Source organism: Triturus cristatus, chromosome 4_1, assembly GCF_964204655.1.
Source record: "Triturus cristatus chromosome 4_1, aTriCri1.1, whole genome shotgun sequence".
In the NCBI taxonomy this organism is placed as follows: Eukaryota; Metazoa; Chordata; class Amphibia; order Caudata; family Salamandridae; genus Triturus; species Triturus cristatus.
The window spans coordinates 941,344,971-941,417,059 of NC_140585.1; the positions used below are offsets into that span (position 1 = coordinate 941,344,971).

The 72,089-nt window shown below is 47.4% G+C and overlaps 1 protein-coding gene and 2 non-coding genes across 6 annotated transcripts; all 3 read right to left on the reverse strand.

Annotated features, from left to right (window-relative positions):
- Positions 1 to 10,791: 10,791 nt before the first annotated feature.
- Positions 10,792 to 20,926, reverse strand: LOC146855876 (solute carrier family 25 member 3). Of its 4 annotated transcripts, none has more exons than XM_085653823.1 (8): positions 20,862 to 20,926; positions 20,449 to 20,604; positions 17,772 to 17,896; positions 16,442 to 16,621; positions 15,844 to 16,025; positions 14,441 to 14,613; positions 11,215 to 11,325; positions 10,792 to 11,140 (listed from the first exon to the last, which is right to left on the reverse strand). In XM_085653823.1, exons 2-8 carry the CDS (start codon positions 20,594 to 20,596, stop codon positions 10,980 to 10,982), a joined length of 1,080 nt encoding a protein of 359 aa, XP_085509949.1. In that variant the 5' UTR covers positions 20,597 to 20,604; positions 20,862 to 20,926; the 3' UTR covers positions 10,792 to 10,979. The 4 variants fall into 4 exon arrangements, with proteins under 4 accessions (XP_085509949.1, XP_085509947.1, XP_085509948.1 ...); XM_085653821.1 differs by having other exon boundaries at positions 17,772 to 17,899; XM_085653822.1 differs by lacking the exon at positions 17,772 to 17,896 and adding an exon at positions 18,246 to 18,370.
- LOC146855877 (small nucleolar RNA SNORA53) lies at positions 14,685 to 14,909 on the reverse strand. The gene has a single exon (XR_014959000.1). It is a non-coding gene; the product is annotated as a small nucleolar RNA SNORA53 (small nucleolar RNA).
- On the reverse strand, positions 16,877 to 17,117 carry LOC146855878 (small nucleolar RNA SNORA53). The gene has a single exon (XR_014958999.1). It is a non-coding gene; the product is annotated as a small nucleolar RNA SNORA53 (small nucleolar RNA).
- Positions 20,927 to 72,089: the final 51,163 nt, after the last annotated feature.

Consider the following 72,089-nt stretch of genomic DNA (forward strand, 5'->3'; position numbering starts at 1 on the left):
CGTTCTGGTCATACGTGTTGGTAAATTTCAGGCTGGGGTCGCAAGTATTAATCCATTCAAAAAACTTTACAAGTTGGGTTTCAGGTCCTTTCCAGATCACCAAGATGTCGTCTATATATCTTTTCCAAAAAGATATATAGGGCGAGAATGGATTATTGGAGGACAATATATGCTTCCGCTCGAAATCATACACGTAAAGGCCTGCCACACTGGGAGCAAAGGTACTCCCCATGGAAGTACCGGTGGATTGGAGAAAGAGGGTCCCTTTATATTCGAAGAAATTCTTTTCTAGGGTGGCGCAATCAACGATGAACTGTTTCGATGTCTGGAAGTCCCAGGGGTTTTCCTCCAAAGTCTCACTGATGACCCTGATGGTATCTTCCTGAGGTATGCTGGTATATAGACTTTCTATGTCTCGGATCATCTGTCAAGGTTACATCTTGTAAAAGAACCACAGGCACTTGGTATCTTTCAAGTAGGTTGATGTGCTCTGGATCAAAGGTTTTAAGAAAAAAATCGCAGTATATGGAAAGAGGCTCCAGGAGAGAACCAATGCCGGAGACAATTGGACGGCCAGGTGGTGGAGACTTATTCTTATGAGTTTTTCGTAACGTATAAAAGTAGGGAATAGTCCCCTCACTTTTAGTTAAGAAATCAGCCTCATGTCTGCTTATATGTCCATTGGACTCAGCCTCTTCCACTAGGTTGACAATCATTGTTTTCAGCTCAGGGGAAGGGTCATTGGTTAGTGGGGTGTAACTGACCCTATCCGCGAGAAGGCGTCTGCATTCTGTGTCATAGGCTGTGGAGTCTTGGATTACAAGACCCCCACCTTTGTCAGCTGGTTTTATGACAATGGAAGAATTTGACTGGAGGGTTTTCAGTGCCAGGAATTCGGCGGCATTCATGTTCTTGAAGGTGCCGGTGTCTTCATATGCCTCAATGTCATTGAATACTGCCTGCTCAAAAGCAATAAGTTCTGCCGGGACAGTATGAGGCGGTGGTGTAAAGGTGGATTTAGGCCGTATTCCTGTATCACTCTCTGCGAGGAGGGACTACTAGCTTGATGTTGTTCGAAAAAATGTTTGAGTTTAAGTTTTCTAAAGAAATCAGCTAGTTCACAATGTAGGCGAAAATGGTCAAAGCGAGCAGTTGGAACAAAACCTAACCCCTTCTCTAAGACTCGTTTTTCAGTGTCTGTGAGTACAAGGGAAGACAGGTTGGTCATTAGGGTCTCTGGTTGCTCGGCCCTGCTTGTTGAGCCCCTGACTTGCTCCTCGTGTTGATCCCTGTCTCTTCGTCTGGTGCCCAGTGAACCTGATTTCTTCTCCTTCCCCTGCCTCTTCGGCCTCTCTCTAAAAAAGGGGGGCCACTATTAAAATTCCTTATTGGTTGAAACTGTGACATATTTTAACCTACACTATCACCTTTTGCACTGCATCCACACACAAAAAACCAGCTCCGCTGTAATTCAGGCGTCGCAGCACACCGGGGAGACATTCGGTCTCTCCGGTGGGAACCCAATGATGAAGCATGTCACCAACTAGGTTGGTGAGTGAGGGTTCTTTTAAAACATAGTGATTCACGTTTTTACATCCTTCTGCACTAGTCTCCTATTCTTTCCCCCACTGGTGTTATGTGGTTGGGTTGTTGGTCGTTTGCATCACTTGGCAGTTCTAGGCCTCTTGGCTTTACAGAAAAGGGCTACCTCACTAAGTGTTGCCACTGCTGCGGAGCAGGTTGCTGTGCGACCTCTTGGTTGAACCCCTGGTGGTGTTGTTGAGAAACCAGCTCCCACTGCTGGTCTTCTGTTGGAGCCCCCCCCCCCCAGGGCCATAGCCATTTTGTTTTCCTTGATTTGTTGAAGTGCTTCGTCCATGGTGTAACCAAAGAAAGCCTGCCCAATAAAAAGCGAGTTTGTAACCCAAGACTGTACTTCGGCCTTGAAACCAGATATGCTTACCTCCTCAGTCTCCTGCCCAGCAGTCTGCTCGTGGTATCCGCTGCACCCAGCGCAGGTTTGAGACAGGAGTTGGCGATGTTCTGGTCCTCCTGGATGACTGCTTATACTCTTTTGGAACTCCTCTGGGAGGTGTTGCATTAGTCCTTGCATTTCTTACTATTGCTGGTGGCCATATCAGTTGAGGAGAATGTTGGAATTAGCACTTCTCCAATGAGTCGCTGCCTCCCTTTCCATCTTCCTAACCACCAGGTCCATCCTCTTGCTTTCCTTCTCTGGATGTGGACCGGTCGATGTGGGGAGGGGTTATTTCGTTTTTTTGGCTGTGGCAACTGTGATAGAGTCTACCCTTTATGTCCTAGGTGATCTTGTATAGAATGCCTATATTTCTTTTCCACTCACGTAATCGCCCAAGCAATGGCAGGTTCCTTAAAGGCTTACTTGCCAAGGTCTATGATGCTGTGGAGCATGGATCCGGTCTGTGTCTTTCACTCTGTTTATTAGTCCACTGTACAAAGTATGGACAGAATTCAATAGGGGTGTTCTCCATATACCTCCTCTCTCCTCTGTATTCTCTGGCCACGTGCTTTCCAGCAACTGGGTTCCCCTCCCTAAGGGGAGCTCTCCTCCTGGGCTTCAAGGTTTCTTATGGCTTCCATTAAATTTCGGTGCTCTTTTTTTCCCCCTCTCTTCTCAGTAGATCATTGTAGATTCTTCAGAGCTCCTCCGTTGTGCTTCCAGACCAAACAGTGAAAAAAAGAATCTGAAGATGGCGACACAGGAACTTCCAATGGCTCTGTCTGGCATCACACTAGGGATGAACTTATCACCAAATGGTGGTTAGACACAACCACTAGATGACAGAATAGATGCACAGCATGTGATTCCAGAAATGGATTTATGCTGCTAAAGCTGGGCATTTAGACTGTGCTCATAAAGACTTCTCGATTAAAGTAAATGGTCAATAACCTGAGCGCTTTGGCCATGCTTGTTTACTTAGCATATTATCGTCAACACCCGATAAACTAACACTGACCACAGACTCAAATGTTAATAGAAAATAAAAGTAATAAGCTTGGAAGCAATGTCACAGAGCTTTCAGTCGAATATCTGGTAAGGAAGGAGCCAGAATTACTTTTTTCTATGGGTAGCCTCATTTTAAGCATATTTAGTTAGGTGTGTATAAAAGTACTTTTCTTTCTGTAAAGCACGGAAAGATCAGTTGTTGTGTCTCATTGTGCCAGAGATATGTCCCAGGAGATAATCGGGACACGCAGAATATGGTGCGATAAGCACTAAAATCTACTTTTCATTGGCAAAACGGTTAATAAGCAATAATTATTGCACTCAAATTAAAAACCTTTGCATCAAATTTCATCAGTTGCAATGCTCACATTTTAAAAGGGCCATTCACAATGCAGGCCTTAGACAGTTCTGAGGGGAAGGGCTAAAAAGGAGTATTTTGAAATCTACAGTGAACCTAGGACACCAGTAGTAAATGGTTCCAACTGTCACAGCAAACCCTGTAATCCCACCTTACACTTCCATTGTGACTACCCTAGGTCTAAAAAGGACCAGGACTCACAAAAACAGCTTATATACATATTTTGGCTATACAAGAGCTTTGAGAGTACACTACTACTTCTGAAAAATAGGCCTCATTAAAATAATGATGAAAGACATGCAGAGGAAGTCAGTGTCCTTTCTCCAGGGTCAAGCAGAATACAACCTTGAGTAGGGAAGAGAAAAAGCAGTTATCCTTTTCAATATCCAAGTACCTAAATTTGAGAAGACATCCACTAGAACACTGACTAACAACCAGATGTTTCTATTTCTCCAAAATATAGCTTGTACAAAGCAATGTATATGACTATATAGAATTGGACCATTTCATGTCTCTGAAACAGTTTAGATGGAATTTTGTTTTAAACTGGTACTAGTGGTTATGTGATTTATTTTACCATTAAATGTTGTTGGGAAAATTCCTGTTGATCAGTCAAAAGCTTTCACAAGTAACTCATTGGCTGCAAATGCTCCTGCTTACTTTAGGAATGGAAACAGCAAAAGCATTGACGATTAATAAGGGGAGTGTGTGGGGAGAGCATACAAGGGGCAACTTTGTGCTCAACAAGAACAAGTTGGTTCCCCGCTGAATCAGGGGGCATTGCCCTTCCAGCATTCCAAAAGAAGTTTTGAAATTCATTCAGTCACATAACCGAACACGAAAGATGCCACATCCTTGAGAGACAAACAGGAGTGTTGTTCAGTTAGGCTTTTAACAAAGCCTGGAAGACATTCTGAAAGCGGTTTACTAGAAATTCACAAATTGTGGGAAGGCTTCCTATTGAGGGACCTGAAAATGCATCTTTTGCATTTTCCTACATAGGAGCATGGGTGGGTTTGTTATTTTGTTGGCATCTGTACTGCAATTGTACTTAACATCTATTCAGAAATGAACTCACAAGACCACTGCCAACAAGACTACACATATGAAGGTCAATGGAAGTGCTGGAGGAAAGAGAATGGTTCAAATAATAAAAAATTAAAAAGAGGGAGGGGGTGGCAACCAAGAATAGGTACAGACAAGAGGATTACCACTAAATGGGTCATACTGGCCAAGAGGGAGTAAAAGGATGACTATCTATCCCTAAGAAACTGGGCCCTCTCTGGGCACAAAATATCTGCTTTTCAGCAGAGTGCAAAATAACGTAACCATGTACACCTAAGCAGAACAGAACGCAACAAGAGCGTCTTCAGAAACTCGTCCATAAATACTAAATTTGTTGTGCGGCCAGTCTGTTAAGTTTAATTATGCAGTAAGACCTGGCACATTTCCGAAGGCTGCTGTGGAAGCTATTGGCAGGCGGGTGTATAGAGCACTTATGTCTTCCACTGCTTAGGTCGGCACAGGTTTATAGTAACATGGTTATGTAATATAACTAATGTCCTGCTCTACAGTACATTTTAACATGATAGTTTTATGAAATATTTCATCTTTCGGAGATAAGGATCACACACTGAATCGTACACCTTAACAAGTCCTTTGATCGCCTTCTAAATAAAACCTGATGCTGTCTTCAATGCGATTTTGGGCAGATGTAAATATGTGGTTATCCTTGGAACGTGGCCTCCAAATCTGGACAGTGCTACAAGTGATGCAGAGAAACAAGGGTTAGGAATATGGACGTCACTAGCTAATACACACCAAAGATCCTGCTAAAGTGAGTATCAAAGAGTATCTTCTACAGAGCTCTTGGATTTCTGGACTCAAAAACAATAAACTGCAAGGTATTTGGCTACCTCTCAAATTCATTTTCTGAATACATTCCTCTACCAAAAGCAGCGTACCTTTTCCTTCAGAGGGGCACAGGCTCACGTGCATTCAGTGTGAAAATGGCCGCTGTGTTCCTCGGTACAGTGAAGTGTATACCGACATGCTATTTTGGAGAGCACACGCACACAGCTCTGTACATACTTAATGATAATAAATTGCCCATTTGTGTCGATACCTGCACACCCCAGAGGACAGCTTGCTGCATGCTGGAAACTACAGCCAAGGATGTGCTTTCCATCTTAATTTCCACTGCTGGGACTGGCCCTTCCGGACAGAGGTCATTCAAGGTCACCTGGGGAGTTAAAACTTTACAGCACAATCTGCCGGCACAAACTCTCCCCACACTAAAAGGTGCGCTATCACCATGGTGGGACTTGGAATCCAACAAGATTAGCATTTCCGTTTTTGCAGATTTAATCCACTGTTAAAAGCTTTAGCCTAAATAGCATCAGCATATTCACTTGGGGGAGATTAATTTACCTGCACCTAAGCATTCTCAGCCGGTCTTCAATTAACTGGAAAGGCTTCATAATTACAAGATTTGAGTGCCGCGCAGGCTTTTTAGGTTTACTCCGTTTCCATTTCGACAAGCCTGTTTCAGAACGGTTTTATTATCTCTGCCGAGTCCCTCCTCTGGTCGTGAAAAGCGTTGTTGTGTCTTTAGGCGCACTTTGTCAACACAAACTGTGTGCCTTTTTCAGTGATGAATAATGAATGCTTCTTCCCACGGCTAGTTAATTGGACACTGCAGTGAGAGATTGGTGACAGTCACCCAAACAGGTCACAACATAGGCACAGCACATTTTAAACACTAGCTGGGGGTAAAACTGTAGGCTGCGGTATTCTGCAAGCGCCCCGGGGAGGAACCATGTAGGGTGCCCTACAATACCCTATGTCCCTAATATACTTATTGCACAAGTCCTTCTGCAGCTATTGAACGCAAGTGTGAAAATGGCATCCTGATTTCTCCTCAACTGGTATAGCTGGGACAGAGCGTGGTCCATCGATGGGTCTCGCCTAGGCAGCGCTGCTCTAGGAGATGACCTTTAGAAATTGGTCAGCTCTTTTCAGGCACTCGTGCTGGCATTCACATCGAGGGAGCGAGCAGCGGCGCATGCTAATTGAAAACAGATCGCCCGCGCACCGCTGCTCAGAGGGTGGATGCCAGCACAAGTGCGTGAGAGTTCACAGCAGTTCACATTCACAAAGAAGCCTTTGACACGCCGCATCTGCCCTTGATTTTGTGTTCACACAATCGAGGAATGATGTGGCGTGTGATCTCTGTCCTCGCTCGGTGCTTTGAGTAGCTGCACCGCCTTGCCCTGCCTCACCTGGGAAGGAGGTACGCGCTGTGGTAACCATGTTCTGCTCCTCTCAGCTCTCCAAGGCCGAGCAGTTTAACACCTTCCAGTGTGAACAGAGTATGAAATACATTTAGGATTTAAATGCACCCTAATTTGTGCTACTCTGCGAGCTTTCTTCCACTCTCCATTTGAATAGGAGCTGGCTGTACCTTCGGAGCAGGTCGATAGCTCTGCATCTGGAAGAGTTGTTTATATACAATAGCTGCCTGTTGTCAGAAGCATGCTAAAGCGTGGCTGGCTGAGTTCATACAAATTAACAGTGAACTCGCCAGCAATATGGGAATATTCCAACACATGCCATAAACACAATAGGATGGTTCTGCGAGGTCAAGTCACTGTTAGAAGATGCAGTGATCAGAAGATCAAGAGGTTAAATCTGAAGACGGTACTCTCTGCATTCCATCCTTCTGAAATCGGTAAACTCAGCAACATTAAATTACTTACATATACCACCAACATACACACCAACAAAACACACTACACATACAACCCACCAACACACCTCACCACGACATTCTACCCCATGCCACTGCCCTTACGTCACTACACTAAGCACATGCAGCGCAAATGAAGGTATCAAAGCACTTTACACAAGTACTAGCTCCATTACAGAAATCTGCCCGGTGGGTGATGTGCTGCACGGCTAAACACTTATATGGTCCCAAAGGCGAGACCTATTGGCTATGCCAAAGCTTGTTTTAAGTTGAGGATAGACGGCACGTGTGCTGTATGTCGTGACATATTGAATATACGTTGTGGGCTTACAGCCCGCCCATTGCTTCTTATTTGTTTATTTCAGTGTCCTCTAAAAATCCATGCTTTCAAGTCCTAGTTGTCCTTCCTTTTCGTCAGTTGGCCATTCCCACACAGCAGTGCCCCAATACTTGTAGCCAGGAGCAAAAGGGCTGAGCCGGCAACTGGTTTCAAGCCCTCACAAATACCTCCCAAAAAACCCTCTGTAAGAGAAAGACAACAGATTTTGTGATCTTTGAGCAGCCACTGTGATTTACTAGGGTGGAACACTTAGAACTGTGTAAAAGAAACACTTGCTTGAACTTGGAAGACATGTTATTCTATCATGATCTTTGATGCATGCCAACATACCAAATATTTTCAAACTCTGCTCGTGCACCGGCTCTTACAGCCTGAGCCAACCCGTAACTCAGGTCTATCTGTTAATTTGTTGGTTCACCTACCGTTACTTTCTGAGGCAAGTTAGGACCTAGGTTTTCATTGGCAGTGCTTGTTGGCTGCCAAGTTAATCATTACACATACTTGATAGTTTGAGGTCTTTTTAAATTTCCAGTATCACACAGTAGTGCATCGGCTGCACGCTGAAGTGTAGGCTGCGGGGCAACCGATTGGGAAAGAGTTTTGCTTCACCAAACAGTGCAGATCAGGGAGCACTTACTGGAGAGGGAAAGAAAAACACTGTTGCTCCATTTCGTCCGAATTTCGGCTTGTGAACAGGGTAAAGCAGCAGAAAGAGGGTTCGATTTTTCCACCTCTCCTCACATTTTGAAAGAAAGTGTGGTGTTTGCTGAGAATTCCAAAGGTGGGAGCCTGCCATTCTAATATGCAGGGCTACAATCTATTTCTTTGTTGGGGAGAGGTGGTGGATGTAGGAGTCTGCCTCTCCTCAGACCTTTATTTATTTTGGCTTTCATCTTGAAAAGGTGGGAATAGAACCACCTGAGAGCTAGATTGCATGAATGTGTGTGGAGCTTGGTTTGAGACACCGCAGCAAATGGGGGATATACTCACATCTCAACAATGGTGCAGACTCAGTTGTATTTTGTGCTTTATCATCTCAAAAGAGCGTGTGGAAGCCTTGGAGAGCCCTATCTCCACAATAGCGTGATCCTGATGGTTTTTCTGACACTGTTTTGTATCAGGAATACCTATAGTGATGCTACAAAAGCATCTTTTGGAAGTCAAACCTGACCAGTTAAAGAGTTGCTATCGCATGTCTTAGACAGCCGAACGAGCCACTAATGAGGCAGGTCATGTATGATACAGCCCGGCCACCCATCAGTCATACATATTTAATTGATGTCTGTTTAATAAAGCATAGCTAGTGTTGCCCCTCCTTCAATATCCGCTTTTCTTCCACCCCTCTCACATCACTTCTCTCCATTCGTGTTCTACCCTACGTGTTTCCCTTCTCTATGTTCTCCCCCGATTAACCAGTTTTTCAGCTGCTCATCTTTCCCTTATGCTCCTGTTCCCTTCCCCAGACTGCTACTTCCCTAGTCTCTTCTTATCAAGCCACTTTTGACTCATGTCCCACTCCAATCTTGCACTCCTTAGCTCTGCTATCCCCAGTTCTCTTCACATGATTTGTCTACCTTTGTAATCAGATCTCACATTAATATTTTTCCTTTTTGTACATACCTTTCATGGTCTGCTTCCTTCTCCGCCACGCTTCCTCCCTATTCCCCACCTTAGAAAGTGTTTACACATCACAATCCAGGCCTGGTACATTAGTACAATGATCCTTCATGCATTGTAAAGATAACTTCTACATTTTGTGCAGTACTGCTATACCCAGAACTGCTTGTTCAGGACCCATCTGCGCAGCCCAATTCTCACTCAGACTACTGACAAAAGGCAATGGTCACAGCTATTTATTACTAGTTAGTGCATGTTCCTTTTAGCCACGAGCTCAGGAAACGCACACCGTATAATAGTTAATCGGACAACTGAGCTGGTACTTTAATATATAGCATGCATAGGCGCACGGATATAAAACTCTAGGTATAGTAGAACGCACTTTGGTTTTTGAGGTGCTTTCCAAGCTACCTACGAAGCTGTACATGCCTTGCTGTATTTAAACTGGGATTTGCATTTCAATATTATGTCAAACCAAGTGCTTAAATGGGGTCAGGCAGTCTATGGCTGTTTTTTTTTTTTTTTAAAACACATTTTAAAATAACTGGGCTGCTTTTGGATGCAGACCTCAACCCCTAAATGCAGCACAGAGGCTATCATATTCAATATGTATTTCAATGCGTTTTGTTGATAAAGTTTGAAATGAATTGTAGTTACAAATTCAACGTACATAATATGTTCTCATTCCAGGTTCAATGTTCGGTCTGCTAATCAGGACCAGACTGCACAATCCAACCTGGGCTCAGCCTAGGTAGTATTCAGCTGTCACTTAACACTACGTACCATAACACTCGAGCACTGTGGCTTGAAGATCTAACCCCAACCTTGGTCACGGCTGGGTAAGAAGACTATACAAAGCTAATCCATACAACCACAAATATGGGACAGTATTTCAAGCAGAACATTTGTTGATGGGTAAAGTAGTACTTTCAATGCAGTCCCAAGGAGGACCTTTTGGGGGAAAGAAAATGAATAATTAGTTTAAAAAAATTTTAAAAAAAAGAGAATGGTGTTGAGCACAAGCAATAGTCAATGCCACAGAGTTTCTGCAATTCTATGGCCCTGACTTTTCAAATAATTGTGAATGTCGCATTTGCAACATAATCCGTCATCTGCTGCATAGTCTGCAGATTTTACAAATAATATTCTTTCCAGCTTAACCCCTTGCATGCCCGCCCCTTTCCCCGCCCAGTGCCGCGCCTTGCATTAGCGGGCGGAGCTCATGACGAGCTGGACTCGTCATGGGCACAGCGCCACCGCAGCCCATGACGAGTCCAGCTCGTCATGGGCACTGAAGGGGTTAAACGGACGAAAAGTTACTAAAAAACGTAGCAATGTGTGTTCACACATGGTGGCAGGCCCTACAAAAACGTTAACTGGTCATCTTTCATTTGCTTATTTCTGAAATTTGTAGTTAACCTGGTACTAGTGAGGTCAAATCTTTGGCATAGCTCAACGGAGCGCTTTAAATGAACACCAGTTGCATTACACAAGGTAATATTTATTTTGTAGGCATGGGGCAATGAAGTGATTTGGAAAGTCAGATTTGCAGAGGATTTTGAGCAGATGCAGAGCCTAACTTGGTCCCCTTGCTTTCCCTGTCCCCGTGTTGTGTTGCTTGTTTAACATGCTCCCACATTTGAAAGAAAGCCATCTTACATAGAACTCAATGTTGTACCAATTGCACTACATTATGGGAAAAGCAGTAGCGCCAGGATAATTCATAAAGAAGGAACCTCAAATTTACTGTAGCATCCGTTTATTTCAACAGAAACACAACAATGGTAAAACCAAATCACAGCTTGCAGACCCTCCATGCTGAAGCAAGGATTAAACCAATAATTACATCTGTTAATAATGGTGCAGATTCTACACTGAATCAAAGATATAAAACGTCTTCGAATGTGCAATGTTTAAGTCCATGGCTTTACTACTGAGTAAGACCAAGCTTCTTTTTCAGTGATTCTGGCATTTCAGGTGGAGGTGGACGAGGAAGCCTGAAATAGACCTTGACGGAGTCATAAATGAACCACTGCAGTGCAGTCAGAGTGCCAATCATAATAATACGGGCAGTCAGACCCTTCCAGACACCTGTAAATAGAAACAATCATTAGCAAAAAAGAAATAAGTATCCAATGAAAATAATTGAGAAATTAAACATTTACCTTTAGGTCCAAGTTTTTTCAAGACTGCTACAGCAGTACTGCCTTTTTCTTTATTCAACACTGAAACCACCGAATCAGCAGGATGGGACACAATGGCACAAAACACACCAGCTGTAAAGAAAAAACTACGGTTAGACTTGGCAGAATGCACACTGTTTTTTGCTTTGCAAGATACCAAGTCAGACATTACTGAGCTACATACTAGTATGCATCAAGAAGGGAAAGTTACTTACCTGTAATCTTAGCTTTCTTCCATGGGAATCCTCATTATAGCCATAAGCACTAAAGTCCCTCACCCATGCACAGGAATCCCAGAGCACTTTTATATATACAGCCATGAAGACCTTAACCCCTGGTATGAGGAAGGCAGAGGACTGTCCCCTGTTTTGCACGTAAGCTGCTAAATAGATCGTATGGAGGTATAGGCTAGTCATCGTTTTTGGAACTGGAGCAAGTAGCAGAGGATATCGCGGACCAAGTTTTAGTAGGTCGAGGGGTTTGTGGATGCAGTAATGAACAAATCTTTTCCACTTTGGTGCATAGCAGGCCAGTGAGCAAGGTCTGTAAGACTAGTAGAAGGTCCAAGCATTTCCGCAGAAGATACAGCTAGGACATCAGGTGCCAAATCACTAAATTGAGCTGTTTGGGCGTTAGAGTGCCTGAGCCGACCCTGGTGAGCAGGTTTTGCCTGTTGACGAGCTTTTTGTGCAGCATGACAGATGAATGCCAAGTACCGGGGGTGTCTGGTCCTGGCGACTAGTACGAGTCTGATGCCGTCCACATCTTCCCTATCACAAACTGATAGAGGGAGAAGGGGAAAAGTACTAAGCCAAGATCCCTAAATAGTTCATTCATAGTGCGCTGAATGTGGATGTTGATCCCTCGATGCTAAATGTGGATATTATGCATTTCCAGGGGTGGCAAAAAGGTCCAATTGTAGAGTGCCCCCACATCAAAAGTACCATTGGAGGACTTTTGGGGGAGTTCCCACTTGTGGACTTGTTCTAGCATCCCAGTTGAGCAGGTCCATGAATTGCTGTCCATCCCCAGAAGGTACTCCATCAGGTGGATGTGGTGGAAGCATGCCCAATGCCAGGTGTTGTGTGCCAACAAGGGGGTGCTGCCCTGTTTCTGTAGGTAGTGCACAGCACTGATGTTGTCCATCTACTAACTTTACCTCAATGAGCGAAGGCAGCTTTGAGGGCAAGATGTTTGTGAAGGTGCTTAACATAGTTGATGTGGTGCCCCTGTTGATGTGCCAGCACTCCTTTCACAGTGGGCACATCAACAGTGCCACCAGTGAAATGCACCCCTCACAAACAGCCTTGAAAACAATCTGTAGCAATTGTAATTTGCTGCATGGGGCCCAGGAGAGGCCTGACCTGCAACAAGTTGTTTAACCACTGCAGAGAGCCATGTGCGCTAGCCTTAACCAGCACTAGATCCCCCATTTGACCATCTGCCAGTGACAACTGGACTGAAAGGCAGTGCTGCGGCAGAGCTTGGAATACTATGGTGATGAATGAGGCCATCATCCCTAAGTGGCAAAGGTTCTGACTGAGTACGTTTTGGCTAAATTGAGGTAAGAGCTGCAAGAACGCTAGGACCCTCGGCAGTCTGAGGTAGCTTCTAACTGCCAAAGTTCAGTACCGCCACTAAAAAGGGCTGAATTTGTTGAGATTGTAGGCAGGACTGGATAGTATCTAGATTGAACCAAAGGCTGTGGAAGAATTAGATGCTAGCCTGGGTATCCACTAGGGCCCGATACTTTCTTCTTGATCAGCCCATTGTTGAGGCAGGAGGAAGACGTGAATGCAACAGTCTTTAGTGGGTGGTCACCACTGCTAGGCACTTGAAGACCCTTGTGTCAGTAGTAACTCCAACTGGAAGTACCATGAACTGACATTGGTGGCTACTTACCACGAACCTTAGGTACCATCTGTGGGCAGGAAGAACATGAACGTAGGCATCCTCGAGATCCAACGCGGTCATATAGACAGTACTGAAGAGGGATGATGTCCTGTTGCGTTACCATATGAAAGTGTTTCAAGGGGTATGCACCATTTGAGGGGCCAGAGTAAACGTTCCTTCTTGGGGGATGAGAAAGATTAAACACCCCATGTCCCATTGGCGGGGACATTGGCTTCATGGCCTCTTTTTTAAAAGAACAAGTGCTTTTACCTCTTCCTCTAGATGGTTGAGATGTTCTATGCAGAGTATGTGGTGGCAGGGTAGAATGTTGGGAGGAGGTATTAAGCTCTAGGCAGTAGCCAAGGTGAACCACTGTAAATACCCAGTTGTACGAGCAGATTTACTGCCAGTAAGTGAGAAAATCCTGCAGTCTGCCTCAACTGATCAGGGGACCGTCACAGGTGTCAGGGGTCAAGGTGGAGGGGTAAAGGGAAATAAATAAGCGTTTTACATTGTAGGTCCCTGAAGGTATCTGCTGATGGTACAATTGTAGCTGCAGCTGCCTATTGTAGAAGAGGAAAGGGTTGGGGAGTGGAGGGTAGCTTAGGAACCACCTCAATACACAAGTCTTAAAAAGATAATGCCACAAATATCCATTAAAGCAAGATTATAAAAAAACATCCCCCTCCAATACCAAGAGATATAAGCTGCAAATAAAGGGGAGGTGCAGAAGAGAATATGGGCATGGCACGCCCTTATACCAAAGAAATGGAAGCAAGTACATGAGCTTTTCTGAAACTATTCCAGAAGGCAACTTTAACAACCAATGTTTGAAGGATATTTACTTTCACATGTCAATGCACCTGAATCTTAAGGAAGCAAAAAGCATTACCAGTTCACAAAGCTATCCTTTCAGCATTCAAGTAAGAGACTCTACCAAGTGTTGAGTACTTTTTGGCTTTCCCAGAAGTCATGTATGCTTCTCCTGATGAATGACTGGCAGGTGAAGTGACATTTTTTAACCCAGGCTACGAACAGAACTCAGCCGCTCTTCCAGCGAAAGTAAATTGTGAAATTAGTGGGAATTAAGTCATGGCATTGTTAACTAACTATAACAGACAATAGGGGACTCCTACAAAAACTTCAGTTGATAGTTTTGGCTACAGCGAGAGGTCTTTCAGAGAAAGGGTCCAGATTAGTGTCAATAGTGGGTACGAACTTGAAACAATAATTACGTCTTGTGTGGATCATCAAAAGCCAGTATTGCAGAACACTCTTAAGTTTGAAGGGCTAGCACAATGCAAGATTGACTTACCAATATACCCGGCCACGAACGTAACCACCAACTGTTCAGATTTTGTGCACTCGCTTCTGGGTTTCGGGACTACATATTTGTACAAAGCTTCCACAGTACGCTCGAAGCAGGCAAATTTCATCATGGTGTATGGGATCTGTCTCATCCAGAGGGGAACAACGCCTTTGTAGAAACTGGAATAAAAAAAAAAAAGTATATTTCAGCACTAAACCAAATTATTTGTGCAAACAAAACCGATGTTCAGTGTGTCTGCATACAAGCACGGTTCTGATGGTAGGAAATGGCATTCAGCCATTGATATCAGAACATGAGGCTAACATGCAGGTATATTTCTCTTACATGCTAATGACTCAAGCACCTTTGACTGTTCAACAAACAAGTTGAGGAGTGCCAACTGACTAAACGTTTAGAGTGAATTCTACAGCTCAGAGAGTAGGGCACTCACAAAGGTGGATCTAAGGAGCATGTCATCTGCAAATATATACAAATGAATCCTTAATCTCCAAGACTAGGACTTACAGCCAAGCAATTTTTTTTAATTGGTTTATTTTGTCTGGTCCGACAAGTGATCCATCTTTACAGTGCAATCTTACAGTTCGTGTTGTACAGAAATTAGCTATACATATGAGCAATCCTTAACAGACAGTTATATGCAGGTACATTATACCATTCACCAGTGCATTGACATTCTCTGCTAGACAGGGAGGCCTTCCATACAGTATATCAATTACATGCCATCCCTCACCCTGGTGTTGTGCATTTTAGATAACAGTCGCATGTTCATACACCCCCTCTCAATATACCCAAACCTCTCCGCCCATCTCGTACAGTTGTTGTTCAGATCTCCGAACTTCATTTTGCCAGCAGCAGGGCTACAGCTAGGCATTTGCGCTTCTTCACGGGCTTCAATTTATATATCCAACAAACACGCCAGAGGAATACTCTGTACTAGTTCAGCCAGCATGCTAGTTATTGCATCCATTATCTCTTGCCAGTATTTGTGTATCTGAGGGCATGCCCACACTAGGTGTAGGAAATCTGCGTGTATAGCGTCACATCTGACATTTGTCATGCGTTCTGAGACCGCATCTATGTAATTGCGTCGGGGAGTAATAGAATTGATGCAGAAATTGTATGATACGCAAATTACAATTTGATGTGAATAACCTTAATTGCGTGCAGCTATATTCCCAGTCCTGTACCTCGATGGCCTCACCTAGCAGTGTTTCCCACCTGATAAGTGATGTGTTTACTAATCTCTTTTTGCTCCGATTGTGATGCAGTGTATAAACGGGTAATTAATTGCTGACGTGTTGGTGCTTTCAGCATAGCTTGTAGTGAGAGTAGTGTTGGTGGTTCCTCCGGGTAGGTTGTATACATAGCAAATTTGGTATTTTACTTACGCCCAAAGCCCTTCCTCAGCATACATTTTTGGAGCAGCTTCCCGTAGAGTGTTAGCATAGCCAGGTTGCGTCTGAATACGAACTTTAGCAGCTTCCATTGGAGCCAGGGCAATATCAGCAAAGAACTCTGCACTGGCAGATGCCGCCAAATACAAAGAGGTACGCCACAAGTATGTGTTTTCCTGAAACAAACATTAAATGAGTAGTGGACCAGTAAGAGGACCAGTGCTGACATACAACACATAAAAGCATTGAATAGTCATTAAACAGGAATTACACAGTTTGTCTTGCCGAAATTACAACTAAAACAGCACATTGGTGAAGTTAACTGTCTAAATTTTTGGTTATCACCACTCAAGCCTAACTGATATAATAAATTCACACCTTCAAATATCGAGAAAGTGCCACACAATTCTGGACTAGTATGGCTGTTACAAGCAACCAAGACTAAGGTCCATCATAATCAAGTACATACAATTCCGACGAGTTCATATTTTGTCAACTTTTAGAAGAAAAAAAAAGTTATACTGTAATCCAGCAGAAGGACAAAATCTGCACAAACGATCCAATACTCTAAGGAAGTCGATTAAAGGTTTACCTCTCCCAGAAGGTTACTATACAGGACTTTGAAGACTTCGTAGAAACCAAACTTGCAAAGTCCCTGCATGGAGTATCCGATAAACGTTGGAGCCCATCCCTTGGCAAGGCCACGAAAACCATCTTCCTTCAATGTGACTGAGAAGCCATTAAAAATGCCCTTGTATTTCTTGGGATCCACCTAAAAGGTGGTAAAACATTTAATAGTGTTAAACACAAACATAACATTCACTGTACCCTGCTAAATAAACATAGCAGACATCAAGATACAAAGCTGATAAAATCTAGGAATAGCAATTCACCAGGCTGCAGTAAATTAGCTGTAGGACAGCAATACAAGCATAAATAGGTTTTGAATATGCTCAAGTTTAACCGGAAAGAACGTTCAATTACACTGCAAACAATTTGGAGTTAAATAAATGTGACGAAGTACGTCAATGTCTGCATACCAACAAAGCCCAGATAGCGAGAAACGGACACATTGCTGCAGCCGCTTATATCTGGGCATAAATAGGTAATATGCAGGTATATTAATCTCACATGCCAATGACTCAAGCATCTTTGACTGTGCAACCAAAAAAGTTGCTGAATGACAACTGACTGGAACAGAAGACAGAATCCTCAAGAACTCAGCACAGTAACAGGCATTCACAAAGATGGATCTAAGGAAGCATGTGGATTATTTCAACAGAGCAAATTCAGAACTTCATGGGTTGTCCGTCTATTGGTGCCTTAATTTAGTCAGCCCTACCACACAATTTGGTGCTCTCCTGCAGGATAATTCCAGTTGCTCTGATATTTTAGAGTGCGTCAATGTTAATTAGTAGCAGCCTTACCTACAGCTCAGAAATGGTCCATGCAAGATATGCATTCTAACATTTACAATGGCAGCTTTCCATGTAGCCCACTGAGTTGTGTCTTCTTCAGCAAGTGCAGCCACCAATTGTATACTGCTAAGTGGTAACAGAATGCCATGCCAAATTAAAACTATAAAATCTACTTCGAAATTCGGGGTAACAGTCATAAAACAGATTTTGTATGTTAACAGGGTGGGGAGGGAGAAGAGGGCCAGTGCAACAAGCGAATCCCCAACTACTACTTCTCAGACCAGCACAGCAATGCACATTTTTCTGAGTTATCTAAAAACCATAGACTTTTTTTTAAAATTATTTTGCTCCGCCACTTCAACTCTCCAATTAGCGACAAAGCCAGACAAACACATATGTTCACAAATGTAATACAACGTTAACAAAAGTTAAGAATATATTGTAATAATTACAAAAGGAATGTTAAAAAAAACATACCAAAAACGTAAGTAAGCAAATACCAACCTGCAGACGGCATTTCACCAAATCCAGAGGAACGACTGCGGTGTGCGTCAAACCACAACTTAGGATCCCACCAAAGCCACAAAGTGCATAAAATTTCATCGAGCCATATTCACAGCTGTATTCCTCTGCTAAAAAAAAAAAAAAAAAAGCGGACACACCATGCTTTTAGATAAACCACATGCATTGCTGCGGATTAAATGATGTGACTGGTATACTCCCTCACACAAGCCTGTTAAGAGCTCACGCTGGTTAGTAGAGTCACTCATTAGCAAAGATCAAGTCGCCTATTACTACTGCAGGAAAAGTCCACTCCGTTTACATTATGGTTCTAGCAGACATCTTTTTGCACCATAAATGCAATAGAACCACAATGCAAAATAAAATGGACAAATGATCAAATGACAAATTGAGACTGCTGTATTAGGGCACGCTTATCCCATGCTTAAAAACTCACCCCGCCCCATGCAGACAAACCTGGAGCCTGCATTTGACAAGATCTAACGGGACTACAGCCGTATGTGTTGTACCACAGCTTATAATTCCACCAAAGCCACAAAGGAGAAAGAATTTGCCAGATCCATATGCACAGCTATCCTCATCTGTTTAACCAAAAACGAACATGTCAATTATGCATTCATTTCAGCTTTTGATCATCATGAATAAGATTTTAAACACTCTGACTTCCTGCCTTTGTTGGCAAAAACCTTACAATATTTAAAACCTGTTCTAAACGCATTCATTTTTTGTTCTTAAACCAGGTCTGCAAGATTATGCAACAGGGTCAAAGGCGACCTGGGAAAGGGTACTGAAATGTGCATCAAATCTGAGCGCAGGGTTGAAATTGCTAAGTTTCAAAAGCAGTCAGAGCATCACTTCCATAAGTCGTGGCATTCATTGAGAAGCCTTTTAAAATGCATTTTAAATATATAAGTGTTACACAACCATCTTTGTATATACTGCACAATACAAAATGTAATGCTAACTTTCCATACAAGCAAACGTAAAATCACCGTAGCCCATCTGCTTGTGCTCCTTCCTATCCGAAGACCTAAAATGACAGAACAAACACCGGATGCATATCAATTTGCAGCCAGAGCAGTTTGCAGCACACTGCGGCCAATGGCTCAACCAAGGAGGTGAAATTGGTACTTCCAGATCTAGTTAGGTTCATTTACAAAACAATGTGAAAATACGGAACGTTAACGAAACAGATCCGAAGAGGTTTTGAGCGGGTGTAGACGTTTAACAATTATCCTCTAGGGGTCAAGACATCAAAGTTTAAACTTGTTGGCAAGACGTCCCATTAAGGTTTTTTAGGCAGGTCAGAACTGACCCTTATCTAGTGAGGCACAACTGCCCAGTATGGAAAACAGAAACTGAAAAATAATAAATTCCATACACACGGAATATCATTGCCGAGGTTTATTTACTATTCTGGAAGAAAGTGTTTGCATTCCATAAGTACGAAGATTATTACGCAAGAATGATACTGGATCAACAAGCAAATAACTATATATCAAATATATCATTCCTGTAGATGTAGACAATCCGGCGTAACATAAGATTGTAATTAGTTTGCCACAAAATATCATGAACATTTTGAACTACGGGCAAACTCAGTGACAAGAAGCTAAATGAAAAAGTTAACTCGCAGACCATCAGAAAAAAAATAGAACCGGTATTCTACACTACGCTGGTAAGCAGTTTCCATCTTATAATTAAAGCAAAACAGCATAAGCAATTTTAATATTGGTAGTACAATATTTAAAACTAAATTACACGAAGTGTTTTCAGTCTACAGCAGCATATATGCCTCAACAACGCGACTGGCCAAATAACGTAATTTTAATACCAGTTACTTTAAACAGCCAGGCATATTCAAAGTATTCCGTATTTATCATTTACTGTGCTCTCGAGTGATCAGGGTAACATGCAACACTATATAAACCCTAAACCACCACCGCCCATCTACTATTTTTTTTACGAAGGATAAAATACTACGGGGCTTATTTACAAGCCCCTTGCGCCGTCGGTGCGTCACTTTTTCCCATATAAAATTGACGCACTGACGGCGCAAGGGGCTTGTAAGTAAGCCCCTACGTGCTTATCCACTCTTACTAACAACTGGACTAAAGCAGCGGTTTAGCACTGGTTTTTAAATCAGAGCAGAAAGCAAAAGGCGTTTTTTTAAAAAGACCTCTGCAGCCATAGCACTTGCTCAGAAAGGTAACCTACCTCCCCATACAATGCGATTTACTTAGTGCTCACCCCTACATGACAGCCAAATTCAAATAACTGCAGAGCCCACCATGTTGGACACGGATTAAAGGTACTCTTTAACAAGGATGTAAACCGTTATACTACCTACGGATTGCACCGGATGCACACTCGCTATCAATTTACGGTGAGATCAGCTTTTAAAAGCTTTGACTCACATTGAAGCGTTGGTGCTATCCCGATTCTAAATGGCGACACTGGTATGGGGGGTGTACATGATTTGGGCGAGTTTACTTTACAAGTAGCGTTTCCAATAAGGTTACAATGAGTTTAAAACATAAGAATCAAAAAGAAAAACTGGATTTTAAGGGACTAAATCGGGAAAATGTTTAATGGAAAAACTAAAGTGAATCTTAACCTGACAAACCACAGAGTTTGTTCTCTGACTTGCTCATCTTACCTGTAGCGTCAGCGGCGGCTGCTGCTGCTAGTATGCGCCGGCTGGGCTGCGCTGGAGTGGTCGGGTTGCTCGGGGCCTCCGGTACAAGTTGGAACTGCGGAGCGCTGAAGGGGTTGGCCCGGCAGAGATGGGCAACGGAGGAGTACATTTTGGATACTGCAAAAATAAAATCCAAAGACCATTAGACAAGCAGCACGAGCAAGTCCATGTGCGTACACGTCCACCACCCGATATACGCCACGCTAAAAACGATTAAGGTCACCGTTGACTGCCAAGCAACTGACGCGACCAAGTTGCGGGTCAGCCGTACACTATCCACACGCCCTACAGTGTGTCCGCTACGAACAGTGACACCGTCTCAGCCACTCAAGAGCCGCCAAAGCTGCGGAGGGAAGTAATTCCACAGCACTCACCCTCTAAGATGGCGTTGCCTCCCCTTCGCCGGCTTCCAAAGGCCGAACGTCCTCCGCCGAAAACCACTTTGTCCTTCTCTGACGTAGCACTGACGCGTTTCCAAGCGCGCCGGGGCTGAGCTGATTGGATTAGTAAATCATAGCGTCAAGGAAAATGCGACGGAGCTGCACAAGCCTTGCCCTTTACTGCGCTGCAAGGTTGGGCTGCTGAAGGTCAGGTGACCGAGGAGGCTCGCCAAAGCAGAAAGGGCAGGGTGGGCAGCAGTCACGGGTATTGCTGGTGGCCTCTGTGAGGCAGGACGTACTGACCCTGTCAGCACTGGAATGAGGCTATTTTATGCGAATGAAGGACACGCCTTCTGTTGTCAGTACAAGCCTGTCAGACCCGGAGAGACTGGGCTGCTGTCTGCTTGGGTGTGATATTTGTGTGTTTTGCTCTGCAATGTGCAAATCTAGGACATAGTGGTCTCGTTTTTCACACAGTATAACAAACGCAGTTTTTAATTGAAACGGCGACATTTCAGCTTCGTCATCTGCGACTCTTCCCTCCGACCAGGAAGTACAATAATTGACCCTTGGAAAAACAACCAGCTTCCCTGCCAATGTTTCAGATTTCTATGTGTGACATTTTCAAAATGTAAGTGTAATTATGAATGACATTTCAACGACCATGAGTGACACTTTCTCGACCAAGCAAAATCAAGAAATGAAGACAAGGGAAACATAAATTTCAGAAAATGCAGCATGGCAATCATGGCCGTCCAGTGAATGCTGTCCATGACTAAAGTGGATGGGCAATGTGCATGATGTTACTAATTTAATTAAGTGTACATCATGTGTGGCGGTGGGGCATTAGTAGAAGTGAGGCTGAGCACATTTTGGAAGCAGACTGTACTCCGGCAACTGAATGATTTTTAACCTCGCTGAGGGCGCTTAAGAAGTTAGGCACACTTACTTAATTTTGCATCGAGAGAGGCCGGCGAGAGTCGCTGCCATTCTGTACACCGCCCGCTAAGGCTCGCTCTGCCCAGCTACCAGGTGCTGTCCTCAGGGTAGCTGAGCTGCAAACGAATAACCACTACTCAACTGGCCACCGCAGTGAGCAGAGTCGTTTGTTGCAGCCACAGCTATGGCCAGCCACCCTGCCTGGACCCTGCCATATTGACATCGCGAGATTCATCATTACCATGGCGAGCTGAGCTCATGATTGCAGGAAGCACTGCAGCAAAAAGAAACTATATGCGCAACCCACCCGCCTAGAACTGAGTCTCAGACAAGCTCGCGCTCTTGAACAGTGTGGCTCACCACGCAGTGATTGAATTCATAGTGTTACATTGTTGAACTTGAGCTCAGCCAGCCCCCAAGCCTGCCTAGCAGCGCGCACAACGTGATGCCTGCCATTCAAGCTTTTACCAAATCATGTTCTAACACTAATCAGCCAGTGATGTCTGGGCCACTTGACAGCTGAGCTGAGGCGCTGTTGCAGCGTGGAATGTCAAATCCTCCCTTCGGCACAGACCAAATATCGCAATAGCACATTAACTCAATACATTAATTGGTGGGGCCCATAACACCAACACTCACACTTCATTGATCTGCTTTCCCAGAAGGGATAAGTTTCCAAACGCTGACATGAAAGGAATATCTTTTCACCTAAACTCTAATATACATTGAATACCTTTATTAACTTTAAACCTCATGATATTCCCCTCATTTGGCGATGAATCAGTTAGTTGAATTTGGTATTTGGTAATTCAATTCTTTTATTTATACTCTTCTCTTAATCTAGTTTCTTAAAAAAAAAATCACTCAACACATTTGTCTATTAATCGAAGCATCGTTTATCTAATTAATTGCAATTTTTAGAAATTCATCGACCAAACCACAGAACATCATATTTACCTAATCTGGCTATTAGTCGTCCTCTTAAGTCATTCAAGTCGTGGAAATATCTTTAATTCATCAAAGTCAAGCCGCAATTCAGTCTTTCAAAGATTCAGGTTAACAGCTGTCCAGCAGTGTCACCGTCCTCTCCGTCAGCATAACGTCAGGAAAATGAAAGTTCGCTCAAAAAGAAGGAATACTAATTCGCTTTGTCTACCCACTTTTATAATGAAACTAACGTCAAAATGTAACAAAAATCCGTTTTAGACAGTCCTGATTGGTGGATTTGGGGTCATTCGGTAAAGTTCTCACATAGTCCGTTAGATTAAGTCATCACACTTGCTGGTTCCGGTTTTAAAGACAGTCCTTTGTTTTGTGGTCCTGGCAACTCTCCCAGTACGACCTTGGTTGGTACATCTTGTCTGGGGTCAGGACAAGGCCATTGTTGCTTGCTGTTGCGCAGGCGCATTTCACCCGAAACCTCGTGGAACGGTAGCAGTCACGTCGTGTGTCTCAGTCAACCATTTTTTCTTAGGCCAAAACGGTCAACTTAAGCAAAACAAACACAAAACATAATTAAAACATAGAAATGGCTAATAAAATGTTAAACCCTCACTAATTCCCTTATGTGTATGTAATTACCTAGCATAATAGCAACATTTAAAGCGTTTATATTCACCCAGTGATGACATCTGGTGCAACTTACAATTGCGTCACAAAAGCAACATATATCCTGCAATATTCTAATTTTCTACCATTAGTATGCGTACATATATTAGTATACAATTAATTTTGCCATGCAAAATGCAAATCCCACATGTAATTCTTTCGTTAATATAATTGGTGAGTTATCACTTCAAACGGATTAATAATATTACAATTAATAAATGATTCGGATTAATATAAACATGCAGAATGGGGGGGTATACAACATTTTGTACTACCCGCTCCATCAGCGCTATATATCCGTAACAATGCATTTTAGTGCTGTGATGCACACCGCCACACTGAAGTGTGTTAGTCTAATGCCTGATGCGTTGTACTTGGCAGGGCTGAACCAGCAACACAACAGTCCTCAACTAAAATCGTAGATGGGGAAGACTTTTGTTTGCAAGCTTCCCTACCAGCATCACCTGTATATTAAAAACTTGTCAGCCTTCTGATTTCCCTGAGCTCGCCAAGACGCTCCATTTTGGCTGATGTTTTGGTGTCATTGGCTGCTTCATAAAAAGAAACATCTTTATATTGAGGTATTTTTGATGTCTGATATTACTGAGACAACTTAATATTGTTTAAAACTAGCAAGCAAACATAACTACAGGGTGATATGGTGTAGTTGTAGTGAGCAAGGCACAAGCGCCCCTTGACGCCACCTACGCGCCCGGAGGCGCACAAAAGACCGCTGCTCCCTCGGGGGAGCGGGAAAATCAAACAGTGAGCCCTGGTGGAGTACAGAGACCTGCTCTATAGGTTGGGGGACGCTGCTGGTGCCCTCCCTTACCGCTGCCTTTGTTGTTGCTCCTCTGGCCCTCTACGCTGTGTGTAACCCCGCAGGTGCCGCCACACCATCTCGCGGCCTGGAAGCGGGGAAACTACAGATCTCAGGCGCCCTAGCGCCCCTTGACGCCACCTACGCGCCCGGAGGCGCACAAAAGACCGCTGCTTCCTCCGCGTCGCGGGACGCGCGCGGGCGGGCGCCGGGCTAAGCCCGGGCAAAGGGCGGGCTCTCTGTGGGCCTCAGAGGCACAAGGAGGCCGGGCTGGGCCACACCCATTATTGGAGCCGACACACATGTAAGACTTCTCTGTTCCACCTGTTAAAATCGGAGTGGTGTACAAACTCTATAGCACCTATAAGCTGGACACTGAGGCTGTGTTGCATGATCGGTCATTCTATAAATTGATACACACGACGTGCCCTGTGTTTCTGGGTAGCCAAATGTTAAATGTTAAACACTGATTAATATTTGGCCATTTTGCTTTGACTATATTGGGAGAAAGGGGGTTGTTAATTGAAAGGGCGCTATGGCTACGAAACCTAAAACAAGATCAACTAAGCGTAAACCAAGTACCCCGCTGATTACCACACATAGCCAATCTGACACTGACATTGCAGTTGGATATACGGCTCCCCCAACGGCCATAGATTTAATGTTAAGGAAGGTCATTGGGGCAGTAAATGGGGAAATCGAACGTACCCAGAGACGCCTGTCAATGACCCCTACAAATAACTCCCACACGCAAATGCAAAGCAGATCTCTGCAAGCCCCAGAAGTAAATCTTTGTGATAGCTTGCAGGACAATAGCCTGGACATTTCATATGGAAATTTGCCTTGTGGCCAGCAGACAGCAGAGGCCGAACCACCTGTTTGCAAGGCAGCAAAAAGACCAAATTTAAGTAAGCCTAGGTTGCCCAAAAGAGGCTCAAAGATTACGCAAGTAAGGAAATCAAAATCCATCAATAAGGGTGGGAAGAAACAATCAATAGAGGATGAGGTCATAGAAATAGTTGTACCAAGCCCATTAAGTCCGGCAGGATGGCTACAACCAGTTATAACTGATTTGCAAAAACATCTGGAAACCTTTATTACTGCCCAAATAAAACCACTGATTAGCAAATTAGATAGAATTACTAATGAGCTTCAAAAACAGGCGAGGCCAAAGGAAACTATTAATCCCACCCCTATTGTAAATACAACTTCGACCGTGATTCTCCCCCCAAGGCCACCTCCTACGAATAATATTTGTACAAGAAATGAGCTATCTACTACCGCTCAGGTTCATGCCCCACCCATAAGTATAGACCACTCACAGGATAGATGCTCTGTTAAACACATGAAAGACTGTCACCCTAAAAATCAGGACCAGCTTAGAAGACCTCAGATGCAGCTAGGACAGGTTACGCCTCATGGCCCGGTTGACGTACAGCAGAAAGCCCCTGATAGCAAGGGAAAAACGTATCCTTCCCCTCCCGGAGTAAATTTACCTCCTCAACCTAGCCCCTATGTTGTGGTCTTTGCCGGGGTTCCTGAACTCAGGGTGGGCCAAAGGGAACCATATCAAGAGTTAAAAAACAAGATTATAAACTGGCTAAACATACATAGACCTCTCCAAGGGAGGGAAAGGGGAGAAATCATCCATGTGAGAAGAGTACCATGGTTGGGCAACAGAGGGAAGGATATTGAAGGGGACTGCATTATTGCAAACTTCAGAAACCCAAATCTGGTGGAGTATATACTGGGCAATTACAACAAAAATATGACCAGCACTATACGAACCATGCCATTGGGCTATTTTTATCCTAGAAACAGAACTATGTACCCCTCGGCCCATAATCTAGGTAGGATGGAAGGAGAAATAGATGGATGCTTGAAAAGGAATCATGAATACAGCCATCTACCATTATTAAATTTGGATGGCTCACAGTGGAAGAACAGATTTACTCGCCTCCAATCCCTGGATGAAAATGAATGACTAACTAACTTAGAGACACACCCGGCAGGGAAGGAAATAAGGATGCCCACGAATACAAATGAATTAACACCTGAGGGAAGGCATACACTGAATCCCCCAAAAACTTTCCCGCAAAAACAGACTGGGGAGAGGAAAGATCCCCTGCCTGAAGGGAGGGGGGGTAGCTAAACTAGATTCCAATGGCCTAAGTTTGACCGGGATACAGGGAGGAAAGGTGAAAATAACGTCTTGGAACATAGCAGGACTAGCTGGAAAAATAGCCAACGCAGAGTGTTGGAACCAACTAAGGGACTCTCAAATAATAGTCTTACAGGAGACTTGGGCAGTTGAGCCCGACATCTATCATTTGGAGGGCTATAAGTCCTTTTTTGTCCCAGCGCAGGAGAGTAGGGCTGGTAGAGCAAGAGGAGGCTTAATAATATATGTTGATGTTAACTTAAAGGGGAGATGGACTGAGCCATCTTGGACCTCAGACAACTTGCAAGCAGTAACTTTTCAGGGACAGGGGCTGAGGGTACAATTATTTAATATCTGCAACCCTGGTTCAGGAAGTGGCACCAATACCGTGCTAGAGGAACTAGATGTCAGATTAAAGCAGGAAACCGACCTCAGAAAAGGTGGGGAATACTCATTCGTCCTTTTAATGGGGGATCTAAATTGCCATCTTTGCTCACGCCTGATACCGGTAACTATAGACTGGGATCTTTGCCCACTCAGAAAAGGGCCACATTTTGAGCATAGCTCTGAGGGCACACTATTAACAAAATTAATAGCTAGTCACTCACTAGCACATACCATTGATTTGGTAACCCCAGGACCAGAGGGCACTTTGATACCGACTTTTAAAGGAAGGGGATGTTCGTCAATTATAGACTACATTTTGATATCCACCTTTGCCAAACACTGGATCGGGAAGGCAAATACTAAATGGAGTCCCTTTAGTGATCATAACCCTTTGTCCATGGAAATACTGTACAAGGGCTATACTAAAATGAATAAGCAGTTGGACATCATTTTACAACCTACAGATCAGGGAAGACGTTTAAAATGGGCAAAAATCAATGCCCCTGAATTTTACACTGCACTGGTCGTAAAGGGGAGAAGGTGGGTGGAGGAATGTTTAGATTTCCAAGTAGAGGGAGTTGACATAGTTGCCGCTTTCAGGGAACTAACCAAACTCGCTGACAAACTACTAGTGGCAAAAGGTCCTAGGAAATCAGGGACACATCCAAGATGGTTTGATGTAAATTGCGCACGAGCATTAAGAAACTTAAAAGCAAGTCTTAAGGCAAACCCAGGGGACATAGTGGAAGTGGCAAAGTATAGAAAAATCTATAAAATTAAGACCAGAGAAAGGAAGTCCACTCTAAAAGCAAAACTGTGGGCCGATTTAAGAGAGGCTGGAGAAAACAGGGACTTTACTGAATTTTGGAGGATCATAAATAGGCCCTGTTTTCATGACTGTACTACTCCGGTCCTCAGTACAAATATTCTCCCACAGCAATGGGTATCCCACTTTGAGAGCCTTTATAATCACTCTAAAGATTCTAAACAAGAAGGGGAATGGGTTGGAAATAGGAGTTGGGTGCAGGATTTTACACTCACTGAGATTACGCAGGCAATTAAACGGCTAACACCAAACAAAGCCCCTGGGCCCGACGGCACTCCCCCAGATCTGTACAAAAGCACTGTCGATCTGTGGGCGCCAATTTTAACGAGAGTGATAAATGCAGCCATTAAAACAGGACTCCCGAGGTCGTGGTCCACTGCCTTAATTGTACCCATCTTCAAAAAAGGAAATAAGGACAACCCCCAATGCTACAGACCCATATCATTGATTGATGTCTCGGCCAAAATATTGGGGTGGGTGGTTTTAAATCGTTTAATGGCCTGGACTGAAGAGCACCATACAATAGTTGACACCCAGTATGGTTTCAGAGCAGGAAAATCGACCAGTGATCAATGCTTAAATTTATACCTACTGGTCGCCAAATACACTAGAGCAAGTAATGGTACCATTTATATGGGGTTTATGGACCTGGCGGCGGCCTTTGACAATGTGAATAGAAGCAAGCTCTGGGAAAGGATGAACGCTTTGGAGATTGACCGGGGATTGATAAACATCTTGAGAGAGCTACACTGGAACACTACAGCGAGAGTTCGCTATAGCATGGAGGGTGGGCAAACTGATTCCTTCCCATGTTCCAGTGGAGTAAGGCAGGGGTGCATCCTTGCCCCCTTCCTATTCTCACTATATATTAATGACCTGGAGTCATCACTCATAGCCCAGGCAACTGATTGTCCCAGGGTAGGACAGCGTCAAATACCAGTCCTTTTGTATGCGGATGACGCGGTCCTCCTCGCTCGGACACCGCGAAGTCTTCAAACATTGATCAATGGATTTGTAAACTTTATGGAAAAACTAGATCTTTCTTCAAATCTGAGTAAATCCTTTGCGCTGACGCAGGCAAGAAACCAACTAAAAAACCGGTATTTAACATTGGGACACATACTATGGGTACTGTAACCTCCTTCCCGTACTTAGGCCTACTATTCGATGGGAAAATCCAATTTGACACATTGCTGGAGGAACATTGTACCAAACTAGTTTCGTCATGTGGTGCAATTATGAACTTTGCCCAAAGACTGGGACGCTGGTCCCCTGAGCAAGTAATGAGCTGATATAGTTCAATAAGTATAGCCAAAGCAGTATATGGAGCCGAGGTGTGGGGCTTCAGGGATGTTAAACAGCTACAATTAGAAGAAGACAAATTCATTCGTAGAATCCTGAAGATCCCACCCACAATACCAGCTGAAATCGCACATTCTGAACTCGGTATACCATATATCGCAGATCAGGTTAAGATCAGACCAGTTTTGGCTTGGCTCAGCATCTGGGCTAACCCGGATGCTGAACTAAGCAAGGAAATTCTCACGGATTGTTTACAAAGGGACAAAGGGATGCTAATCCCATGGCTGAAATATGTTAAAATATCCTTAGAATCCGTAGGCCAGCATACCCTTTTTAGTACCCCTGCTCTAATCTCAAGAAATAGCAAATTAAAAGATTATTGCTGGATAAATGGGAGACGCTCAGGGAAACTAAAGCCTTAACATTAAAACGTTCTGTTGTAGTGTATCGCCTAGTTAAGGATACAGTGGGTATGGAACCCTACCTATTCCTGCTGCATAATCAGCAGAAGAGATTTTTAATGTGTCGTTTTAAGCTCAATTTGTTGCATAATATTTTATCTTATCCGTCTGGTTTTACTGCAACTATTGAGCAGAAGGGTGCCTGCGGCTGCGACAATTTGTCTCCGCAGGACACCCTTCATTTTGTATTATTGTGTCCATTTTATAGTTCCCCTAGGCGTATGTTTCTGGTCGATATTTTAAAACATGGAAAATTCCGTCATGCGAAAGTAGCCCTGTTGTTCCTACAAAGAGCAAATGATATGCATACTTTATGCTCAATAATAAGCTTTTTGAAAGCTGTAGTAAGATTAAGGAACACTAGAGACTGATCTATTTTTAATTCAATATTGTATTTTATAGGAATTGAAACAGTTTGGTCGATGGTTATTTTTATAATAATGAAATGTATAGATTATATGTGTTATTGTATTTTATAATATGTACTTTTTATGATGATTTTTTAAACCATCGAAATAAAGAATTTGAACTGAACTGAACTGTGTAAAGCACTCTTGACACCCTAGATTGGGATAATGAGTGCTATAAAAGAAATAAAACAAAATAGTGGTATTTGAATTGTTATTTGTATACAGATAGGCACAGACCAACTCAACTGAAATTCTTGCAGTGCATGCATATCTCTAATATGCAGGGATGGAACACCGTAAAAAGCATGCATCTTTCGGTATTGTGCAGTGATAACAACAAGCTGGGTTGCCGTTGTTTCTCCTCCCTTGCATTTGCATTTAGGTGTGAGGCTCAAGTAGCTCCCAGTCAGGATAGTGGATTACAGAGAGGCATGATGCCCCCTTAAATTTGGCCATTGTTATGGGTCCAGCTGGAGTCTGAAAAATGAAAGGCTCCGTGTGCCTGCACTTTGCTGCTGGAAATAAAAGCAGACAACGTGAAGGCGCTGCTGAATCTGTCCCAGTGTCTGAAAATTACACCGGGACAGGTTCAGCATATATCAGTGGGTCCCACTTCTTGGCAGGGTGGATGGTGTCCACCATGTGAAAATAGTAGGTGGACGCTGTGTACCGGCGTGTATCCCTGATTTGTGCCCTGGTAGTGTGTGATTCCGACTGCAAAGTTCTTTTCTTTCTTTAAATCTTTATTTCATCCAAGAGCATTGACCATAAAAACACATACAGACAATAAACGAAATTCATTAAAATACAGAGTTAAAAACCACATGGTCAAATAAAACACAATCCATGGCAGTTTATAGCACAGGAGATAAAAAGGGGTTTAAAACATCAGTTAAACCATTAAGAATGTACTAATTGTGACTGCAGATTTGAAAAATAATTGTACAAAATTAAAGGGAGAGCTAGAGAATAAGTACAGGGGTACGTCCCTTCCCCAAATAAGTACAAGACTTAAACAATGTGGACGGACCCACTATGTGGATGCAATTAAATCACTGTGAGTAGTAAGAACATGGACCCATTAGGTTTTATTAAAAGAACCCTCACACACCAACCTGGTTGGTGTCATGCTTCATCATTGGGGTCCCAACTGGGCGGCCGAGTGCCTCCCGGTTGTGCTACGACGCCTGATTACAGCGGAGCATGTGTTAATATCACTGAGGATCCTTGCCTATGAGTTTAATAATGGCGGCTCAGGATATGGTTAAAAAGTATGTGTAGTGCAACTAATCTAGGATTATTACCATGAGTTGACTATGTGTGGCGGTCTACATGTTTCAGCCCGTAAAAAAAGTGAAAAGGGCTTTCTTCAGGACCAGGTGAGTGAATTGTGAGTGGCAAAGGTGAATAGTGCCACGTGAAACCTTTTGTTATACCTACACATGCGCTAAGGTGTGTGGTAAAAAATGTCGGCGTACTCACTGACACTTGAAAAATACCTGTTGGGAAAAGAAGAGACATAACAAGACATATAATTTCACAACATAAAATGCAATCTTAGTGGCAAAGGAAGTGTTGTAGTCAAGTGTTCTATGACTACTACAGTGAATGGCATGTAGTATCGGTTCTAAAGTTCTAAGGAGCGGCGGGTCACAATGGCGGCCATTTTAGAGAGGAGGTGTTCTCCACTAAAAGGTCTATTACAAAGTGATGTTAACTGCATTAGGTGCAGATATCTACATGAGAAAGGTAAATACAAATTTGTGACTGGGTAGGCACGCATGTGCCAGCGCCGTTCAAGCCTGGTCAAATAAAATTGGCGGTGTAGTGATATAAGCCTATGGGAGTCTGGAAAAGAAACTAGGTTGCAGTGAGCCTGTTTGTTGTAAAATTGCGCAGGACCATGAAGGGAAACTTAATAATAGGCTGGGTACAGCAGCAGTACAGTGCTGATGTTGGATAGTGCACTCCAAAAATGGCAGGGTCCACACATGTGTTCACAGTGACAAAGGGACACACCATAGTTTCAAAAGAACGTAGTTCTGCTCTTGGGTCGGGTAGCTGATTTAGGCTCTGTATTAGGCTCTGCTGAGACTATTCCAAGGTATGTTGTCGTTCAAGCCTGTTTTGTGACTTGATAAGCTATATATATATAACTGTTCCTTCCGGAATAGCTGCTGTTGGATATTCGGCATGTTGGGGTCCAAAGTTTCTATAATGACCCAGCGCATGTCATTGGTGGTATGTCCTGCCTCCAGAAAATGGTTGGTCATTTTGGTCATGTTTTTCTTACATCTTATTGTGCTCCGATGTTCACAGATTCTAGTCTTGACCTTCCGGTTGGTCATTCCAATGTAAGTAAGGTTACATGGGCATAAAATGCGGTATATGACGTGCGCTGTATTACAGTTGGTGTGTTGTCGCAGTTCCCATGTTTTTCCAGGTTCCAGATGGAGAATTTTTGTAGTTTCAGTCAGGTGACAAACACTTCAATTGCCACACGCAAAATGGGCAGTTACTCTTGGGAGCCCCCAAGCATTTAGGACAGTATTGTCAGGTCTGTGTTATGGGTCCGGCCTGTGGATACCAGAGCATCTTTTATGGATTTGGCTTTTTTGAGCGATACCAAAGGGGGGTCCCAATTGAGGTTGCCTGTCTTTAGGATTTTCCAATGTTTCTTGACGATATTGGAGATTTTGGTGGAGACTGTGTTGTAGGTCGTGACACAGGTCAGAGGGGTAGGTCGAGTTTCTCGTGAGTGTTTTTCAATGAGGGCTTCACGATCCTGATTCCGGACCAGTTTATTGGCTTTGTGTTTCGGGTACCCACGGTCTTGAAGTTTATTGCTTAGCTCTTTGGCTTGGTCCTTGAAATCCGTCACGCTACTACAGTTCCTACGAAGTCTTAAGTACTGTCCATAGGGGAGATTTTCCCGAAGGGGCCTAGGGTGGAAACTGGAGAAATGTAGAAGTGAGTTTCGTGCTGTGGGATTATAGTGTGTTTTGCTTTTCAAATGGCCATTCTCAGCTCAGATGTCTAGATCTAGGACTGTGGTTTTTTGATGGTCAAACAAGTGTGTGAACTTGAGGTTTTGGTCACAGGTATTGAGCCATTGGCAGAAGGTGTTTAGTGACGCGGTGTCTCACTGTAGCTCTAGGCTGGCCTGGTAGCACTTTTTGGAGCCCTCTCAATAAGTCTCGCCAGACCAGCGCATGCACTGGGTCAGGCGAGACCTAAAAAAAGGGCCCGGAATGAGTATCGTGAAGCCCTCATTGAAAAACACTCACGAGAAACTCGACCTACCCCTCTGACCTGTGTCACGACCTACAACACAGTCTCCACCAAAATCTCCAATATCGTCAAGAAACATTGGAAAATCCTAAAGACAGGCAACCTCAATTGGGACCCCCCTTTGGTATCGCACAAAAAAGCCAAATCCATAAAAGATGCTCTGGTATCCACAAAGCCGGTCCCACAACACAGACCTGACAATACTGTCCTAAATGCTTGGGGGCTCCCAAGAGTAACTGCCCATTTTGCGTGTGGCAATTGTAGTGTTTGTCACCAGACAGAAACTACAAAAATTCTCCATTTGGAACCTGGAAAAATGTGGGAACTGCGACAACACACTGTTGGAAAACGAGGCAGCATCTGTGAGGCCTGCACAAATAACATGACTACATTTGTCCTTCACTGGTAACCAAACACCCAATTGTAGCGCCTGACTCTCAGAGGGTAGCGTTGCAGAGCAGTCTGAGGCTTACTCAAGGGAGGTGGTGTGGGCTAGTAATCGCCATTTGCAGGTGCACAAAAATAACACTCAATAATTGATTGTCCAGTCTGTACTTTGCTTTATAAAAGTAAGAGTACATTTATTAAACACACACACTACTCAATACGATGCACCAATTTACAAATATACATAAGTTGTTGGAATTACTTTGTGACATTGCATAACATCTCCACCCCTCCCGCAAAGGGGGGGGTGGGGTCTAGTACCACCACTCCCATGTATGCACATCAACTTGCCCCCAATGCAGATAGTTGAACATAACCTGGATCGAGGGCCCTGCGCACTGGCACCATCCCAGTGGCGACCCACCCCATTACCTCAACAAGCATTAAAAAGGGGTAAACCTGCCTTGGTGACACATGACCCTGACTGAGCATCTCCTACTGACCATAAAGTATGCACCTCTATATCTTAAGGGCTAGCAGTCTGGGGTCTTCACCTAAGCGCAGCAGCAAGAATCCATGTTTACGCACACTTATGACAGTACTCATCACCTTGGTTGATCATTTGAATGCATTGCAATTACAGCCCCTAAAGGCATCACAGATGAAATCACAGGATTGCGCATATACAGCCAGACACCCTAGCAGGACTGTCTGGCAACATAGCCCCACTTGGCTTATGACATCTCCTTACACATGTGACTTAAAGTCCCTTCAAAAGAAGTACTCCTGGCAACTACACTTCTCCTGCAGTGCCCTCTTCAGTTTAAAAGGAATCACAGGTAAAAGCATGGGATTACGTAAATACAGCCAGACCCCCTAGCAGGAAGGTCCAGCAACATAACTCCATTTAGCTTAACATCACCTTACACAGGTACTTCACTTTACACATGTGACTTCGAGTCCACCTAAAAAGAAATAACCAATAGTAAATGCATTTTGGTGCAATTACACCACTTCACCTCCAGGGGATGCCTTTCTCCAGACATCCCCAACTCAGCCCTTCACTCCATGATGCACTTCATAGTACACCCTCAGCTATAGAACATAAGTTCCAGCCTAGAAGGTATTAAAGGCTGGCTGACCCCTTGAGGGGTTATTCTTTCAGATGCCCCGTGAAACTTATGGGTGGACTGTTCTTCTTCATGCGAGGGGAGGCTGCGGTGCTCCTGCAGCCCCCCTGCACCCCTTTTCACACATGAGTGTGACCCCCTCCTCTGGGGGCCACAAAGCACCAAAACGGCAGATTTCCAAATGCCTGGCGAGGCATTATGGGGTGCTTCATGCTCCTCTTTACCAGACCCAGCCACTGGGAACACTCTCCTCTGCCCTCTGGGTCTCTGAGAGGGTAGATTCAGCATTGTGCTGTCTTCACTGGCTCCCTGCGCCAGCCTTTCGCCAGGCCCTCCTTTTGGGCCTCTCTTCTCCCTGCGCAGAGGCCCCTGCTTCTGTGCACCAGTCCTGGGCTCTTCTTCAGGTGCTGATAGGGTCCTGGGGTCAGTCAGGGGGTCTCTCCTTCCAACTGCCCATTGCGCCAGGCTCCAGCACCTTCAGCCTCAGCCGACCACACCCCAGAGAGAGCTTCTCTTCCTGTGCAAGCACTTTTTAAAAGTTGAGTAGGGGGCTGGCAGGAAGTCTCTGTTGGTCCTATCAAACAGCAACACATCACGTCCCTGCCCCTGCTCCCTCCTTCTTGTCCAGCCTCTGGGTTTGTTCAAACATGGCGTTGTCCAGTGTCTCTGGCCACATGCTCCCCTTCCCCCAGTGCTGCCTTCACCTGGGTTCAGCTTGGTGCCTGGCACCCACCTACAGCGGTTGATGGATTGGCTTGTAGCTCCACCTATCTCCCTTCCTTGGAGGGAAGATCTTCGCTCAGGGAAGAAAGGGCATTAATCCAACCTGCCAGGGCCAGACCCCATCCAGAGACTCAGAGAAATATGACATTTATGGACAACCCAAAAGCAGTACAAATATGACTTTGGACTCTGCAGAATACTTCTTTTCACCTCCAATACAATGGACTTTAGTGCATGTCTGGAAACTGTAGGCCTTGTGGAAGTTAATCTAGCCATGGGCCCCACATTCCCTTAGGGGAATAATGAAGTGAAAACACAGTAAAACACACTGACTTTCCCTGGCATGTTTCTTTCCAGCGTATAAAGCCTATTCCATGTCACCACCCAATACTGCATAAGTCCTGCCACACCATTCACTTTGTAGCTGCTCTTGGACTGCGCATGCTAGAAATCTCCCCTGCGCAGCCCGTACACATGTGCACACGCATGTACACACGTGTCTGCATGTAACCAGCCCGGTGTCCCTTACTCCAGCTGCTGCGCAGTGGCCTGGTCAAGCCAGGGGAACACCAGTAAAATCACCATGCAGTCTCTTACATCCTCAGTTTACTGTGGGCGAGTCCCAACTTATGAGGCTCCCCCACAGTAAAAGCTCAACAATTAGGTGCTCAAAAAGTGAAAAATCCGGGCGGCCCATAGTGTCAGAACCACCATCTAACACACGCTGCGTCCAGCTGATTCCTATAGGGAAGAAGTAGCCACTCTACATGGGTACACTTCCCGTAGTCAGCGATAACTAGTTATAAGGGGTTCTGACCAGACCCCCCTTACTGACCAGTTATCCGCTTAGACCACCTACTCCTCCCATCCATGAAATCTACACCCATGACAGAGATCCCAGACTACCCTAAGAACCCTCCGGGCTCTAGGTTAGATACCTCTAGGTCACTCATGGTCTACATGGACCCAGCCTAACTAGGCTCACATTTGCCCTTGGGCATGCAACACTATGCCTACCACTTCTCCGGACAAGGGTCCAGTGCCTCAGCACCGATGCGGTCTTCTGGGATAGGTCTAAATCCCATCCCCTGGGTCACTAGCTGGTCTCCCTTCCAGAGTTTGTTCCAACCAGTACCCTCTTTCCGTTTGGTCCTTGCAGCCCAAAGATGCAACCTCTCTGGACCCTCACCCTCAGCCTGCCGCTGAGGTCATTCTGCTGCCACCACCCTTTCGGGATGACTGTATTCCCTAAAGAAAGCACAGCCACTTGTGCTTCCCCACAAAGAAAAGCACCCTTTGGCCACTGGCCTGGCTCCCTGATAGGACCTCAGACCGGCCTCACCACCACACTGGTAGTGCCAGGGAGGAACACTGAGGGTGCCTCATCAGACATCCTACAGCTCATTCCCCCCGTCGGTAGCTCCACCCGGAAACTACCTGGGAACCTAGACCCCTTCCTTGTTCTCCACTGCGAGAACAGGGCCTATGTACCCTTCCCTCCGAGAGGTGCGCTCTCCTCCCGGAGTACCCTTAGAGAGCCTGTGGGTCTCGAGTTAGCTAGACCCAGGCCCACCTCTCATGGCTCTCCCTAGTCTCCCTGCAGCGCCTTGGAAGACCGTCCAGGGACCTACATGGTCCCTGGATGGCCTGCACCACCCCTTATGAAGAGCTGGGTCCCTTCACTTAAGACAGGCCCCACCTGCCTTCAGGGTAGTACTACCACTCTCAGCCAGGGACCCTAAAGATCCCGGCTAGGCCTGCACCACCCCTTCACGAAACACAGGGTCCCTTCACTTAAGATAGGCCTCACCTGTCTTCTGGGCGGTACTACCTCCATCAGCCAGGGACCCTAAAGATCCCGGCTAGGCCTGCACCACCCCTTTGGGGAAACACAGGGTCCCTTCACTTAAGCTGGGCCCCACCTGTGTCCAGGGTGGTACTACCTTGCAGAAGTCCACCTCCTGCATCGAGCTAGGGGAACCCCCCCATGCTCCTGGTCCTTGGGTCCAAGTCCCACAGGACCTACCTGACTGGTTACCGGCTAGGCATCGCCCCAGCCACCACTTCAAGTTCCCTCCACCAGCTCCTAGTCCTGGGGTTCAAGTCCCACCGGACGTACCGGACTGGTCACCGGCCACCCGACCCCGACACCTCAGGGTCCACTGCTAACCCTTTCCCTGGAAACTAGGGAGCACATCGCCCCCACTCAGATCTCCACTGGGTCAGTTACCTAGCCCACCTAGGGGCTACCACTACACACCATCACTAAAGAACTACCCACCTTGGGGGCCACCCACTACCAGCGGCCTCCCCTGGGTTGCTCACCTCCCCACCAGTTAACCTGGGGGACCTACCGGACACTCAACTCTACCACACCCTCCTCCCACAGCGGGAAAAGTTTCTTGGGGTCCCCCACCATGGGAACCCCTGGGGCGGTACTACACTGGGTAAAGAAATCTCCTGCCCCACCCTTCCAGTGGTTTTGGCCTGCGCCATTAGCAAGAAACTTCCAGTGGGGGAAGGATATCTGGGGCCCCTCCTGTGAAAACCCTCCCTGCCCTTAAAAAGCGCGGGAACCTCCCAGGACCCCTACTTCTCCTGTCCCCCTTGAAGGTCAATCCACCCCTACACCCCCACCTGTGATGTAGGTATCAGTTGCTGTCCCTATCTCTTGAGGAGATACCCTCCTCATGCAGGTGTAGTGTATGTAGTGTTAGGGTTCAAAGGTGTACAATATGGCTTAGAACATTTGTATGCAATCATTTCCTGGAAAGCACCATCCCGCTAGCACATTATAATAAACATAGCGCGGTCATATCAATACAGCTTACATTTAAACCATAATAACTTCACATGACACATATGGGCGCGGGGCTTTCCTTTCCCATACCTTTAGTCCACATAAGCAAAACGTTGAACCTTTCTCAGAGCCTTGCGCTCTTCCATTTGCTCATTACTGCATAGGTAATGTGTGGCAAAACTGGACTTATCAAATGCTATAAATGCACACCAGAATGGGATACTATGTTTCCCGCCACTAGCCACCAATGTTGGAAAACGAGGCAGCATCTGTGAGGCCTGCACAAATAACATGACTACATTTGTCCTTCACTGGGAACCAAACACCCAATTGTAGCGCCTGACTCTCAGAGGGTAGCGTTGCAGAGCAGTCTGAGGCTTACTCAAGGGAGGTGGTGTGGGCTAGTAATCGCCATTTGCAGGTGCACAAACATAACACTCAAGAATTGATTGTCCAGTCTGTACTTTGCTTTATAAAAGTAAGAGTACATTTATGAAACACACACACTACTCAATACTATGCACCAATTTACAAATATACATAAGCTGTTGGAATTACTTTGTGACATTGCATAACATCTCCACCCCTCCATCAAATGGAGGGTGGGGTCTAGTACCACCACTCCCATGTATGTACATCACCTTGCCCCCAATGCAGATAGTTGAACATAACCTGGAGCGATGGCACTGCGCACTGGCACCATCCCAGTGGCGACCCACCCCATTACCTCAACAAGCATTAAAAAAGGGGTAAACCTGCCTTGGTGACACATGACCCTGACTGAGCATTTCCTACTGACCATAAAGTATGCACCTCTATATCTTAAGGGCTAGCAGTCTGGGGTCTTCACCTAAGCGCAGCAGCAAGAATCCATGTTTACGCACACTTTAGAATGACAGTACTCATCACCTTGGTTGATCATTTGAATGCATTGCAATTACAGCCCCTAAAGGCATCACAGATGAAATCACAGGATTGCGCATATACAGCCAGACACCCTAGCAGGACTGTCTGGCAACATAGCCCCACTTGGCTTATGACATCTCCTTACACATGTGACTTACAGTCCCTTCAAAAGAAGTACTCCTGGCAACTACACTTCTCCTGCAGTGCGCCTCTTCAGTTTAAAAGATATCACAGGTAAAAGCATGGGATTACGTAAATACAGCCAGACCCCCTAGCAGGAAGGTCCAGCAACATAACTCCATTTAGATAACATCACCTTACACAGGTACTTCACTTTACACATGTGACTTCCAGTCCACCTAAAAAGAAATAACCAATAGTAAATGCATTTCGGTGCAATTACACCACTTCAACTCCAGGGGATGCCCTTCTCCAGACATCCCCAACTCAGCCCTTCACTCCATGATGCAGTTCATAGTACACCCTCAGCTGTAGAACATAAGTTCAAGCCTAGAAGGTGTTAAAGGCTGGCTGAGCCCTTGAGGGCTTATTCTTTCAGATGCCCAGTGAAACTTATGGGTGGACTGTTCTTCTTTAATGCGGGGGGAGGCTCCGGTGCTCCTGCAGCCCCCCTGCACCCCTTTTCACAAGTGAGGGTGACTCCCCCTCCTCTGGGGGCCACAAAGCACCAAAACGGCAGATTTCCAAATGCCTGGCGAGGCATTATGGGGCACTTCTTGCTCCTCTTTACCAGCCCCAGCCACTGGGAACACTCTCCTCTGCCCTCTGGGTCTCTGAGAGGGTAGATTCAGCAGTGTGCTGTCTTCACTGGCTCCCTGCGCCAGCCTTTCGCCAGGCTCTCCTTCTGGGCCTCTCTTCTCCCTGCGCAGAGGCCCCTGCTTCTGTGCACCAGTCCTGGGCTCTTCTTCTAGTGCTGATAGGGTCCTGGGGGCAGTCAGGGGGTCTCTCCTTCCAACTGCCCATTGTGCCAGGCTCCAGCACCTTCAGCCACAGCCGACCACATCCCAGAGAGAGCTTCTCTTCCTGTGCAAGCACTTTTTAAAAGTTGAGTAGGGGGCTGGCAGGAAGTCTCTGTTGGTCCTATCAAACAGCGACACATCACGTCCCTGCCCCAGCTCCCTCCTTCTTGTCTAGCCTCTGGGTTTGTTCAAACACGGCGTTGTCCAGTGTCTCTGGCCACATGCTCCCCTTCCCCCAGTGCTGCCTTCACCTGGGTTCAGCTTGGTGCCTGGCACCCACCGACAGCGGTTGATGGATTGTCTTGTAGTTCCACCTATCTCCCTTCCTTGGAGGGAAGATCTTCGCTCAGGGAAGAAAGGGCATTAATCTAACCTGCGAGGACCAGACCTCAGCCAGAGACTCAGAGAAATATGACATTTATGGACAACCCAAAAGCAGTACAAATATGACTTTGGACTCTGCAGAATACTTATTTTCTCCTCCAATACAATGGACTTTAGTGCGTGTCTGGAAACTGTAGGCCTTGTGGAAGTTAATCTAGCCATGGGCCCCACATTCCCTTAAGGGGAATAATGAAGTGAAATCACAGTAAAACACACTGACTTTCCCTGGCATGTTTCTTTCCAGCGTATAAAGCCTATTCCATGTCACCACCCAATACTGCATAAGTCCTGCCACACCATTCACTCCTGGACTGCGCACGCTAGAAATTTCCCCTGCGCAGCCCGTACACGTGTGCACACGCATGTACACACGTGTCTGCATGTAACCAGCCCGGTGTCCCTTACACCAGCTGCTGCGCAGTGGCCTGGTCAAGCCAGGGGAACACCAGTAAAATCCCCATGCAGTCTCTTACATCCTGAGTTCACTGTGGGTGAGTCCCAACTTATGAGGCTCCCCCACAGTAAAAGCTCAACAATTAGGTGCTCAAAAAGTGAAAAATCCGGGCGGCCCATAGTGTCAGAACCACCATCTAACACACGCCGCGTCCAGCTGATTCCTATAGGGAAGAAGTAGCCACTCTACATGGGTACACTTCCCGTAGTCAGCGATAACTAGTTATAAGGGGTTCTGACCAGACCCCCCTTAGTGACCAGTTATCCGCTTAGACCACCTACTCCTCCCATCCATGAAATCTACACCCATGACAGAGATCCCAGACTGCCCTAAGAACCCTCCGGGCTCTAGGTTAGATACCTCTAGGTCACTCATGGTCTACATGGACCCAGCCTAACTAGGCTCACATTTGCCCTTGGGCATGCAACACTATGCCTACCACTTCTCCGGACAAGGGTCCAGTGCCTCAGCACCGATGCGGTCTTCTGGGATAGGTCTAAATCCCATCCCCTGGGTCACTAGCTGGTCTCCCTTCCAGAGTTTGTTCCAACCAGTACCCTCTTTCCGTTTGGTCCTTGCAGCCCAAAGATGCAACCTCTCTGGACCCTCACCCTCAGCCTGCCGCTGAGGTCATTCTGCTGCCACCACCCTTTCGGGATGACTGTATTCCCTAAAGAAAGCACAGCCACTTGTGCTTCCCCACAAAGAAAAGCACCCTTTGGCCACTGGCCTGGCTCCCTGATAGGACCTCAGACTGGCCTCACCACCACACTGGTAGTGCCAGGGAGGAACACTGAGGGTGCCTCATCAGACATCCTACAGCTCATTCCCCCCGTCAGTAGCTCCACCCGGAAACTACCTGGGAACCTAGACCCCTTCCTTGTTCTCCACTGCGAGAACAGGGCCTATGTACCCTTCCCTCCGAGAGGTGCGCTCTCCTCCCGGAGTACCCTTAGAGAGCCTGTGGGTCTCGAGTTAGCTAGACCCAGGCCCACCTCTCATGGCTCTCCCTAGTCTCCCTGCAGCGCCTTGGAAGACCGTCCAGGGACCTACATGGTCCCTGGATGGCCTGCACCACCCCTTATGAAGAGCTGGGTCCCTTCACTTAAGACAGGCCCCACCTGCCTTCAGGGTAGTACTACCACTCTCAGCCAGGGACCCTAAAGATCCCGGCTAGGCCTGCACCACCCCTTCACGAAACACAGGGTCCCTTCACTTAAGATAGGCCTCACCTGTCTTCTGGGCGGTACTACCTCCATCAGCCAGGGACCCTAAAGATCCCGGCTAGGCCTGCACCACCCCTTTGGGGAAACACAGGGTCCCTTCACTTAAGCTGGGCCCCACCTGTGTCCAGGGTGGTACTACCTTGCAGAAGTCCACCTCCTGCATCGAGCTAGGGGAACCCCCCCATGCTCCTGGTCCTTGGGTCCAAGTCCCACAGGACCTACCTGACTGGTTACCGGCTAGGCATCGCCCCAGCAACCACTTCAGGTTCCCTCCACCAGCTCCTAGTCCTGGGGTTCAAGTCTCACCGGACCTACCGGACTGGTCACCGGCCACCCGACCCCGACACCTCAGGGTCCACTGCTAACCCTTTCCCTGGAAACTAGGGAGCACATCGCCCCCACTCAGATCTCCACTGGGTCAGTCACCTAGCCCACCTAGGGGCTACCACTACACACCATCACTAAAGAACTACCCTCCTTGGGGGCCACCCACTACCAGCGGCCTCCCCTGGGTTGCTCACCTCCCCACCAGTTAACCTGGGGGACCTGCCGGACACTCAACTCTACCACACCCTCCTCCCACAGCGGGAAAAGTTTCTTGGGGTCCCCCACCATGGGAACCCCTGGGGCGGTACTACACGGGGTAAAGAAATCTCCTGCCCCACCCTTCCAGTGGTTTTGGCCTGCGCCATTAGCAAGAAACTTCCAGTGGGGGAAGGATATCTGGGGCCCCTCCTGTGGAAACCCTCCCTGCCCTTAAAAAGCGCGGGAACCTCCCTGGACCCCTACTTCTCCTGTCCCCCTTGAAGGTCAATCCACCCCTACACCCCCACCTGTGATGTAGGTATCAGTTGCTGTCCCTATCTCTTGAGGAGATACCCTCCTCATGCAGGTGTAGTGTATGTAGTGTTAGGGTTCAAAGGTGTACAATATGGCTTAGAACATTTGTATGCAATCATTTCCTGGAAAGCACCATCCCGCTAGCACATTATAATAAACATAGCGCGGTCATATCAATACAGCTTACATTTAAACCATAATAACTTCACATGACACATATGGGCGCGGGGCTTTCCTTTCCCATACCTTTAGTCCACATAAGCAAAACGTTGAACCTTTCTCAGAGCCTTGCGCTCTTCCATTTGCTCATTACTGCATAGGTAATGTGTGGCAAAACTGGACTTATCAAATGCTATAAATGCACACCAGAATGGGATACTATGTTTCCCGCCACTAGCCACCAATGTTGGAAAACGAGGCAGCATCTGTGAGGCCTGCACAAATAACATGACTACATTTGTCCTTCACTGGGAACCAAACACCCAATTGTAGCGCCTGACTCTCAGAGGGTAGCGTTGCAGAGCAGTCTGAGGCTTACTCAAGGGAGGTGGTGTGGGCTAGTAATCGCCATTTGCAGGTGCACAAACATAACACTCAAGAATTGATTGTCCAGTCTGTACTTTGCTTTATAAAAGTAAGAGTACATTTATGAAACACACACACTACTCAATACTATGCACCAATTTACAAATATACATAAGCTGTTGGAATTACTTTGTGACATTGCATAACATCTCCACCCCTCCCGCAAATGGAGGGTGGGGTCTAGTACCACCACTCCCATGTATGTACATCACCTTGCCCCCAATGCAGATAGTTGAACATAACCTGGAGCGAGGGCCCTGCGCACTGGCACCATCCCAGTGGCGACCCACCCCATTACCTCAACAAGCATTAAAAAGGGGTAAACCTGCCTTGGTGACACATGACCCTGACTGAGCATTTCCTACTGACCATAAAGTATGCACCTCTATATCTTAAGGGCTAGCAGTCTGGGGTCTTCACCTAAGCGCAGCAGCAAGAATCCATGTTTACGCACATTTTTAGAATGACATTACTCATCACCTTGGTTGATCATTTGAATGCATTGCAATTACAGCCCCTAAAGGCATCACAGATGAAATCACAGGATTGTGCATATACAGCCAGACACCCTAGCAGGACTGTCTGGCAACATAGCCCCACTTGGCTTATGACATCTCCTTACACATGTGACTTACAGTCCCTTCAAAAGAAGTACTCCTGGCAACTACACTTCTCCTGCAGTGCGCCTCTTCAGTTTAAAAGGAATCACAGGTAAAAGCATGGGATTACGTAAATACAGCCAGACCCCCTAGCAGGAAGGTCCAGCAACATAACTCCATTTAGCTTAACATCACCTTACACAGGTACTTCACTTTACACATGTGACTTCCAGTCCACCTAAAAAGAAATAACCAATAGTAAATGCATTTCGGTGCAATTACACCACTTCACCTCCAGGGGATGCCCTTCTCCAGACATCCCCAACTCAGCCCTTCACTCCATGATGCAGTTCATAGTACACCCTCAGCTGTAGAACATAAGTTCAAGCCTAGAAGGTGTTAAAGGCTGGCTGAGCCCTTGAGGGGTTATTCTTTCAGATGCCCAGTGAAACTTATGGGTGGACTGTTCTTCTTTAATGCGGGGGGAGGCTCCGGTGCTCCTGCAGCCCCCCTGCACCCCTTTTCACAAGTGAGGGTGACTCCCCCTCCTCTGGGGGCCACAAAGCACCAAAACGGCAGATTTCCAAATGCCTGGCAAGGCATTATGGGGCACTTCTTGCTCCTCTTTACCAGCCCCAGCCACTGGGAACACTCTCCTCTGCCCTCTGGGTCTCTGAGAGGGTAGATTCAGCAGTGTGCTGTCTTCACTGGCTCCCTGCGCCAGCCTTTCGCCAGGCTCTCCTTCTGGGCCTCTCTTCTCCCTGCGCAGAGGCCCCTGCTTCTGTGCACCAGTCCTGGGCTCTTCTTCTAGTGCTGATAGGGTCCTGGGGGCAGTCAGGGGGTCTCTCCTTCCAACTGCCCATTGTGCCAGGCTCCAGCACCTTCAGCCTCAGCCGACCACACCCCAGAGAGAGCTTCTCTTCCTGTGCAAGCACTTTTTAAAAGTTGAGTAGGGGGCTGGCAGGAAGTCTCTGTTGGTCCTATCAAACAGCGACACATCACGTCCCTGCCCCAGCTCCCTCCTTCTTGTCCAGCCTCTGGGTTTGTTCAAACACGGCGTTGTCCAGTGTCTCTGGCCACATGCTCCCCTTCCCCCAGTGCTGCCTTCACCTGGGTTCAGCTTGGTGCCTGGCACCCACCGACAGCGGTTGATGGATTGTCTTGTAGTTCCACCTATCTCCCTTCCTTGGAGGGAAGATCTTCGCTCAGGGAAGAAAGGGCATTAATCTAACCTGCGAGGACCAGACCTCAGCCAGAGACTCAGAGAAATATGACATTTATGGACAACCCAAAAGCAGTACAAATATGACTTTGGACTCTGCAGAATACTTATTTTCTCCTCCAATACAATGGACTTTAGTGCGTGTCTGGAAACTGTAGGCCTTGTGGAAGTTAATCTAGCCATGGGCCCCACATTCCCTTAAGGGGAATAATGAAGTGAAATCACAGTAAAACACACTGACTTTCCCTGGCATGTTTCTTTCCAGCGTATAAAGCCTATTCCATGTCACCACCCAATACTGCATAAGTCCTGCCACACCATTCACTCCTGGACTGCGCACGCTAGAAATTTCCCCTGCGCAGCCAGTACACGTGTGCACACGCATGTACACACGTGTCTGCATGTAACCAGCCCAGTGTCCCTTACACCAGCTGCTGCGCAGTGGCCTGGTCAAGCCAGGGGAACACCAGTAAAATCCCCATGCAGTCTCTTACATCCTGAGTTCACTGTGGGTGAGTACCAACTTATGAGGCTCCCCCACAGTAAAAGCTCAACAATTAGGTGCTCAAAAAATGAAAAATCCGGGCGGCCCATAGTGTCAGAACCACCTTCTAACACACACCAACTGTAATACAGTGCACGTCATGTACCGCATTTTATGCCCATGCAACCTCACTTACAATGGAATGACCAACCGGAAGGTCAAGACTAGAATCTGTGAACATCGGAGCACAATAAGATGTAAGAAAAACATGACCAAAATGTCCAACCATTTTCTGGAGGCAGGACATACCACCAATGACATGGTTCATTATAGAAACCTTGGACCCCAACATGCCGAATATCCAACAGCAGCTATTCCAGAAGGAACAGAGATGGATATATCGCTTTTCCAGTCACAAAACTGGCTTGAACGACAACATACCTTGGAATAGTCTCAGCAGAGCCTAATACAGTGCCTGAACCAGTTACCCCACCCAAGAGCAGAACTCCATTCTTTTGAAACTATGATGCGTCCCCGTGAACAAATGTGTGGACACTGCCATTTTTCGAGTGCACTATCCAACATCAGCGCTGTACCACTGCTGTACCCAGCCTATTATTAAGTTTCCCTTCATGGTCCTGCACAATTTTACAACAAACAGGCTCACTGCGACCTAGTTTCTTTTCCAGACTCCCATAGGCTTATATCACTACACCGCCAATTTTATTTGACCAGGCTTGAGCGGCGCTGGCACATGCGTGCCTACCCAGTCATGAATTTTTATTTACCTTTCTCATCTAGATATCTGCACCTAATGCAGTTAACATCACTTTGTAATAGACCTTTTAGTGGAGAACACCTCCTCTCTAAGATGGCCGCCATTGTGACCCGTCGCTCCTTAGAACTTTATAACCGATACTACACAACCTACTGCGCATGCGTGCACTTGCACGCTCTACCGCCTGCAAAGTCATTGCGCGACCAGGATGTGTCTCTTTACACGTACCGGGTATTATTAAGTCCTGATAAAAGCTGCCTCCACTCGGTTCTCCCAGCACCAGCCGGGACTACGAGGGACCGAGATAGGTTTGCAGCGGAGGAATCACCATGACCAAATAAGACAATGCATGCTCCATAAGGGGGGCCCCCTCACAGAGCCCGCAACAATCTTCATACTTACTACGATTGTCATTTTTTACAGATCGGTTCTTGGATGAACAACCCTCCCCCCGAGTCCCGCCTAATATACCTATACATTGTAACTATGATTATTTTCTGTGCTTGTTTTACCACTGTCTTGACAGTTTTTTTTTTTTTTTTTTTTTTTAAACCGTTTATTACAAAATTCAAAAAATATACAAAGATGGGCCTACAACCTTCAGGCCGGCCGCTAGTAAGCAAAAGGAGCATGTGATACAAACAATAGCGCGCATGCCGCGGCAAAGGGAAATGCACAGGAGTTAGAAGCGGTGGTAGCCACGCCATCCGGACCCCACATAACGGTTTCATTTTAATATAAATAACAACAAAAAACAAATCCACAAGGCAACCCACAATCGGAAACAGCAGCATGCGCTCCCCTAGAGGGGGTACCCTACCAATCCATAGGAGTATCAAGGGGGGGAAAAGGTCAAGACGGGGATTAGGTGGACTCGGTGCCCGGAACCGGGGAGATAAGCTGGCTAAGGGGACGGGGCCGGTGACGGATCGGGCAATAACAGCGGGGTACAGATTCCCCCGCGGTAGGCGTTCCAGGGGCCCCATATGTTCACCCATGTCCCAGGCTTACCTCTCGCAACATACACCACCTTTTCCCGAAACATGCACCAATCCATGTTATCCTTCCATGCCGAGACAGTCGGCGACCTCTGGGAACCCCACAGTTGAGCAATGTCGCGTTTGGCCACCATATATCCCAGAGTCACCCACCGCGTCTGCGGCACCGAGTAGTCGGTTGGCTCCCACACATTCAGAAGGCATCTCCTCGCTTCGGGCAGCAGCGACACACGCGTAACCACCCGCAGGACCTCATGCACACCACGCCAGAATCGCTCCACCTCCGGGCATTCCCACAAAATATGGAGAAAGGTCCCCAACGAACCACACTCACGCTTACACAACCCATCCACAGCATAGCCCATACGCAGTAGCCTTGGCCCCGTAACATAGACCCTATGGAGTATCTTGAGCTGGACGAAGCGAAGGCGGGCCGGTATGGCCACCTCTTTCGGGGAGGCCACCGCAGATACCCAGTCCTCGTCATCCAGCTCCAATCCATCGGCCACCCATGCCTCACGAAGGTTAGTCAGCAGTCCCGAGCGGTCATTGATAAGTTTTTTATAGATTAATGAAATCGTGCTGTCCGGTACATGTCCATCTAACACTCTATCCTCCAGAGGGGAATACTCCGGGATGGAGGCAACGTCCGGGAATACGGAGCATAGCGCATGACGGATCTGCATATACCGAAAGTACTCCCTGTCCTGCAACTGGAATTCTGTCTGTAGCATCTCGAACGTTTTGAATCCCCCCCTCGTCCAGAGATCACCCACCCTGCTGATGCCTATCATGTCCCACTTCTCAAAGCCCTTCGAGGTCCACAGGGAGCCCAACTGCTCAGATGCGTATAGTGGCGCCGCCCGGGTCAAACGATCTTTCCACCCCATCGCCACATTAGCCGTGTGCCACACTCGTACCATGACACGCGTGGGGCCCGTCAGACGTGCGTCAAGCGAGCTGGAGTAAAGCGCTCGGTTATAATCACCACCCGGCAGTAACATCTTATCCATTTCAAAGGCCGGGTTTAGAGCGGGCCCGTACAGGCCGTGATTAATCGCAGCCAGCTGGGAGGCCCAATAATACCGTTTGATATCCGGGAGGGCAATCCCCCCGTCATACCACGGGAGCGTCAGCTTCGCCAGGGCGATACGCGGTCTACCTTCCCAGAACAGTCGGCGCTGCAAACTCTCCACCTCGCGAAAGTAGCGCGCCGGGACGACGTCCATTGTGTTCTGCAGAGCGTACAGGAAACGCGGCAGCGACATCATCTTAAACAATGCCACCCGGCCGAGCGGCGAGAGCGGCAAGCGCCTCCAACGCGCGACATCCTCCTTCAGGCGCTGGAGGGGGGGGAAGCAAGTTCTGACTATATCGGGCCTCCGCGTCCAGGGTAATGAAGACACCCAGGTACCGAAATCCCCGCGGGGCGATCTGGATAGGACAGCCCCGCGGAAGGATAGGATCCTCCCCAGAGAGAACATAGACGCACGATTTAGCCCAGTTGATGACAAGGCCGGAGTTAAGACCAAATGAATGCAATACATCAACCAGTACTATCAGTGATTTACGTGGGGAAGCCAGGTACAGGAGAATATCGTCAGCGTATAGAGATACGCGGTCCTCACACTCGGGGGTCCAGCGGAGACCACGAATAGAAGGTTCCCACCGCAGCCACTCCGCCAGGGGCTCCAAGGCGAGCGCAAAAAGGAGCGGCGATAACGGGCAGCCCTGCCGCGTGCCCCTGCCCAGCTCGAACGGAGCCGACACTCTACCGTTCACAACCACCTGCGCCAGCGGGCCAGAGTACAACAATTTTACCCAACTGATGAATCCTGGGCCAAACCCAAACTTCGCGAGCGTCGCCCAAATATAAGGCCATTCAAGCGTGTCAAACGCCATAGTGGCGTCCAAGGACGCCAAAATGGCCGGCTCTCGTATGAACGGGACACGTGCGAGCACCCCATGCAAACGCCGCAGGTTAAGCGCTGTATTGCGATGAGGGATAAAGCTGGACTGATCCTGGTGAATCAAGTCACACACTACGCCAACCAGCCGATTGGCCAACACCTTGGCGAGGATTTTGGGCTCCGCATTCAATAGCGAAATAGGCCGATAGGATGTGACCCGGTTCCGTGGCCTCCCCTCCTTATGGATAACCACGATAGTAGCTAGACGCTGGTCTAGCGGGAGGGAACCCGCCGAGTGGGCCGCGAGGAACATAGCACGGAGATGCGGCGCCAGCGTATCCGGTCGCAGTTTATACAACTCGATGGGAAGACCATTAGGACCCATGGCCTTGCCAGAAGCGACCGAACGTATGGCGAGGGCAATTTCTTCGGAAGTTGGAGCGGCGTCCAACGACACTCTGTCCTCCTCCGAAAGGGAAGGCAGCGCGATATCCCTGAGCAGGGCATGGGAATCCTCTTCAGAGCGGGAGGACACCGGGGAATACACCCCACGGAAATAGTCTGCAAAGCAGGAGACAATTTCTTCTGGTTCAGTGACAAACATACCATTCTGTTTCTCAATCAACGGGACAACTCGACTCGCTCTCTCCTTTTTGTCCAGCCACGCAATCAATTTACCAGCCTTATCACCCACATCATACAGTCTCCCCTGTTGCTCTCTACTGAGGCCCCTGGCCGCCTCAGTGACGAGGGCCTTATAGGCCGCTTGCTTGAGTCGGAGAACATGTAATTTGTCATCCATCACCCCACATTCTAGAGCACCCTCCAACTCGGTTATCTCAGCCTCAACACGGGTCACCTCCTCCCGCTCGCGCCTCCGGGAATGGGAAATAAGGGACAGGGCCTCTCCCCGGAGTACCGTCTTGAACGCCTCCCACAGTGAGACCGCCGATGACACAGACCCCACATTCTCGTCAAAGTAGCGCTTAAGGGATTTAACCAGCTCTGCGCGAATGGTGGGGTCACGCAGGTACCAGGGATTAATCGGGACCACCCTACCCTCTCCCCTCGGAAGAATATCAAAGTGCAACAAGAGCGGGGAGTGGTCCGAAATACCCCGTGCCAAATGGCGCACCTCCCCTATCCTCCCCACATGCGCTGCCGGAACCAGGACATAATCTAGCCGTGAGAGACTACCATGAGCCCCTGAATGAAAGGTGTACTGTAGCTGCGTGGGATGTTTCAAACGCCAACAATCCACCAGCCCCAAGGTATCCAAGAGGCCAGACAACCACGCCTGGGCACGGGGGAGATCCCTAGGGGGGTGACGATCCACAGTTCCGGAAACCACAGCATTAAAATCCCCCCCCCACCACTAGAATCCCCTCCGGAAGGCCAAGGAGGAGGCGCCCCAGATCCGCAAAGGTGGTCGTCTGCAGCCCCGGCGGGACATAAACAGACACAAAAACGACCACTCTGCCCTCCATTCTACCCACCAAAACCGTGTAACGTCCCCTGTCGTCATGGAGCACTTCATCAATATCCAACGGGAGCGAGTTCTTAACCATAATGCCCACACCCCTTGAACCAGACGTGAAGCCCGAATGGGCCACAAGGCGGTAGCCCCGTCGATTCATAGCACAAAAGGAGTTGCCAATGAGGTGTGTCTCCTGCAAAAAAACTATATCGGGCGAAATTCGCTTCAAGAACTGCAGGAACACACCTCGTTTTATCCTGTCCCCCAATCCATTAACATTCCAGGACAACAGACTCAGTCCCCTACCCCCCATCATAAACAAAAGCCATCACTCGTCCCCCAGAGAGCACTTTAGAAATAACACAACGATACTTTTGCCTTGTGGTATAAACGAACAACACCCCACCCCAACCCACCCACCCCAACAAAACTCCCCCCTCCCTGCACCCCTGCATGAGCCCAGACAGCCCCCCCAACTTGCAGTGTGCCTGTCGCCCCTATATAATGGAACTAGCTAAACCCCCTAGAGGAGGAAAGAGTACCACTTCTAGACCCCACACAACCTCCAAGGGAGGGGAAAGAACAAAGACAGAAGCTTGGTCGAAAGTGGCATCATAGTCGTCCAGAGTGAGGCCCAATATCAACCCCTCAGTCCCGATCCTGTGGGCCGTCTCCTCCCGCCGCCCCCCCCCCCCCACCATCTCGATCACTACCCCCAGGCAGAGTGTCCAGCCAGTCCCCAGCCGCTTCGGGACGATCAAAAAAGTGCGTACGACCATCCACCTCTACCCGCAGCTTGGCCGGGAAGAGCATGGCGTATTTTAAGTTCATGTCCCGGAGACGGCGCTTGACACCCAGGAAACTCAGTCTCTGCTTCTGAACCGCTTGGGTAAAATCGGGATAAAAGTTCACCTCCATATTTTCCAGCTTAATCGGCCCTTGCAGTCTGGAGGCTTGCAAGATCGCGTCCCTGTCCCGAAAGTTAAAAATCCGGGCAATGAGAGGCCGCGGAGGGGCTCCGACCTTCGGCCTTCCCCTGGGAACTCTGTGGGCCCTCTCCACGGCAAAGAATTTACTCAGTCCCCGAGGCTGGAGATGGGTAGCGATCAGGTCCTCTACAAAAAGATCCGCCGCCGCCTCCTCCCGTCCCTCGGGTACTCCGAACTTGACAGTTTTTAATAGTCACTATTGGTCTTAGAAGTATCCAGTCACATCACTGTATGTACATGCTCTTGACCACAAGCGCACTATGCGCCCAGGACCACTCGTCACAGCGCCAGTGGCCCTATCTCATTTGCATAGACCACAGACCACAAAGGGTGCTGTCTCACTATTTCTAACGGTCTCCTCCCACTAAGGAGCCAGACAAGCGCCACTTTGTCAGTCTAAGATTAGCGCCTATAACTTTTTACTCAAAGCGCGCACACCTTCCATTTGCCCTTGCTGTCCTTCATAAATTTTGACGCATCATGCATAGTACCACCTGCATGCAGCCACAAGTATGGGCTACATGTCATTCACTGTAGTAGTCATAGAGACACTTGACTACAACACTTCCTATACCACTAAGATTGCATTTTATGTTGTGAAATTATATGTCTTGTTATGTCTCTTCTTTTCCCAACAGGTATTTTTTAAGTGTCAGTGAGTACGCCGACATTTTTTACCACACACCTTAGCGTGTGTGTAGGTATAACAAAAGGTTTCACGTGGCACTATTCATCTTTGCCACTCACAATTCACTCACCTGGTCCTGAAGAAAGCCCTTTTCACTTTTTTACGGGCTGAAACATGTAGACCGCCACACATAGTCAACTCATGGTAATAATCCTAGATTAATTGCACTACACATACTTTTTAACCATATCCTGAGCCACCATTATTAAAGTCATAGGCAAGGATCCTCAGAGATATTTGTAACTGTAAATAATTCACCTCACACCACATTTATGCACAACACCTGCTCCGCTGTAATCAGGCGTCGTAGCACAACCGGGAGGCACTCGGCCACCCGGTTGGGACCCCAATGATGAAGCATGACACCAACCAGGTTGGTGTGTGAGGGGTCTTTTAATAACACCTAATGGGTCCATGTTCTTACTACTCACAGTGATTTATTTGCATACACATAGTGGGTCGGTCCACTTTGTTTAAGATTTGAAAAATAAACCATTTCTAAAACAAATGTCCTGTGAAGACAGAGACTAAAACATAGCTCCACATTTTTGGATCTTAGCTTTCTGTAGGACAGGGATAAGTAAAACCGTAGTAATTCCCTGTAGAACCTGCAGAAATAGAGAAAATGCAATAGGGTTTGGTGGGAGGTTTTGTCACAGTCACAACAACAAATTGTAGAGGCATCATATTGGCTGAGAGGGAGTGCAAAGTTCAAGTGCTGCAGCAGGAGCAGTAGGTCAGGGTGCTTATGCGTCACAGTGGCTCCTTACAGAGCTCGAAGTGGGATGTAGCGCACAGATGGATCAGGTCCCAGGCTCGCGATGAGCAAGACTCGAATCGTGGATCGGGATAAGTGTGTACCTCTATAATAACAGAACTGGGGAAAAGGAAGCAACTGAAGTGCAGTGCTGTTGTAGGGGCTGGGTGTGATAGAGCGCTGGTCACCAACTCGGGTTAAACACCTAAAAATACTCACCTGGGCCCAAACCATTCACACAAGTAAGCTAGCAAACCCCGCTGTTATCAATTTTTGAGTTTTACCTGCAATTTTATTTCACCTTTACCAAGTCTTACCAATTTTATCTCCTTAATTATTCCTTTGTCGATGAATCAGGTTTCTGAAATAGTTTAAGGTAGAAATTGACACTTAACTTAAACGTGAAATAACCACAAAATCAAAAAGTTTTAAGAACTTTATCTAAATCAATAATTTTGTGAGTCAGAATCAATTACAGCTTAAACACATTCTTTCAAGAGGCAAATTAAAAAATAAGACAAAATTATAATAATGATCAATGAAGACGGTACCTGAAAAAGGGAAAAAGAGAGAGCAGGCACAATGACAGTTTCGCAGAATTATATTTACCTAGGGTGATAGATGAACCCAACTCTTTGAAGATAAGCCAGATAGAATCAGCCAGGACAGGATGCAGACAGAGAATTGGACAGATTCAGATCTGGGAAGGTGACCTCTTCTAAATGCAACGCCAGCGTCGCACCCCTCTCTGATACTACTCTCCTCGGGTGTCCCTCTTCTGAAATCCCCTTCTAGATGACTAGATTAGCAATCAGTATCTCAATTTCTCGAGCAGAGTTTCTGGCAGCAGCAGGGTCTGAGACAGCGTCTCAGACAGAGTAGCAGCATACGCGTTGGGTCGGTGACGAGTAGGAATGGTGGATCTGACAAGTCTGACATTTTCTAGTTATCTTACCTTAATTATACTATTCTGTATTCGTGTACCTCCCCCCAAAATTGCAATTTTTGTGTTTCCCCTATTCTGATTGGTCAGGGTGAGGAGGTGAGTTCATCACACCATATTAAAAGTTATAATTTTACTGTGGACTATGGTTCTATGTTGCCGCCCCTTAATTTACTTTCCCATAGCTTTATTCCCACCCGCATTTCACATTATGATCATTACAAGTTATACAATTTATCCAAAACTGTTGCTTTCGTCCGGTTCAGGGGTTTATGTTCCCAGGCGTCTTCGCCTTATGTGGCCTTGGCTGTGTTTCAAGTGTGTCATCCCAGTTTCCGGCAAGTTTCTATGCGCACGCGCGCGGGTCATGTGAGGTAGGAATTTCAGTCACCCTCCGAGGCCCACACGTGAACTAATAATAAAGTTAGAAAAAGACACGTTAGAATGTGAGAATAAATAATTTCACTGTATAACACTTATCTCTTCTCTATCCCCACTTCCTTATTTTAATCTTTTGCATTAGTGTGTAATGGAACTTACGGGTTTTAGTTCAAGCAGTAGCATATGCGTTAACATGTGAGTTTCAAGCGGCCATATTTAGTGCTATTGCGCAGCTGCAAAGTTCTCCCACCAAGTGACAGAATACGTCATACTACGTAGATGCAGTAGACGCATGTGCAATGAAGTTCCCGCATTTTTGGCGGCCATTTTTAAGACACTCCGGTTACTTGTTAGTAATACACATAGGAAAGCTTCCCTTGGATACTGTATGTTGTGTATAATGCAATGTTAGTATTTACAAAACGTGTTGGTTACGTGGTTACATGTTATTTGAGAGGATTGCATACAAGCAAGTTTCTTTAATACAAAACCTTGCTCCATCAACCCCTCTCTGATGGCATTTAATGCCATCACTAATTTCTACTAAATCATATGCCAACTTTAGCACACCTCAATTACTTCTTCAACCCTTTCATTCCTTTCTTTCTCCACCTTACACGGTAATCGTCTCATTCTTTTGTAAAGCTCTCCTTTTAATTCTTCTAGTTGTATTTCTTCAAATTTTCTTTTCTTACCTCTTTCATTCAATTCATATTTCTTTCTCCCTTTGCAACATTTATGCCAGAACATTATAGCTAATACTAATAGTGTTATTTCCGTTATGGGCAGTGTTAGACCTGGTACCATTGGCGTGAGTCTCCCTTCCATTTTTTCTGATTGCCTCCTCTGTTTTTGAAATGTTTTGCTGGTTTAGATGCTTTGGGCACTGTGCCACTGCTATTCAGTGCCACAGTGCAAGTGACCCCTATGTTAAATTGATGTATTGATTAGTGACTCCATGATTGGGTTATTTGATTTACCTGTCAGACCCTAGTACAGTGCACCAGGGGTGCCCAGGGCTTGTAAATCAAATGCTGCTGGTGGGCTTGCAGCACTGGTTGTGCCACCCACAGAAGCAGCTTGTAAAGTGTGTCTCAGGTCTGCCATTGCAGAGCCTATGTGCAGTCTGGTACTGCGATGCTGCCTGACCAAGTGCACCCACTTGCCAGTCCCTAAACCTTCCCTTATCTTCATATCAGACACTCCTATGGTAGGCCCAAGGGCAGGGTGCATTGTAAGTATAAGGTAGGACATGCCCTGGTGTGCGTGGCATGTCCTAAGAGTGAATTACAGCCATTTTCGGTTTTCACTGTTGCAAGGCTAACCGTTCCCCATAGGCCAGAATGGGCAGTTTGTTTATTACATTTTATAATCCTAACTGACTCAGGGAACATGGTAGAAATTCGAGTTTAGTATGCCTGGACTCAGAATGATAAAATACGTCTTTTAGTGAAGTTGGTTTTAACATTCTGTGTTTGAAAATACCACTTTTAGAAAGTAGGTATTTTCTTGCTTAACTGTCCAAGCCTGCCTCTGCTAGGTTGTGTATTGGGTGTCTGGTTCTGTGAGTGACAGGGGCTGGGGGATTCCTGGAGAGAGGGTGAGTCAGCACAGGGCTGAATAGGAAGATCTGCATGTAGATGGGCGAGAGGAGATGCACCTGGGACCTGAATAGGGCTGTGCCTTCCCTCCACAATGCTGGCTCCACCTCCTGTGGTGCGTCTGATGTCTCTGTCCTGCACTCTGAAAGGAAAGAAGGAGTCTTGTCAACAAAGTGCTCCAGGACTGACCAGAACTGGTTTGGACTAAGTAGTATAAATATGGGGACCCAGACCCCAAGACTTTAGATCACTTCTGAAACAAGAAGAATAAACCTCTGCCAAGGAGAAGAACCAAAGGAAGATGTAGGAGTGGACTGCCCCCCTGCCAGTGTGCTGTGTTGCTGGGTTGGCCTACAGTGGTGTCTTAAGTGCCAAGGGGAGGAGAAGGAAAATTTGTATGTACTTCATCATCTTGCAGAATATTTCTGCAAGGGCTTGAACTTGTGCTTGCCTCCTGCTGAAGTCTCAGGGACAAAAGACTTCACCACCAGCTCCCCCCTGAATTTCCTTGCTGGGAATTCTATCTGCAGAAGCCTGTGGGTCGCTGGGAGCTGGAAGCATGACGCAACAAGAAGAAGCGTGTCGCCGCCGCAGCTGTAGTCATCGCATCGCCGGAGAAGCGTGCCGCCGCTGCATCTCCCAGAAGCGTGTCTTCGTCGCAGCTATCTGCTGTCGCATCACCAGAGAAGCACGTTGCAACCGGGAGGGTCGCCGTCGCATCATCAGAGAAGCGTGTCGCAGGGCCTGTCGCAGCTCCATAGTACAGAGTCGCCGTAAGGCTGCCAGGGCGTGCACGCATCGTCTCAACATCGTTGCATCAAGGGCGCCATCTTATCGCATAGCACTGGATTGTTGCATCGCATCAAGGCGCCATCTTGCTGCTTCGCAACTGGGCTGCAGCATGAGAATCTACGCATCACCTCCTCTCCGGTAAGGATTAGGACGCATCCCCTACTCTGCGCAAGCATTGAGGCACGACGTATCGTCTCCCCCGAAGCAAGGAACCAACGCATCTCCAGCACTGCAAGACTTTTGTTTATTTTGCGTTGCACATCCAGGTACTTTTGTGAGAACTGTGTCGCATTTACCATCAACTTGAACTAAGTTAATCCTACTATCTTTAAGTCAATTTTGAGTACAGTATTGTGGATTTTTGTAGTTTGTGGTCTTGTGTTAAGTCTATATAAAGAATACTTATTTTTATAAAACCTGTGTGGTGTCCATCTGTAGTGTTTTAACTGTATTGCTGTATGTGTTCACAAATGCTTAACACACTGCCTCTGAGATAAGCCTGTCTGCTCGTGCCAAGCTACCAAGGGGGTGAGCAGGGGTTATCCAGTAGTGTAATCCCCTTTCCCTGACTTAGAAGCAAGGGTCCCTATTTGGTCAAAGGTACCTACCTCTGCCAACTAGAGACCCCCAGTTCTAACATTGGTGGTCAGCGGTGAGGATTAGAACCTGCATTTGTGACTCATATACAGTAATTGGTGTACACTACTAGTGAGTGCAGACCAAACGCGACCACATACTTTTTGGTAGAATTCTTTTTTTCCTTGGACTGTTATTTTTCCTGAGAACTGCCAATTCTTACTGCCATGAGTAGACCAGCATCTGTTGCATCTATGGATCTAGATTTCGAGGAAGAGAGGTTGGAAACCTACAATTTGAAACAGCTCAAGCATCTCTGCAAGAAATTGAAAGTTGCTACACTAGGCATTTCTAATAAGGATGACTACCAAAAGGCCCTGAGTACCTGGAAAGAAGCAATAAATGCCCCTGAGTCAGTGGTGGAGCCCGCTGGGAATGCAGATGGGCAACTGGATAGGTCAGTGTCTCCAGCCAGGGAAGGGGTGCTGTCCCCACCTGGCAGTAGTGTCTCTTCCAAAGACCTATCCCCCAGAGAGTTGGAAGACAGGGAGAGAAATAGGGCACACAAGCTGGAGATGGCTAAGGTTAAGATGGAGGGTCAGAGGAAACTAGAGAATAACAAGTTGTCCTTGGAGAGAGAGAATGAGAATGGAGCATGAGAGGATGTTGAAGGAGTTAGAGATCAAGGCAAAGGGCTTGGAGATCGCTCCCTCTGGTGGCAGTGCACCATCTGTGCCTTCAGAAAGCAGAGTATATATCCCCAAGGAATTTCATCAAAGATTTCCACAAGCATGAGGATATTGGGCAGTGGTTTGCAGCCTATGAAATAGCAATGTTGGCCCACCGGGTTCCTGAGAAGGATTGGGGAGCTGGGTTGTGGGGCCGCTCTGTGAGTGAGGGGAGGGATACTTTGTTAGACCTGCCCAGTGAGAATAGAATGTCTTATGACCACATGAAGGAAGCCCTGATGACAAGGTATGGTTTGACCCCAGAACTCTATAGACAGAGATTCAGGAAATGTAAGAAGCTGGAGGGAACCACTTGGGTAGAATATGTATCTTTCTTTTGCAGAGCTATGGATGGTTGGGAGAAGGGTAGCAAAGTGGATACTTTTAAAGCGCTCTATGATTTGTTTGCAAGGAAGCACTTGTCAGCTAACGGTTTTCCAGAGCTACGCCAGCACCTTATTGATAGCAAGTTAACTAATCCTAGGAAGCTTGCTGAGGAGGCGGACCGCTGGGTCAGTACCAGGGTCCACAAGGGTCATGTGGGAGATTCCGTCAAAGGTGGGCAGGGTCCCCAGCAGAAGAGTGGGGGGGACAAGGGTAAACAGAGGGAGTTCCAGAAAGGGACCCAAAGTAATTCCCAAGGGAACCAAGGGAAGGGTTCCCAGCCACCCCTGAGAAGAAGCAAGAGGCCCCGACAGGTAAACCTGTTCAGAGGGGCCCCTACAAGTGCTTTACGTGTGGTCAAGTAGGCCACCGTTGGTTTGATGGACAGTGTCCCATGAAGGATTCCAGAGTGCCACCACGTGCACCACCCCGTCAGATGGCGAGTGTAGCCCTGGGAGGGGAGGAGAAGGGTGCCCAAGGTGGGTGGGGTCCCGCAGTTATGACCCTTGTCTCATTTGGAGACTTTGAGATGGTCCCTCAAGCTCAGCTGCCTGACATCACTAAGAAATACAAGCAGTGGTTGACCATCAATGGCCATAGAGTGGAGGCTCTAAGAGACACAGGAGCCAGTGTGACAGCTGTCAAGTGTCACCTGGTGTCTCAAGAGCAGGTTGTCCCCAATGCCTTTTACCCAGTTGTTGCTGCTGACAACACAGAGAGCCACTGCAAGGTGGCTCAGGATCCCTTTGAGTGGGGGGGGGGGTTCTCTGGTACTCTTCAAGTAGCTGTGAGGCCAGCCATGCCTGTGGATTGTCTGTTGGGCAATGATATGGAAAGCTCCCCTTGGGCTAAGGTGGAGAAGAAGGCTCATGTGGAGATGTTGGGTCTACCTGAGTGGGCGTGTGTTACCACTCGGTCTATGGCAGCCAGTAAGGGTGTTGAAGAGGTCCTGGAGCCTGAAAGTATGTCCCAGGGACCTGCCTTAAAGAGATGAGGTAGGGGGTGCGGGATACCAGCCCCCATTGTTCCCACGGTCTAGGAGGAGGCAAACCTTGAGGGGGATGCCCTGGAACCTACAGGGGAACAGATTGCTGAACTGGGGGGCCTGCCTGAGCTGACCCATTGGCAGCAAGAGGGAGGACCCTTAATGTGAGAAGTTGGCCTGGCATATGCTGGTCACTAGTTATAGTGGCCACCTTGCACCAGTCCAATTCGACTCTTATGTAGGTTTAAGACAACCTTTTAAAGAAAGCTATCCTAGTGGTAGCTGTGGAGAGCAGCCTTCAGGCTAAGTCTCTGAGGAATGTAAAGCAGCTTGTTTTACCTTATAATCTCTTGATTTACCAAATGAAAAGGACACCACACAGGTATATATATCAAATATATATGTATTTATTTCTAGATACACTCTACTAATCTCTTTATGAGATTAGAACCCAGATACACATTCAAATGTCAACAATTCTCAATAAATTAAGCACAAATATGGCTGGAGCCCTAGGGGCGTACCAGACCATATACTAAGAAAATGGTTTAACAAAGTCGACTTGCAAAATGATAAATCCTAGGGCCTTGGGAATTGCTGTGGCTTCACTACTGCAGTGTTAGCAGGTAAGTAACAAGCCCACGGGAGACGCGTGCAGTGTCTAAACACAGCCGCGGGTTTCCTATAGGTTACAATGGAGCAAGTCGCGGTTTGTATTTTAAAGTTTTAGGGCACTTCGAAGAAGTCAACAAGCAAGCCACTTACAGGGTAAGTATTTTGAGGGCCAACACACACTTGGGCACCGGAGTGCACGTGTTACCTCACCCAGGGAAGCCGGGTGCATAGGTGTCTTTTGGTGTCGGGTCGCAATGCTGTTTTCAATGGAGACCAATGAAGACTTGCTGCTTGAGACGACTGAAGAGGTGTACGCTGGAATCCGAAGGTGGATTGAAGATGAAGAGGACGTGAAAATTGAGGGGACAGTGTTCAAAGTCACTTGCCAGTGACCGGTGGCCAGCAGGATGGATGACCACAGATGTCACGTCGTTTTAGGTCGTCGATGATGATTTGTCTCTTCGCTCACGAGGTCCAGGAGGGATAGACGATGACCAGCAGCTGGATTCGGAGTGTCCCACAAAGTCTGCAGCTGATGACGGTGTCGGCAACTGGATTGGAGCCAACAAGCCTTGGCAACTGCAAGTCTCTTGTGGACTGAAGATAGTCGATGGTGCAGACCAGCAAGGTCTGATGGACTTACCCAGCGAGGGTAAGTGAGGGCAGGCCTGGAACAACCAGGAGAGCCCTTGAAGTCGGTTAGAAAGTCTTCGGGGGAGTCACTAGCCCACAGGCAAGTAACCGCGAAGACGCCTTCACAGGAAAAGTTTTACAGGAGCCCACGGTCACTCGGGACGGGGTAGGCTGCTGATTTTTGGAACACGACCTGCTAGGGACTTGGACTACAAATGGTCCAACGCACAAGTTCGTAGAACGTTGTTTAGGGTTTGCACTCGAAATCAGTGCACGGTTCCCTGGTATTGCCTCATCATCATTCGTGAGGTCCAGATGCCACAGCTTCGCTGGGGACTCAAAATGGCCGTCAAGAAGTCAGGAAATCCACTTCAGGGGACGCAGGGACTTCGAACTCCGGCGGGAGCAGTGAAGTTTGCAACTAGTGACTGAAGTTATAGGTGCCTGCCAAGCAGGGGAGTCACTCCTTGACTCCAAGGGAGATTCTTCAGTCTTCCAGAGATAGTGGAACGTTGAAGGGCCAGGATTCTTCTTTGTAGAGCGTCGTCCAGGGTAATCTGAATTGCATTGGCAATGCTTGCTATCTTATAGTGAAGATAGGGGAGGGACTAGCTCTATGACCACTCCTCTAGGAGGCATTACAACAAACAATTGATGGACGGAATGCTGACAATGCAGACATTCTCCCCCAGTCAAGAGATCTGGGTTAAATCCATCGTTCTTTTGCCCACTACACCACCCCAGTTTAGACATTGCCATATGCAAATCAGTCTTGACCCTGTGCCTCATGGGAACAGTCCAGCCCGAACTGCCAAGCCATGTCTTCCCTGGACCAGAATCAAGCATCCTAGGACCGGTTTCTGGCTATCAGCCGTCATCAGCTAGGATAGCTTGACTCCATTGGCGTAGTGAGCACGGGTCCCACGTCTGGGAATACCCATCCCACTTAGGGCGAAAAGCATTACAACAAACAATTGATGGACGGAATGCTGACAATGCAGACATTCTCCCCCAGTCAAGAGATCTGGGTTAAATCCATCGTTCTTTTGCCCACTACACCACCCCAGTTTAGACATTGCCATATGCAAATCAGTCTTGACCCTGTGCCTCATGGGAACAGTCCAGCCGGAACTGCCAAGCCATGTCTTCCCTGGACCGGAATCAAGCATCCTAGGACCGGTTTCTGGCTATCAGCCGTCATCAGCCAGGATAGCTTGACTCCAGTGGCGTAGTGAGCACGGGTCCCACGTCTGGGAATACCCATCCCACTTAGGGCGAAAAGCATTACAACAAACAATTGATGGACGGAATGCTGACAATGCAGACATTCTCCCCCAGTCAAGAGACTTGGATTAAATACATCGTTCTTTTGCCCACTACACCACCGCAGTTTAGACATTGCCATATGCAAATCAGTCTTGACCCTGTGCCTCATGGGAACAGTCCAGCCCGAACTGCCAAGCCATGTCTTCCCTGGACCAGAATCAAGCATCCTAGGACCGGTTTCTGGCTATCAGCCGTCATCAGCCAGGATAGATTGACTCCAGTGGCGTAGTGAGCACGGGTCCCACGTCTGGGAATACCCATCCCACTTAGGGCGAAAAGCATTACAACAAACAATTGATGGACGGAATGCTGACAATGCAGACATTCTCCCCCAGTCAAGAGATCTGGGTTAAATCCATCGTTCTTTTGCCCACTACGCCACCCCAGTTTAGACATGGCCATATGCAAATCAGTCTTGACCCTGTGCCTCATGGGAACAGTCCAGCCCGAACTGCCAAGCCATGTCTTCCCTGGACCAGAATCAAGCATCCTAGGACCGGTTTCTGACTATCAGCCGTCATCAGCCAGGATAGCTTGACTCCAGTGGCGTAGTGAGCACGGATCCCACGTCTGGGAATACCCATCCCACTTAGGGCGAAAAGCATTACAACAAACAATTGATGAACGGAATGCTGACAATGCAGACATTCTCCCCCAGTCAAGAGATCTGGGTTAAATCCATCGTTCTTTTGCCCACTACACCACCCCAGTTTAGACATTGCCATATGCAAATCAGTCTTGACCCTGTGCCTCATGGGAACAGTCCAGCCCGAACTGCCAAGCCATGTCTTCCCTGGACCGGAATCAAGCATCCTAGGACCGGTTTCTGGCTATCAGCCGTCATCAGCTAGGATAGCTTGACTCCAATGGCGTAGTGAGCATGGGTCCCACGTCTGGGAATACTCATCCCACTTAGGGCGAAAAGCGTTACAACAAACAAATGATGGACGGAATGCTGACAATGCAGACATTCTCCCCCAGTCAAGAGATCTGGGTTAAATCCATCGTTCTTTTGCCCACTACACCACCCCAGTTTAGACATTGCCATATGCAAATCAGTCTTGACCCTGTGCCTCATGGGAACAGTCCAGCCCGAACTGCCAAGCCATGTCTTCACTGGACCGGAATCAAGCATCCTAGGACCGGTTTGTGGCTATCAGCCGTCATCAGCCAGGATAGCTTGACTCCAGTGGCGTAGTGAGCACGGGTCCCACGTCTGGGAATACCCATCCCACTTAGGGCGAAAAGCATTACAACAAACAATTGATGGACGGAATGCTGACAATGCAGACATTCTCCCCCAGTCAAGAGATCTGGGTTAAATCCATCGTTCTTTTGCCCACTACACCACCCCAGTTTAGACATTGCCATATGCAAATCAGTCTTGACCCTGTGCCTCATGGGAACAGTCCAGCCCGAACTGCCAAGCCATGTCTTCCCTGGACCGGAATCAAGCATCCTAGGACCGGTTTCTGACTATCAGCCGTCATCAGCCAGGATAGCTTGACTCCAGTGGCGTAGTGAGCACGGGTCCCACGTCTGGGAATACCCATCCCACTTAGGGCGAAAAGCATTACAACAAACAATTGATGAAAGGAATGCTGACAATGCAGACATTCTCCCCCAGTCAAGAGATCTGGGTTAAATCCATCGTTCTTTTGCCCACTACACCACCCCAGTTTAGACATTGCCATATGCAAATCAGTCTTGACCCTGTGCCTCATGGGAACAGTCCAGCCCGAACTGCCAAGCCATGTCTTCCCTGGACCGGAATCAAGCATCCTAGGACCGGTTTCTGGCTATCAGCCGTCATCAGCTAGGATAGCTTGACTCCAGTGGCGTAGTGAGCACGGGTCCCACGTCTGGGAATACCCATCCCACTTAGGGCGAAAAGCGTTACAACAAACAAATGATGGACGGAATGCTGACAATGCAGACATTCTCCCCCAGTCAAGAGATCTGGGTTAAATCCATTGTTCTTTTGCCCACTACGCCACCCCAGTTTAGACATGGCCATATGCAAATCAGTCTTGACCCTGTGCCTCATGGGAACAGTCCAGCCCGAACTGCCAAGCCATGTCTTCCCAGGACCAGAATCAAGCATCCTAGGACCGGTTTCTGGCTATCAGCCGTCATCAGCCAGGATAGCTTGACTCCAGTGGCGTAGTGAGCACGGGTCCCACGTCTGGGAATACCCATCCCACTTAGGGCGAAAAGCGTTACAACAAACAAATGATGGACGGAATGCTGACAATGCAGACATTCTCCCCCAGTCAAGAGATCTGGGTTAAATCCATCGTTCTTTTGCCCACTACGCCACCCCAGTTTAGACATGGCCATATGCAAATCAGTCTTGACCCTGTGCCTCATGGGAACAGTCCAGCCCGAACTGCCAAGCCATGTCTTCCCTGGACCAGAATCAAGCATCCTAGGACCGGTTTCTGGCTATCAGCCGTCATCAGCCAGGATAGCTTGACTCCAGTGGCGTAGTGAGCACGGGTCCCACGTCTGGGAATACCCATCCCACTTAGGGCGAAAAGCGTTACAACAAACAAATGATGGACGGAATGCTGACAATGCAGACATTCTCCCCCAGTCAAGAGATCTGGGTTAAATCCATCGTTCTTTTGCCCACTAAGCCACCCCAGTTTAGACATGGCCATATGCAAATCAGTCTTGACCCTGTGCCTCATGGGAACAGTCCAGCCCGAACTGCCAAGCCATGTCTTCCCTGGACCAGAATCAAGCATCCTAGGACCGGTTTCTGGCTATCAGCCGTCATCAGCCAGGATAGCTTGACTCCAGTGGCGTAGTGAGCACGGGTCCCACGTCTGGGAATACCCATCCCACTTAGGGCGAAAAGCGTTACAACAAACAAATGATGGACGGAATGCTGACAATGCAGACATTCTCCCCCAGTCAAGAGATCTGGGTTAAATCCATCGTTCTTTTGCCCACTACGCCACCCCAGTTTAGACATGGCCATATGCAAATCAGTCTTGACCCTGTGCCTCATGGGAACAGTCCAGCCCGAACTGCCAAGCCATGTCTTCCCTGGACCAGAATCAAGCATCCTAGGACCGGTTTCTGGCTATCAGCCGTCATCAGCCAGGCTAGCTTGACTCCAGTGGCGTAGTGAGCACGGGTCCCACGTCTGGGAATACCCATCCCACTTAGGGCGAAAAGCGTTACAACAAACAAATGATGGACGGAATGCTGACAATGCAGACATTCTCCCCCAGTCAAGAGATCTGGGTTAAATCCATCGTTCTTTTGCCCACTACGCCACCCCAGTTTAGACATGGCCATATGCAAATCAGTCTTGACCCTGTGCCTCATGGGAACAGTCCAGCCCGAACTGCCAAGCCATGTCTTCCCTGGACCAGAATCAAGCATCCTAGGACCGGTTTCTGGCTATCAGCCGTCATCAGCCAAGATAGCTTGACTCCAGTGGCGTAGTGAGCACGGGTCCCACGTCTGGGAATACCCATCCCACTTAGGGCGAAAAGCGTTACAACAAACAAATGATGGACGGAATGCTGACAATGCAGACATTCTCCCCCAGTCAAGAGATCTGGGTTAAATCCATCGTTCTTTTGCCCACTACGCCACCCCAGTTTAGACATGGCCATATGCAAATCAGTCTTGACCCTGTGCCTCATGAGAACAGTCCAGCCCGAACTGCCAAGCCATGTCTTCCCTGGACCAGAATCAAGCATCCTAGGACTGGTTTCTGGCTATCAGCCGTCATCAGCCAGGATAGCTTGACTCCAGTGGCGTAGTGAGCACGGGTCCCACGTCTGGGAATACCCATCCCACTTAGGGCGAAAAGCGTTACAACAAACAAATGATGGACGGAATGCTGACAATGCAGACATTCTCCCCCAGTCAAGAGATCTGGGTTAAATCCATCGTTCTTTTGCCCACTACGCCACCCCAGTTTAGACATGGCCATATGCAAATCAGTCTTGACCCTGTGCCTCATGGGAACAGTCCAGCCCGAACTGCCAAGCCATGTCTTCCCTGGACCAGAATCAAGCATCCTAGGACCGGTTTCTGGCTATCAGCCGTCATCAGCCAGGATAGCTTGACTCCAGTGGCGTAGTGAGCACGGGTCCCACGTCTGGGAATACCCATCCCACTTAGGGCGAAAAGCGTTACAACAAACAAATGATGGACGGATTGCTGACAATGCAGACATTCTCCCCCAGTCAAGAGATCTGGGTTAAATCCATCGTTCTTTTGCCCACTACGCCACCCCAGTTTAGACATGGCCATATGCAAATCAGTCTTGACCCTGTGCCTCATGGGAACAGTCCAGCCAAAACTGCCAAGCCATGTCTTCCCTGGACCAGAATCAAGCATCCTAGGACCAGTTTCTGGCTATCAGCCGTCATCAGCAAGGATAGCTTGACTCCAGTGGCGTAGTGAGCACAGGTCCCACGTCTGGGAATACCCATCCCACTTAGGGCGAAAAGCGTTACAACAAACAAATGATGGACGGAATGCTGACAATGCAGACATTCTCCCCCAGTCAAGAGAACTGGGTTAAATCCATCGTTCTTTTGCCCACTACGCCACCCCAGTTTAGACATGGCCATATGCAAATCAGTCTTGACCCTGTGCCTCATGGGAACAGTCCAGCCCGAACTGCCAAGCCATGTCTTCCCTGGACCAGAATCAAGCATCCTAGGACCGGTTTCTGGCTATCAGCCGTCATCAGCCATGATAGCTTGACTCCAGTGGCGTAGTGAGCACGGGTCCCACGTCTGGGAATACCCATCCCACTTAGGGCGAAAAGCGTTACAACAAACAAATGATGGACGGAATGCTGACAATGCAGACATTCTCCCCCAGTCAAGAGATCTGGGTTAAATCCATCGTTCTTTTGCCCACTACGCCATATGGCCATGTCTAAACTGGGGTGGTGTAGTGGGCAAAAGAACGATGGATTTAACCCAGATCTCTTGACTGGGGGAGAATGTCTGCATTGTCAGCATTCCGTCCATCATTTGTTTGTTGTAACGCTTTTTGCCCTAAGTGGGATGGGTATTCCCAGACGTGGGACCCATGCTCACTACGCCACTGGAGTCAAGCTATCCTGGCTGATGACGGCTGATAGCCAGAAACCGGTCCTAGGATGCTTGATTCCGGTCCTGGGAAGACATGGCTTGGCAGTTCGGGCAGGACTGTTCCCATGAGGCACAGGGTCAAGACTGATTTGCATATGGCCATGTCTAAACTGGGGTGGTGTAGTGGGCAAAAGAACGATGGATTTAACCCAGATCTCTTGATTGGGCGAGAATGTCTGCATTGTCAGCATTCCGTCTATCATTTGTTTGTTGTAACGCTTTTCGCCCTAAGTGGGATGGGTATTCCCAGACGTGGGACCCATGCTCACTACTCCACTGGAGTCAAGCTATCCTGGCTGATGACGGCTGATAGCCAGAAACCGGTCCTAGGATGCTTGATTCCGGTTCAGGGAAGACATGGCTTGGCAGTTCGGGCTGGACTGTTCCCATGAGGCACAGGGTCAAGACTGATTTGCATATGGCCATGTCTAAACTAGGGTGGTGTAGTGGTCAAAAGAACGATGGATTTAACCCAGATCTCTTGACTGGGGGAGAATGTCTGCATTGTCAGCATTCCGTCCATCATTTGTTTGTTGTAACGCTTTTCGCCCTAAGTGGGATGGGTATTCCCAGACGTGGGACCCATGCTCACTACGCCACTGGAGTCAAGCTATCCTGGCTGATGACGGCTGATAGCCAGAAACCGGTCCTAGGATGCTTGATTCCGGTCCAGGGAAGACATGGCTTGGCAGTTCGGGCTGGACTGTTCCCATGAGGCACAGGGTCAAGACTGATTTGCATATGGCCATGTCTAAACTGGGGTGGTGTAGTGGGCAAAAGAACGATGGATTTAACCCAGATCTCTTGACTGGGAGAGAATGTCTGCATTGTCAGCATTCCGTCCATCATTTGTTTGTTGTAACGCTTTTCGCCCTAAGTGGGATGGGTATTCCCAGACGTGGGACCCATGCTCACTACGCCACTGGAGTCAAGCTATCCTGGCTGATGACGGCTGATAGCCAGAAACCGGTCCTAGGATGCTTGATTCTGGTCCAGGGAAGACATGGCTTGGCAGTTCGGGCTGGACTGTTCCCATGAGGCACAGGGTCAAGACTGATTTGCATATGGCCATGTCTAAACTGGGGTGATGTAGTGGGCAAAAGAACGGTGGATTTAACCCAGATCTCTTGACTGGGGGAGAATGTCTGCATTGTCAGCATTCCGTCCATCATTTGTTTGTTGTAACGCTTTTCGCCCTAAGTGGGATGGGTATTCCCAGACGTGGGACCCATGCTCACTACGCCATTGGAGTCAAGCTATCCTGGCTGATGACGGCTGATAGCCAGAAACCGGTCCTAGGATGCTTGATTCCGGTCCAGGGAAGACATGGCTTGGCAGTTCGGGCTGGACTGTTCCCATGAGGCACAGGGCCAAGACTGATTTGCATATGGCCATGTCTAAACTGGGGTGGTGTAGTGGGCAAAAGAACGATGGACTTATCCCAGATCTCTTGACTGGGGGAGAATGTCTGCATTGTCAGCATTCCGTCCATCATTTGTTTGTTGTAACGCTTTTCGCCCTAAGTGGGATGGGTATTCCCAGACGTGGGACCCATGCTCACTACGCCACTGGAGTCAAGCTATCCTGGCTGATGACGGCTGATAGCCAGAAACCGGTCCTAGGATGCTTGATTCCGGTCCAGGGAAGACATGGCTTGGCAGTTCGGGCTGGACTGTTCCCATGAGGCACAGGGTCAAGACTGATTTGCATATGGCCATGTCTAAACTGGGGTGGTGTAGTGGTCAAAAGAACGATGGATTTAACCCAGATCTCTTGACTGGGGGAGAATGTCTGCATTGTCAGCATTCCGTCCATCATTTGTTTGTTGTAACGCTTTTCGCCCTAAGTGGGATGGGTATTCCCAGACGTGGGACCCATGCTCACTACGCCACTGGAGTCAAGCTATCCTGGCTGATGACGGCTGATAGCCAGAAACCGGTCCTAGGATGCTTGATTCCTGTCCAGGGAAGACATGGCTTGGCAGTTCGGGCTGGACTGTTCCCATGAGGCACAGGGTCAAGACTGATTTGCATATGGCCATGTCTAAACTGGGGTGGTGTAGTGGGCAAAAGAACGATGGATTTAACCCAGATCTCTTGACTGGGGGAGAATGTCTAAATTGTCAGCATTCCGTCCATAATTTGTTTGTTGTTACGCTTTTCGCCCTAAGTGGGATGGGTATTCCCAGACGTGGGACCCATGCTCACTACGCCACTGGAGTCAAGCTATCCTGGCTGATGACGGCTGATAGCCAGAAACCGGTCCTAGGATGCTTGATTCCGGTCCAGGGAAGACATGGCTTGGCAGTTCGGGCTGGACTGTTCCCATGAGGCACAGGGTCAAGACTGATTTGCATATGGCCATGTCTAAACTGGGGTGGTGTAGTGGGCAAAAGAACGATGGATTTAACCCAGATCTCTTGACTGGGGGAGAATGTCTGCATTGTCAGCATTCCGTCCATCATTTGTTTGTTGTAACGCTTTTCGCCCTAAGTGGGATGGATTTTCCCAGACGTGGGACCCATGCTCACTACGCCACTGGAGTCAAGCTATCCTGGCTGATGACGGCTGATAGCCAGAAACCGGTCCTAGGATGCTTGATTCCGGTCCAGGGAAGACATGGCTTGGCAGTTCGGGCTGGACTGTTCCCATGAGGCACAGGGTCAAGACTGATTTGCATATGGCCATGTCTAAACTGGGGTGATGTAGTGGGCAAAAGAACGATGGATTTAACCCAGATCTCTTGACTGGGGGAGAATGTCTGCATTGTCAGCATTCCGTCCATCATTTGTTTGTTGTAACGCTTTTCGCCCTAAGTGGGATGGGTATTCCCAGACGTGGGACCCATGCTCACTACGCCACTGGAGTCAAGCTATCCTGGCTGATGACGGCTGATAGCCAGAAACCGGTCCTAGGATGCTTGATTCCGGTCCAAGGAAGACATGGCTTGGCAGTTCGGGCTGGACTGTTCCCATGAGGCACAGGGTCAAGACTGATTTGCATATGGCCATGTCTAAACTGGGGTGGTGTAGTGGGCAAAAGAACGATGGATTTAACCCAGATCTCTTGACTGGGGGAGAATGTCTGCATTGTCAGCATTCCGTCCATCATTTGTTTGTTGTAACGCTTTTCGCCCTAAGTGGGATGGGTATTCCCAGACGTGGGACCCATGCTCACTACGCCACTGGAGTCAAGCTATCCTGGCTGATGACGGCTGATAGCCAGAAACCGGTCCTAGGATGCTTGATTCCGGTCCAGGGAAGACATGGCTTGGCAGTTCGGGCTGGACTGTTCCCATGAGGCACAGGGTCAAGACTGATTTGCATATGGCCATGTCTAAACTGGGGTGGTGTAGTGGGCAAAAGAACGATGGATTTAACCCAGATCTCTTGACTGGGGGAGAATGTCTGCATTGTCAGCATTCCGTCCATCATTTGTTTGTTGTAACGCTTTTCGCCCTAAGTGGGATGGGTATTCCCAGACGTGGGACCCATGCTCACTACGCCACTGGAGTCAAGCTATCCTGGCTGATGACGGCTGATAGCCAGAAACCGGTCCTAGGATGCTTGATTCCGGTCCAGGGAAGACATGGCTTGGCAGTTCGGGCTGGACTGTTCCCATGAGGCACAGGGTCAAGACTGATTTGCATATGGCCATGTCTAAACTGGGGTGGTGTAGTGGGCAAAAGAACGATGGATTTAACCCAGATCTCTTGACTGGGGGAGAATGTCTGCATTGTCAGCATTCCGTCCATCATTTGTTTGTTGTAACGTCATTCCAAAGTTAGCATTTACCATGAGGTTATAATGCACTTAAGAGTATATGGTTTAACCACATCCACAAACAGCAGCAGAGAATAGAAGCTGCCAGCTGCAGAGGGGTCCTGCTCATGCAGAAGCACCCCCTCACATAGTAAACCAAGCACCCTGCCCTCAGGATTGTTAGGGCCTGCAAGAGGGGTGGCTGATAGGTTTATATGTGTGTGTATGATGAGCTATAGGAACCTATACCTCAGTGAGGAGTGCTAACACTACCTCACACAGGCTGCAGTAGCAGGCCTGTGGTGTCAGATTGAGCATGCTTCCCAGGGGTGGCATAATACATGCTGCAGCCCCTGGAAGGCCTGTGAAGTACCAATGCCCTAGGTACCTAAGGTACCATATACTAGGGGCTCATAAGGTACCACAGTATCCAATCACTAGTGCATCTAATATGCACACCAATCATTTAAGGGAGTAAGCAGATAGGCTGGGGTCCTGGATAGCAGGATCCCAGCCAGACTAGTCAAAAACCATCCAAACACCAGTAAAAAAGTGGGGGCAACCATATAGTCAGATTCCACCTTCCTACATAACCCCCCCCCCCCCAAACGAAAGGAGATAAGGCTAACCTTGCCCAGTTAAGCCTTTATTTCCTGAGTGGCCATATAAGGAAGAACCTGCACTAGCATGGTTGCTCCCTGTCTCATGGTCCACTTGGGAAATCCTACCCCAAGGGGTTTTAGAGTTTCTCCAAAGTCTAGGGAAATTACCTGTGTTGTTGTCTGGTACAGAAGTAGGCTGGTGAGGTGTCTGAGTCTGGAAGTGAGGCCCTATTTGGTGTGGT

Coding starts and splice junctions, on each gene's coding strand:
- LOC146855876 (XM_085653821.1), bottom strand. CDS start 20,596: ATGTACTCCTCCGTTGCCCATCTCTGCCGGGCCAACCCCTTCAGCGCT. Junction 17,900..20,448: donor AGCCGCCGCTGACGCTACAG/GTAAGATGAGCA, acceptor TTTTTTTTTTAG/CAGAGGAATACAGCTGTGAA. Junction 16,622..17,771: donor TGGTGAAATGCCGTCTGCAG/GTTGGTATTTGC, acceptor ACCACCTTTTAG/GTGGATCCCAAGAAATACAA.